Source organism: Triticum urartu, chromosome 6A, assembly GCF_056163025.1.
Source record: "Triticum urartu cultivar PI428250 chromosome 6A, HENAU_Tu73, whole genome shotgun sequence".
In the NCBI taxonomy this organism is placed as follows: Eukaryota; Viridiplantae; Streptophyta; class Magnoliopsida; order Poales; family Poaceae; genus Triticum; species Triticum urartu.
In genome coordinates, this window is record NC_141878.1 from 294317418 (window position 1) to 294389506 (window position 72089).

The 72089-nt window shown below is 45.7% G+C and overlaps 1 protein-coding gene and 1 pseudogene across 1 annotated transcript; both read left to right on the plus strand.

The window, feature by feature from the left end:
• The first annotated feature begins 16325 nt into the window (after nucleotides 1-16325).
• Nucleotides 16326-17533, plus strand: LOC147965046 (uncharacterized; annotated as a pseudogene).
• A 3224-nt stretch (nucleotides 17534-20757) lies between these two features.
• LOC147965047 (uncharacterized) lies at nucleotides 20758-22434 on the plus strand. The gene is made up of 4 exons (XM_087530261.1): nucleotides 20758-21076; nucleotides 21172-21318; nucleotides 21398-21510; nucleotides 22411-22434. The coding sequence occupies exons 1-4, from the start codon at nucleotides 20758-20760 to the stop codon at nucleotides 22432-22434; spliced, it is 603 nt and encodes a 200-aa protein (XP_087386387.1).
• The last annotated feature ends 49655 nt before the right edge of the window (nucleotides 22435-72089 follow it).

Below are 72089 nucleotides of genomic sequence, written 5' to 3' on the forward strand. Positions count from 1 at the left end.
CGTTACCCATCTCTTCCTCGCTTGCTTGCTTCTTCCTCCTTGCTCCATTGCCAACAACAATGGCGCCCATCAGAAAGTTTTCTACTGAAGAGAAAGGAAAGGCTCCCTGCGATGATCCGGGGTCTCTTCCGCCGAACAAGAGGTCGATCCATCGCTGCGATGAAGCGGCGATGCAGGTGGTGTCGAGGCCTTGGTGCGAGCGGTCTCCTCCGGGGTACCCGCTGCCCCTGTACGCCCAAGCCGAAGGTTCGGGAGGATAGCGTGATGAGCAGCGCCGCCCACGCCGCAACCAGGGTCACTGCGCCACGGCGACGCGTGCCGTCGCCCCTGGGATTCACGACGCGGACTCCTCGCGCGAGTTGGTGTTGTGGGCGCCGATGCCTCCGTGCTCCTGGATCCGCTTCCCTCGGTTCTTCTCTGACGTGATGTCGCCGAAGGGGCCTCTCGAGCTCTGGCTGCAGCACGCCGACTGCAGCGCCCGGGCGTCCGGAGCAGAGACAGAAGCGGTCCCCTCCGGCAAGATCTTCATGACGCGCGGCTGGGGCGAGATCGCGCGGGTCTTCAATGCGAGGGGCGCCCTCGAGATCCACTTTGAGTTTGACGGCACCTCCACGCTCTTCTTCAAGGTCTTTGATGCCAAGGGCTGCCGCCTGGAGTGCTGCTCCGGAGAGGAGTGCGGGACTGATGCACGCCCCGTTTGCGACCACTCCAGCAGCAGCAGCCCTTGGGAGTACAGCAGCTCTCCCGAGCTCTACGAGAATACGGAGACGAGCGACGAAATCTACGTGCCTCCGAGCTCTCGCTGCGCTCGGAGCAGAGTTGCGGCGTCCGGCCGTCGCCGCCGCTAATCTGGATGGGGTTGGCGCCGGCCTTCCGTGGCTCACTGTTGATGATGGCGTCCACCACAGAAGGATGTAGATAGGATTTGCCTTAGTATCGGCTTTTGTTTCCTGCAATGAATCATGAATTACCCCGTGGGGGCATGTAAGGGTCTGTAATGTCATTTGTGCTTATCTTCCCTGTTATGAAAATCTGGTGAACGCATGTCCCGTTAAGGCTCGGTCCCCCTTTCTTTCCTCGCGATAGCTTGTTTCTCTACGCCGACAGGTCCCGGTACCCAGGTAGGCTACAGCCATCGCTGGTATGTCGCGTGCCGTGGTCAAGGCCAGGAGGTGTGCGGTCCGAGGTCCAGTAAGAGCTCCTAAGGCGCGATGCTCAGGAGGTCCCCCTTAGCGCTCAAGCAGGCATGGTAAGGCTAGAAAGGGAGTTGACGTGGCCGCAACGGGGCTGGGGCAAGCCGTGAGTGACCATTAGGCCCAAACATTTAGCCAATCCGAGTGCGGGACTTATCTCGTTGATCTCGTGGCGACTCCTAACGTTGCGCTAGGGCTGCGCGCCTACTCGTGCGGCATAGCTAGGCTGGCCCATACGAGTTTCCCTCCCCTCATGCTCTCCTTAGTGCTCTACGTCCTTAGGTCCCGGCCCTCGAGCGAGCTCAGCCGCCGCTGGTATGCTAGGTCGCGATGCCGTGGTCAAGGCCAGGGGGTGAGGGCTGGAGAGCCAGTAAGAGCTCCTGAGTCGCGATGCTCAGGAGCCCCCCTTTTAACGCGCAAGCGAATTGCACAAGAGAAAAGGAGACTCGCGGTGCCGCCTGCTATCCTTCCCACGGGATCCCTGTGAACAGGCACAAGAAGAAACACGGTTTGCCGTTACAGCTGTCAGCCTGCCTCTGGTTGCTCTAGATGAGAAGGCACTAAGGGCCTGGTGAGGTGACGTGCGTGGGGCGTGCCGCGAGCCAGAGCTCGACCGCTCAGATTTGTCGGCGTGGCAGGGCGTACCCATGCACCAGCGCCGTGCCTGTGCGGAGGCCTCGGGGGAGGCGATGATCGAGCAGGTGATAGCAGTTGGCAGGTTAAGCATGGAGAGCAGATCAGCTTGGATAAATGCTGGAAGTTACATGCCACCGGGTCCGGCCCGAGCGGCTTGGGGATGATGCAGCCCGAGGGGCGCCCCCAACAAGGTAAGCTGAAGACATAAGCAAAAGGGATACATGCCGCAAGGATGGACCCACGCGGCCTGGGAATAATGCAGCCCGAGGGGCACTCCAGCTAAACGATCTTGGAAAATGTCACCTGGTTCTGTAGACGAAGCAGAGTTGGTGCAGCTGAAGGCGTGCGTTGGAGAAATGACTCCTCATGAGCCGCCAGGACCCTGAGCCTCGGGAGGCTCTGGGGGCTCGGGAGGTTCCCTAAAGACCGTCTCCATATCCTCCAGAACAGCGTGGTACCTGGCTTCCTGAGCCGCCAGGACACGTTGCATGTTGCGCTGATAGGTCGATGCCACGCTCGGCAAGCCAAAGGGCATACAAACGTAGCTGTGCGGCGGGCCCTCGCAGCGGCCCACACGTGAAGGCCAGAAACGCTCCTGAGATGCGGCCCTCTTGGGCCCTACGACGTCGATGCAGACACGCAGCCCAGCCTCCTCGCCAGGATGCGGAGCTGCGCCTTGTGGGCGGCCGTCGCCGCGCATGGCTCTAGCTTCTTGCAGTCCCTGGGTAGTCTTCGTGATGAACTCATGAGTGGTGGGCACTCCTTGCCCTGTGCTCTCCTGAGGGTCACGTGCCACGAAGCACGCTTCCAAGTGGTGCCCAAGCGCCTCCCTCGTGAGGTTGGCAAGGTCTGAGGCCATCTAGAAAAGAGCCCCCGATCCCTGCCTGAGGAGGGCGCCGGGCGCGCCTTCCTATGCGACGAAGGGAGGCGCCCCTAGACCGTGCGCCGGTCCTGATGTGGCTTCTGCCACGACGCCGTCCTCCTAAGGTCCTGCGCGGCGCGGCTTCTTCTTCTTGGGGATTGTCTCCAGAGGGCTTTCATTTCTGCTGTCGGGGTCGTCGATTGGAGCGGCTTGAAAGGCGCGCTCAAGGGAGCACACCGCATCTCTCTCTTCACACGGGACCGTGATGATTCCTCCGCATCCTGGCATCTTGAGAACGTTGTAGCCGTGATGAGTGACTGCCATGAACTTGGCCAGAGCTGGATACCCGGGGATGGCATTGTACGGCAGGCGGATGTGCTCGACGTCAAAGTCGATGAGCTCGGTGCGGTAGTTCTTGCGCTCCCCGAAGGTGACAGGCAGGCGGACCTGCCCTATCGGCGTGGTGGAGCCGTCAGTTACTCCTGAGAAAGGCTTGGTGGGCTGGAGCTGCTCATATGGCACTTGGAGGTTGTCGAACGTGTCGACGGATAGGACGTCGAGCCCTGTGCCGCCCTCGATGAGGATCTTGGTGACCTACACATTGCTGATGACTGGGGAACACATCATAGGAAGGGTGCCAGTGGTGGCTACGCACTTGAGCTGATCCGTCGAGCTGAAAGTGATGGCGCATTGGGACCACCTGAGCGGGCGCGTGACCTCGAGCTTGGGGAGCGCCGCGTTCACCTCGCGAGAAAACAGCATGAGGACGTGCTAAGAGGCTGGGGCCTGGGTGCCGCCCAAGATGCAGGCGATCGCACGTGGCTGCTGGAAGCCCCCAACCCCCTCGTCCTGGTGGTAGCCGTCGTTCCTTCTTAGTGGCGGCAGCGGGGGAAGACCAGCGTTGCCTTGGGGGCGATCCTCACGAGGCGGGTCCCTCCAGGTGCCCTCACGAGGCTGGTCCTGCCAGCGGTCCTCACGAGGTCGATCGTGCCACTCCTGGCGCTGGCCACGGTCGTCCCAGCATCCGCCTCCACGGCCGTAGCCCCAGTCGTTGCGCTCGGGGCGTCGACCATAGCATCCTTCTCGTATGGCTCTGAGCTCTTGACAGTCACTGGTGTTGTGGGTGTTCAGGTTGTGGAAGGCGCAAAATGGTCGGCCGTTCTTGGATGACTTGGGCTGATCTCTGCCCCGCTTGATGTCGGGCTCCGCTGCGAGCACATCTACCTCCTTGCGCTTTACGTCATTGGCCTTGGCCTTCTTCTCCTCCGCGCCCACGGCTGGCGGCTCAAGGAGATAGAGGCGCCCCTCCTCGGCTCTTGCGCACCTGTTCGCTAGGTTGAACAGCTCCTGAGATGTGTAGAGCTCCTCGTGGATGGCGAGCTCTTCCTTCATCTTGACGTCACGGACGCCATCGGAGAACGCGGAGATGATGGCCTCGTCCGTGACCTTGGGGATCTTGAGGCGGGTGTTGTTGAAGCGCTGGATGTACTTCTAGAGGGTCTCTCCTGGCTGCTGCCTGATGCGGCGAAGGTCACCCGTGGCCGGTGGACGGTCGCGAGTGCCCTGGAAGTTGGCGAAGAAGCGGTCGCGCATCTCGTCCCAGGAGGAGATCGAGTCGTGCTGCAGGTTCAGGAGCCAGGAGCGAGCTCCATCCTTGAGAGCCATGGGAAACCAATTCACCATGACCTTTTCGTCACCGTTTGCCGCTTCGATGCTCAGCTCATAGAGTTGTAGGAACTCCGCGGGGCCAGCGGTACCGTCGTAGCAATGAGGCAGATCCGGCTTGAACTTGCCCGGCCAGGCGACGCTACGCAGCTCGGGAGTGAAGACGCGACAACCATCCGTGGTTGCCGGGCCTGCCTCGGGAGGTGGAGCTTGGTCTTGACGAGGTGCGCGCTGCACCGCTGTGGGTGGTGCACGGTCTTGACGAGGTGGCACGGGGAGCGCAGGTGCAGCTTCTCGCCGCCGCAGAATTTCTTGGCAGCTTCTCTCTTCACGCGCGGGCGCTGGGCGTGGCAGATCACGTCGTGGAGCCGCGTGCCTTGGTGCTAAGGTGACGTCTTGGGGCTGAGGTGGTGGAGGCGCGCCATGAGCCCCGTCGCCTGCGGCTGGTTGAGGGGGAGGCAGAGAGTGGGACGGCGCCGGAGAGCCCCCCGCGGCGCGGACGAGCTCAGTGACGCGTTCGAGCCACTCAATGGCTGGGTTGCTTTATCATGACCGCCCCTTCGGCCGGTGAGTCGACGATGACTTCTCGGGTCATCCAAAATCGCCTCCGAATTGACTCCGAATACTCCAAACAGATGGATTCAACGGAACTGTCATCCTTGAGCGGACTCCTGGATCACATCGCCACCTTAGGGGTCGCTACAGACTACGATCGGATTGGACTTAAACCCGATTAGAGAGAAATCAAATCTCCATCGATCACCCACCAGATAGCGGTAGTAGAGTAGAAAAGAAACAAAGCTCCCTCGATACTGAGGACAAACTATGTTCGTATCTCTGAGTTTGAAGATCTGGATACCTGTCCGCGGAACGGCATACCTTGTCCTCCGAACCCGGAATCAGACGGTAGACCTGAGAAAACGGTCGATCTCCCGGAGCCCGAACTATTAAGGTCGAAAATTTCTCAAACTCCGGATCCCAAATTGGGTCAGGGTTCGGATTTAAATCCACCCACCCACCCAGATGTGCACGACCTCACGTGCATAAAGCAGCAGTCTCAGGAAACAGTCCATCACTTTTGGGCAAGATTCCTCCTTGTCGAAGACAAGATTAAAGATTGCCGTGATGAAGATGCCATCTCAGCATTCTGCAATAATTGCACGGACGAAGGAATCCTCAACGCCATCAACCGCCGTCACATATCACACTTTGTTGACTTGGCAACCATAGTACAAAAGTATTGCGTAATGGAAAGCGCCTGGAAAGCTCACGCAGCTCGTTGGGAACCACAGATTTCCACTCAACCCCTCGTCCGGACAAAAAGGATGCACCCTCATGGGGAGCCCGACCAAATAGTAAAGAAATCAAAACCCATTACGGGACGCAGAACCGTTCTGGAGGGATGGCTCGATAGGCCATGCAAAATACACACAACACTGGATACTGTACCAACCCACAGCCTTAGAGCATGCTGGATACTCCGGCAAGTGGCCAAGAGCGGCGAGGATATCCTCACCAAAAACACCGGGGAGCAAATCCCCTCGGAACATGACGACCACAGAGTATTGACAGTCTTCGAGACTTTCGCTTCAAACAATCGGCTGTAACGCCCTCGATGCGGCTATATCTCCCACGTGTCGAAGCACGACTTAGAGGCATAACCGCATTGAAAGCAATGTCGCAAGTGAGGTAATCTTCACACAACCCACGTAATATATAAGGGAAAGAGATACATAGTTGGCTTACAATCGCCACTCCACACAATCACATGAATAAAACATTACATCATCCAGATACAATCAAGGTCCGACTACGGAACCGAAATAAAAGAAGAACCCCAAAAGCGACAAAGGTCCCCGATCGACCCCAACTGGGCTCCACTACTGATCAACTAGAACGAAATAGCACAAAAGACAAGATCTTCATCGAGCTCCTCCTTGAGCTTGGTTGCGTCACCTGCACGGACTCATCGGCACCTGCAAGCTGGTTTTGGAAGTATCTGTGAGCCACAGGGACTCAACAATCTCGCACCCTCGCGATCAAGACTATTTAAGCTTATGGGTAAGGTAAAGGTATGAGGTGGAGCTGCAGCAAGCGACTAGCATATATGGTGGCTAACATACGCAAATGAGAGCGAGAAGAGAAGGCAAAGCACGGTTGATAAAGTATGATCAAGAAGTGATCCTAAAGCAACCTACGTCAAGCATAACTCCAACACCGTGTTCACTTCCTGGACTCCGCCGGAAAGAGACCATCACGGTTACACACGCTGATGATTCATTTTAATTAAGTTAAGGTTCAAGTTATCTACAACCGTACATTAACAAATTCCCATCTGCCCATAACCGCAGGCACGGCTTTCAAAAGTTCAAATCCCTGCAGGGGTGTCCCAACTCAGCCCATGACAAGCTCTCACGGTCAACGAAGGAATAGACCTCCTCTCGAGACGTTTCGATCAGACTCGGTATCCCGGTACAACAAGACATTTCGACAAGGTAAAACAAGTCCAGCAAAGCCGCCCGATGCGCCGACATCCTGATGGGAGCTGCACATATCTCGTTCTCAGGGCAACACCGGATGAGACATCCTACGAGTAAAACCAGCCCTCAAGTTTCCCCGAGGTGGCCCCGTAGTCTACTCAGTTCGGACCAACACTTAGACAAGCACTGGCCCGGGGGGGGGGGTTAAATAAGATGACCCTCGGGATGCGCGACTCCCAAGGGAAAAAGGCTAGGTGGCAAATGGTAAAACCAATGTTGGGCATTGCTGGAGGAGTTTTACTCAAGGCGAACTGTCAAGGGGTTCCCATTATAACCCAACCGCGTGAGGAATGCAAAATCCGGGAACATAACACCGATATGACGGAAACTAGGGCGGCAAGAGTGGAACAAAACACCAGGCATAAGGCCGAGCCTTCCACCCTTTACCAAGTATATAGATGCATTAATTAAATAAGATATATTGTGATATCCCAACAAGTAAACATGTTCCAACAAGGAACAACATCTCCATGTTCCAACAAGGAACAAACTTCAATCTTCACCTGCAACTAACAACGCTATACGAGGGGCTGAGCAAAGCGGTAACATAGCCAATCAACGGTTTGCTAGGACAAGGTGGGTTAGAGGCTTGGTTCAACAATATAGGAGGCATGATAAGCAAGTGGTAGGTATCGCAGCATAGGCATAGCAAAAGAGCGAGCAGTCTAGCAAAGCAAAGATAGTAGTGATTTCGAGGGTATGATCATCTTGCCTGAAATCCCGCAAGGAAGAAGAACGAGTCCATGAAGAAGACAAACGGACGTAGTCGAATGGGTCCTCACAAACGCGACGTAACCGGAACCAACCCGAAGAAGCAAACACCGGAAAGAAGCACACAACATAGTAAACAACCACGACATAGACATTGCATGATGCACAAACAATTACGATGCATGTCCGGTTAAACAAGCATGGCATGGCAAAGTGCACAAACAATCCTGCAAATTAAATGGAGCTCAATATGCAACGAGTTGCATATTGACGGAACACCACGTGACTTATTTAGTTCGATCTTGTTTATGTACCCAACAATATTAAATGTTGTTAGCATGGCAAGAGGGTGAAGCATAATAAAACTATCTAATCTAGGCAAGGTTAAATGAGGCCGGAACAACAAGCAACAAGTCCGGAAAAAAAAAATCCTCATGTGCATATTTTAGATTTGGTACTGTTCTGACCTAAACACAATTTTAGAGTTATTAAACATGCAAAGTGAGGCCACCATGTTAAACTAGGCAAAATTCCACCCCAATTACATATAAAGATTATTTAATTCGGAGCTACGGTTGAATAGTTATGAATTAAATCATTTTAGCATGACATAGGAGCAAATTTAACCAAACAACATTTTAAACATTTTAAACATGGGTGAAAAAGACATATTATGAAACTAGATGCAATTCTAAGCATTTTTCATATTAAGTTTATTTTAATATGATGCATCGTTTATGAGTTACAATATGCATGAAGAACAGGGGCTTTTCTGCAAATCTGCAAAACCCTGGAAATTAGCTAAATTCGTAGAACCAAAAAAAAACATCCACTGGGCCGAAACTTGCTGGGCCAACAGTGTAGTGGGCGCTGGGGGTGTGCTGCTCACCCATGGGCCTCTTGGGCCGGCGGATCTGGGATGGGGCGTTGGAACTGGGCCGGGGAAGCAGGCCAGCTGCAGCGGGCCCGACGGGGGATGGAGCTGGGCCTCTCCAGATCGAGGCGAGGCGCTAGCGGATCGAGCAGCTAGACGCGGCCGATGCAGAGGGTCAACGCAGGACATGCCTGGTTCGTCCTCGACTTGTTCCTGCAGTAGGGACCGAGCAGGAGCTCGATGCGGACGACAGCGGCGAAGAGCTCGCCGGATCCACTTGATCCGGGCGAGGCAGAGGCAGGGGACGCCGGAAACGGGCAGGACGACTGCGGCGGCGCCCCGATCCGGCGGCCATGGGGGAACCTTGAACATGGCGGGAGAGAGAGGTTAGAGGGAGGAGGAGAAAGAGACAGTCAGGGAAAAGGAGCAGGAGCTGCGGGGTACTGGCCTGGTCGGCTTGTCCGACGATGGCGCTGGCCGGTGACGATGTGAGGAGGAGGAGGTTCGGCCGGCGCGGGGATGCCCCAGATCGAGCGGGAGAAGCTCGGGAGCGGCATACGGGAGACGGTGGGGAGATCCAGGCCTGGGCGGGCCCCGGATGGGCTTCACGGGCCACGGCGGCTGATGGTGGAGGAGGCGCCAAGTGGCGGCGGGGGAGAGGGTGGATGCAGAAATTGAGGAGTGGGAGTAGGTGGCCGGCGGCTGAGAGGTTAGGGGAGGGTCTAGGGGTAGGTTTAGACTAGGGTTTGATCTGATTTAGAAGGCGGTGGACTATATATAGGTAAAAACGATTAAGGTTGAACCCTCCGATCGAAATCGGGCGGTCGAGAAAAAATAGGCTAGGGAGTCCAAATAATAAAATGGAGATGTTTTGTAGATGTTTGGGGATGACCCGGGTCCAACGGTGACGACTATTCGGGTCGGGTCCGGGACAATTTCGGACGCGCACATGAGGGGTTCGATGCACTGTGCAGAGAGGGTTTCGGACCGTGCGGTCGCATCGGACAACTCCGGAAGCGAAGAGGGGAAGGAGGATGGACTAGGTGGGCCATGGCGAGACTGCAAGGGGGAGAAGAGAGAGGGAGGGCCCGGCATCTGTTTCCGGAGACCGAAAACGTCCGACGTTAGACCGACTATAATGTCGCTATAGTTATCCGTTGGGCTATCAAACGAACTCCGAATGCGATGAAACTTGGCAGGCGGTCTATCTACACTATAATAAGACCACACACCAACTCTCATCCCATTCCGAGAACATTTTCCGGCCACTTATAAAATACTATTTCGGACATGCCACGTGCGCGTGCAAGTGTGTCTAGGCTCAGAACGGACAACGGAGAGAACGAGGAGGCCGGGACGGGTGCAAGTTTTGAAAACATGATGATGCAATGCACATGATGACATGATAAGATGCAACACGCAAGCAAATGACATGGCAACGATGGCGAATAACTGGACGACAACTGGCACATCGGACTCGGGGCGTTACATCGGCGCAAGAGAGGCTCAGCCACCGAGATTCCAAACACACTGATATCGTCGGAGGCTCATCCACCGAGATAACACCGTCGGCCCATCTTATCATGGAAGTCATTGCCCCATGGACCAAACCCTTCTTGGCCTACCTTAATAGGCGAGAGCTCCCCAAGGATGAGAATGAGGCCCGTTGTATTGTTCGGTGTTCGAAAGCCTACAAGGTCCACGAAGGAGAGCTCTACAAGAAAAGCCCTACTGGAGTACTTCAAAGATGTATCTCCGAGGAAGAGCGGCAGCAACTCTTGGCTGAAATTCATGCCGGTCTTGGTGGTCACCATGCCGCAACTCGGTCCCTTGTAGGCAAGGCCTTCCGTACAGGTTTCTATTGGTCGACGGCTCGAGCAGATGCACAGGACCATGTCCAACATTGCGTCGGATGCCAGCTTTTCGCCAACCAAAGCCATATGCCACCCACTGCTCTATAAACAATCCCCATCACTTGGCCTTTGGCGGTCTGGGGGCTTGACATGGTTGGACCCCTTAACGGAGGAAGCCATAAGAAAAAGTACCTGCTGGTCATGGTAGATAAGTTCACTAAGTGGATAGAGGCCAAACCAGTTAAAACGGCCGAGGACGGACCAGTGATAGACTTCATATCCGGCGTTGCGCCGTTATGGTGTTCCAATTTTGTAGCCGATGAGGTGAAAGCCTGATGTGCTAATCTAGGCATTAAGCTCGATTATGCCTTGCTTTATCATCCGCAAACAAATGGTCAAGTCGAACGAGCTAATGGTCTTATTATGAGCGGCATCAAACCCAGACTAGTGCGGTCTTTGAAAGAATTAGACAAGGACTAGGTTGAAGAGCTCAACTCCGTACTCTGGGGGCTGCGGACCATGCCCAATCGCACTACCGGATATACACCTTTCTTCATGGTGTACGGCGCAGAGGTTGTGTTACCTTGCGACATTATTCATGACTCACCTCGAGTGCGCATGTACTAAGAGAGAGAGAGAGAGAGGCCGAGCTTGATCGGCAGGACAACTTAGATGCCCTGGAGGAGGAGCGTGACATTGCAAAAGCCCGTTCGGCATTTTATCAACAGCAAGCCCACAGATATCAAAGCAGAGAAGTGCGGGCCAAGACTTATAATGTTGGCGAGCTCGTTCTACACTTGTCGGAGAAGAAAAAGGACAAACTTAAGCCCAAGTAGGACGGTCCCTTCATCATCGACGAAGTTCTCACGGGAGGAGTGTACCGCCTGCGTGATGCATCAGACAATCGCCTAGAGCCGAACCACTGGAACACGGCCGGACTCTGAAGATTCTATGCCTAGCGCCGAACTCTTCGTTCATCTCCTTCTCCCTGTTGTTTCCATTATTTTTCCTCCTCTCTTTTCGCCTTTTCCTTTTTTCTATTTAGCCTTAAAGCTTTCGTGCGGCTAAACCGTACACCTATGACCTACACATCCTTAAATGTGTACGCCCATTATACCTGGGGGCTTCTTGCAGAAAAGTGTATTATTGTTATCCTTCGAGCATCAAGCTCATCACATATGCATTTTTTCCTCATTTGCACCTTTTCTTCGCCATTATATGCATCGGTATGACTTAAGTTTTGGCCAAGCTGGGTTGCCTGGCTCCTGTGCTTATGCCCTACGTTCCCGTCAGTTCAGCTAGGGCATAAAGGGAGCACCTCTACGATTTTTACTGCCGGGTCATCCGGATGTGTACCTCAGACTGGGTGAAGCCGAAAGCTAGCGTTCTTAAGGGAATATTCGGTCGGCGGACTAAAGACGTTTTTACAGTTCTTCCACGATGACCCCCCCAGATGTTACTTATAATGCGATCTTCTCAATCACAGTTCAGACATGCACATTAACGCATGTACACCCAGTGAAAGAAACCCTTAACGGAACTAGTTTCTATGGAAGATGTTTCTTACAATCACAATGTAATATAACATAGCTAGACGAATACAACTTGTCTGTTCAAGCAACTATGACCCCTACGCCTTGTTTGCACGCATACCCCAGTCTATTTTGCCGCTCAGGTATTTGGAAACACTCCGCACCTTCGGGTCCGGAGGTCGAAGCGAAAAGGTCGGCCATGACAATTGTTTTACAATCCGACTAGGGACAAATATGTCCAGGAAATTACATAGTCACTTCGACTCAAAAATTTCCTCCTCTATGTCGTCTAACAGGCTGTCTAGCTTACAATCCTGTTGTGAATATTTGGTGGCTATTTCTACTTGGTCATATACCAAATTAACGGGAATTTCTTTCCCATCTGACCCTAGAGGTCTGACCCGGGACATATGATTCAGATCAAGCTTGGTGTACCATGTTTTTCACCATGGCCCAGGCCTCTCGCGCACCTTCCCGGCAGGCTGATATCTTCCATAATCGAATACGCCGCCATGCCCCTTTGAATAGCTCTACGAGCTCCGCCATACCTCCTGGAGGAGAGGCGGATGGTCCTAAAGCCTTGGAAACACTCTGCATTGCTTGTCGAGCTCGCTCGTGCATCCGGGACAGCTCTTGTAGCAGGTCGCCTTGAGATCCGGACATCTCCTCTTCGGGAGAGCCAGTCAGCATAGCTGCAGACATAAATCTGTCAGTTCCTGCCATCGTCGAATGATAGGGAGGCAAGCTTGAAAGGCATACTAAATATGCCGCCTTCTAGCCTGCTATTCTCCTTGACGGCGTGAGCTAGCTGGGCCCGAACATCTTTTAGTTCTTCACCCAGTTGGGTATGGGAATCCTGCAGCTTGTTCTTCTCCTCCCTGACCCGCGTCAGCACACGCTCGCCTGTCAATGTTGCCTTTTGGCCTCTTGTTCACCAGCCTGGGCGACCATTCATTTTTCTCTCAGTTGTTCTAGCGATTCTGTCAGCGGAAACACAACAGTATTAATATAACTGGTTTATGATTATACTTTCTTCTGATGGGGAGAAGCATTACCAGGTGGTGCCTCCTTGGATTTTTCCAATTCGGCGGTAGACGCAGTTAGCTGAGTCTGACACTTTTCCAGCTCTTGAGACAGTAGGCTATTCTTCTCCATAAGTGCCTGATCATACAATGTTCCTTAAATCAGTTGTATCAACTGCTTTAAGTCTCGGGGGCTACTGGTATATGATTATTAAATCTGCACTTACCCACATATCTTTTAGATGCTGGTCCGTGGCCCTGGCAAGTCCATCCCGAGCAGCTCAGATGTATGCATCGGCCGAGCTGAAGGCATCGAATGCCTCCTTTGAAAAGCCGGAGTCACGGAGAGTGGCCATCCGACGACGATGATTCATGACGCTCTCCACTTCGGAGTTCGTGACGAACATATCGTCCAAATCCTCTACAGAAGGACAGTCCGATGCCGCTGCCGTGTTAGCCCCCATCCTTAGGGCAGGGTCCGGAACCTGACTAGTGGAGGCACGGCCGGCAGGATCCCCGGACATAGTCCCACGGACACTTTTCCTGATAAAATACGGTGGATGATGTCACAATTTCATGCGGCGACTAGGAGGCATATTAAAAAAAAGAAGGGCTTACCTCTTTGATGAAGGTTCTGCCGTATTATCGTTTGCCTTTCTCTTTGAAAATGTGTCCGGCGCGGGCACCGCTCTCCTCGGAGATGCTTCTGGTACGCGTTGCGGCATCGAGCGCCTCCCCTTTGGAGCACGTAGTAGTGCGGTGGGTGAGGCACAATAAGGAAGCTCTTTCGAAGAATGTGTATCTTAAAAATACTTACATGCGAAGCAGGAAGGAGGCCGGGATAATCGGCAATGATGGACACTTTCGTACCATCATAGCTCGTCTGGTAGAATACTCCATTCTCAAGCTCCACAACTATGTCCGGATCTTCTTCGAATCTGGGGTCAAGGTCCCGGTTGTGACCCTCCGGCTGGGGGGCGGTGCTATAGATCCCCTCGGCAGCCTTCCGACATTCTTGTTGCGAGTGGATTGGTTACTATCCATTAGAAATGATACAGAGAAAGGATTGAGTAAAATGGTAGGATTGGAACTTACCCAGCTAGGAGGATTATACATGGAAAAGGCATCTCGACATTGGAGATGAGTGAACTCCTCCTTCTCCCCTTTGTACAGTTCGGCCAATGTTTTGGCCAAAGCGGCGGGGGTTTTCGGACCCTTCCGACCGCAGCGTGTGGCGTCATCTTCCCCATTATAGTGCCACATGGGAAGCCCTCTGTATTGGAGTGGTTGGACCCCCCGCACTATGGAGATCCCTATTACCTCGATTATTGATAATCCGGACTGGGTGAGCGTCTTAGTCTTGCCCATCAACTGACTGACTCCCGTGCTATCCTCCTCCTCGAGGCTCCGAGGGTGCCAGCTGTGGCGTTACTTCAACGAAGCACTTGAAAATTCGGGGAGACCCATTCGGACTGGGTCAGGAAGAGAGACGTCGTCAATATAGAACCATTCGGAAGGCCACTCTTCGGAAGCCTTCTTCGGCGTGCCGGACAGGTATCCGGTCCCGGCGATGCGCCATACCTCGGCTCCTCCCACTTCGAATATTGATCCCCCTTGGTTACGAGGGACGAGGCAGAACAGTTTTCTCCATAATTCAAAATGGGCCTCACATCCCAGGAATAGCTCACACAGAGCAACGTAACCCGCGATGTGCAGGATGGAGGCGGGAGTGAAACTGTGCAGTTGGAGGCCATAATACTCTAGAAGTCCTTGGAGGAAGGGATGGATTGGAAATCGACGCCTCTTAGCAAGAAGGGAACAGAGCATGCTCGTTCCCCCTGGACGGATTGGGGAAATTTTCTGCCTGAACCCCGCCATTAAAGGACATCAATCCTGCTCAGATGGGGACTAGATCCGCGGGGGGAAGAAAGTCCTGTTTTTGCAGCTTCATCAGCTGACCGTGAGATTTGGAACATCTCTCCCAATCACCTTTTCCCGAGCCGTGGGGACGAGAGGAAGAGATGGGAGTGCTAGCCATGTTGGAGTGGTTCCTCCTTGCGAGCTCTGAGGAATTTTTTGGAGGGTGTGGAATGGATCTGAGATCTATTCTCTTTAAATAGGCGCCTCTCTTTTATGGTCAGGGCGGTATGTGCAAAAATACCCCGACCTCTCGTATTCGCTCGACACGTGGAAGCTAAAGTTAGGAAGGCATGGAAGCTGATGGGTGCGACATTAAATGGAAAGCCGAATACTACTCTTTAAGTCGGGGACTTTGAAGTAATCGGAGGAGGAACCCGCCTTGAAATGCCGAAGACAATCTGCACGCTGGACACCTCACCATTGAAGTCTGGTTCGGGGGCTACTGAGGGAGTCCTGGACTAAGAGGTCCTCGGGTGTCCGGCCTATTGGACATGGGCCCGACTATTGGGCCATGAAGATACAAGATAGAAGACTTTCTCCCGTGTCCGGATAGGACTCTCTTTTGCGTGGATGGCAAGCTAGGCGGCCGGATGTACTATTTCCTTTCTATGTAACCTACTTTGTACAACCCTAGTCCCTTCGGTTTCTATATAAACCAGAGGGTTTAGTCCGTAGAGACGATCATAATCACATAGGCTAGACTTCTAGGGTTTTAGCCATTACGATCTCGTGGTAGATCAACTCTTGTAATACTCATATTCATCAAGATCAATCAAGTAGGAAGTAGGGTATTACCTCCATAGAGAGGGCCCGAACCTGGGTAAACATTGTGTCCCCTGTCTCCTGTTACGATCAACCTCAGACGCACAGTTCGGGACCCCCTACCCGAGATCCGCCGGTTTTGACACCGACACCCGCGGCTGCACTGATACGTGTCGCCGCTGCGTTGCCCTTTCGGGCCATAGTGCTGCGGCCCGCGGTCCATCGCCGCCTCGAGGTCGTCCGGTCCAGGCCATCCCCGTGGCTGCAAACGACCCTCATGCAGCCGTTGCGTCGCTCCGTCGGGCCGTTGCGAGCGTGGCAGGCGGTCTCCATCACCGCCCGAGGCCGTCCCTGCGGCTGCACCGACTCACGCCCCGCCGTTGCGTCGCCCCTTCGGACCACATCGACATGGTCCGCAGTCCCAGCCGCCACCCCTAGGTCTTCCCGTCGTCACCCCCACCTGCCCGCTGCCGCTGCGTCACCCCTTGGGCCGTAGCGCCGCAGCCCGCGGTCCACTGCCGTCATTGTGCGTCGAGTTCTCATGGTATGCGCCGCGCCGCCTCCCTTTGAAAATAAATATCAATCAAAAAAATTGACCCCGTCAACTGTTGAAAATAAATATCAATCATTATTATCTGTTCTTTCTAACATAAGCCACAGGAGTTGATAGGTGAAATTTGCAGCTACATCCAATCAATCAATTCCACTGAGATTTTAGAGTAAGTAATTTCAAGTTAGTAATTTTCTTAATCATAATGATTACCAGGAAAGTATGGGTACAGAGCTCCAACCCGTATACAATTAGGTTGACTCTCAAACAACTACAAACAATTCTAAAGGACAATCCTCCCATGGATCCTTATTGTTTAAATATGGTCATGTGCAAATTTATGTTTGACGACATCGAAACGACCAAAAAGAGAAAGGGATTGATATCAAAACATTATCTAGAAATGCAATTTTGGGTATGTTCACTATATTTTTTTGTATATAATCTATTTCTATAATAACCTTTTTAACCGATTGTTATATATACTACTAGATGATTACTGATTTTGGACAACATCCAAACTTCCAAAAAAGAGTTAGATGTGGAACAATTAGCATATTTTGTTCGTAGTTGGCCTGGTTTCAACTATAATATTTCAACATGCAAATCGGTAAGAGCATTTCTCACTTACTTTCAACCTGACATTGTTTTACATCTAATATCTAGAATATTACAGATTCGTATTCCAGTACATTCAAATGGTGATTTCATTCTCTTCATATTGGACAAAGATACACATACTGTCCATATTTTGGATCCTATCCCTATCGATCCTATCTACCAATACAACCCACACGCAAAATATTTGCATAGACTTATATGGATTGCAGAATATTTACCGAAAGCAATGTCAAAGGCATGCCCTGGGTCTAGATGGAATGAGAATATTCTCCTATGGTGGCACAAAATCGTAGGTGATATTCCTGTTTACAACAGGTAACATTTTTCAAGATATAAAAACCATACACTAAGTATTTGGTATACTGAATATGTATAATATATGTTGTCGACATTAACTAATGATATATGTATGTATTATATCAAGGAACTATCTGGTTACCTTATTACCCTCTACATGTCCACATGGGAAGATGAGAAACAACATTTACCATTTCTAAAGGTGAATACCATAAGCATTTAAATAATCGTTTTTGTTTTACGCATGTGAAACTACGCAATCATTGTTATTATTTTAAACATGTGAAAGTAATTTTAGTCGATTACAATTTTTTTAATGTATAGGATGGATACGAACTCAGGAAACAATTTTTTTGACATCTTCTAACATTCGAGGACAATGAATCTGAAGATGGCATGCCTGCCGGTGTCCTGTACTTCATCAATTGTATCAGGATGAAGAAGCTATCAAGTATATGTCCAACTGCTGCTCCTAAATTGTCTCGACAATCCTAGATGTTGTAACGCAACAGCTTGGTCCTAAAGTTTAGTTTGTTCAGATTAGGGAACTACATCGGTTTAGCCAATGGTACCAGCTCAATCATAAAGTTTAGTTTGTTCAGCTTAGGGAACTACATAGGTTTAGATAATAGTAATGCTTTGCTTTCTGTAAAAGATCTTAGTTAAAAGAATATATTGCTTCTGCTCCTTACATAGCATAAACAAAAATCAGTTTAACGTTGACAATTACCTTTCAGACAGATAATGTGGCATACAACTTTCTTCGATACATGGTATTGTTGCTATGCCAAGATTTGATGAAAACTCTTATTCTTGGATGTTCAACCTGACACCATATCTGGCCTCCCTAAATCTGATGTGCTGATTGTTGTTGTGTGTTGGCTACAACTAGAGATAACCGCATAATATTTTGTTACAAATATCGACTCTCTCGCACCGGCAAAGTGGTGCTTTAATTCGTGTGTGTATCATGCATAACTCTAGATTTAGAAAATTGAACACAAATTGGGCAAGCCCCAGCCGTAGCAAGTAAAAAAAGATAGTGCATACTTAGATCAGAACAACTGTAAGTAGTGGCCACGGATTCATTTTTTGCAGGTTATTTTCCGAGCTACGGCAGTGATCCGTTCGTGGTCGCTACTCACTCCGATGGAGGCCAGGGAGTATTTGGTTACTGGGTCTATCCGTTGGGAGATGGTAGTTCGGGATATCTTCAACCGGTTTGGATGGCGGTCATGTAATAGGATAGGCAATTAGTTTACCTACCTTGTTTAGCTAGCCGGTTGTGGCATCTTTTCCTGGCTAGTTTGTGTATCTAGCCTTTTGCGCTCTGTGTGGGCTGCTTTTTCCTTTTTTTAATTTGAGACTTTGGAACTTTGTTGGCACAGTTTGTTTCTTGTTTAATAAGATGGCTGTATGCATCACCCTTGATGCAGAGGCCGGGGAGCCCCCCTTTTCGAAAAAAGAAAAAAAAATCAGGAATAACTACTCGTACATGCGAAACTGTTCATGCTTGTAATTTTATTTAAAAAAAAACCATGATTGTACAGAAGTTCCTCTCAGCACATACCCACACTTGTCGAACATCCATCAAACACAGACCATCAGACAAATTCATAAAAGATTCCTATTTAGTAAAGGCGCTACGTGCTTAAACTTTCATTTCTTAAAGATAAACCAAAATAAATATTACACATCCATATCTATTCTCAGTCTTATCAATCTCAGTATCAAAACCACAAAAGTGCACACGTTTGTTACAAAAATAGGAATAAGAAACGTAGTTAACAAAAGTGCACACGTTTGTTACAAAAATACCAGCAATCAGAATCCTAATTAGCTATGTACAAGAGTTCGACACAAACACACGACTTCCCCTGGCTTTATTTCGCAAGAGTCTGAATTCCAATTAGCTAGAAACGCCGAGTCTGACACAAACACACGGCCTCCTCTGGCTTTAGTCCGAATCTAATTAGCTACACACGCTGTGCTGCTACAAATACAAACACAGGGCTTCCGCTGGCTTGGCTAGCATTGTACGTCGGCTTTGCACTAGAAATCGCCTTTCTAGGTAGTCTTACAATCTCGCCGTACAGCATGACTCCACCTGATGTACGTCCGAGCTCATGCCAAGCTAAATACGGTTCTGTCGTTTTGAAAAAGACATGAACTTTCCTGTGTTCCTGCAACCATAGCTTCCATCATCATTACCTTGCCTGTATATGGACAGTTTGCACTCTTTAGGACGGATAGATTTGAAATTATTATATCTTTTTGAGTCAAATACAAGAGCAACACAATGTAAGATATGCAAGTTTATGCAGAGGAATGCAAAAAACCCCAGCATGTATGGGTATTTGGCATCACCAGCTTCTGTGCTTCCAGTGAACATCTTAGCCTATGTAAACTGTGAGTTGAATAAAGTGTGCTCTCTTTTTATAAAATAATTTGTTTAATAAATGTAGAATATAAAAGCCTTATCTTAAAAAGCGAGATCTCAAGTTATTCTTTCAAGATAGATTCAGATCAAACCTTTTCAAAGTTATGATCCCTCAGCCAAAGACTTAAGTTACACACTAAGGTTTTCTGAAATCAACGGAATTTCATTGACAATAATTATTACCATTAAGACTTTAATTCTTTAATAACCACCTACTTTCAATTTCTTTGGCAAGAAGAAATATTTCCTAAACCATTCACGTTGAAAATGTCTCAACAACAGGACTTGTAAGTAGAGAACCTCACACCAAAGATGACCCATGTGCCCATAAAAACAATACTCTAGCGTTACAGAAATGTAAATAGTTCGGGTGTGCGGGCAAAAGGACAGACCTTCTCATGCTTTATCTGTGAATTCATTGATTGCCAACCAATCCCAGTGAGATCTCCAGCACCTGCACGAAAAGCATTGACAGCACCAATCATGCCTCCCAAATGGACAAGAGGAGGATACAAATGGGTTTATATATTTTTAAGGGGGTCGAGAAACTTCTTAACATTTCAAAATTATGGAAGTTCCTGATTTCTTGAGGTTTAGGAGTTAAGTGCTATGGATGCAGGAAGATCAATCTAGCGTAAACAGAGAGAATAATATATGCCATGTTCTCTATTACCTGAGTACAATTGTCATCTCAAATAGTCATGGTCCTATTCTATGCAGTTTTGTTTTCTTGATGATGCTATATTAACAATGTGATCCTTCCATATACCATCCAGGTTTAATTCTTACATTATATGAACTCTCATGCAGAAGTCATTTGGGTTAATGGATGCCAAAGAAGAAAGAAGAAAAAGAGATAGAGAGCGATATGCAAGAATGACCGATGAAGAAAAGCAAGCAAGAAAGAAAACAGATAGAGAGCGGTATGCAAGACTCACCGATGAACAAAAGCAAGGAAAACGGAAAAAATGCCATGAAGCCTATGAACAAAGGAAAACAACTAAAGAGTCAACAAAAAAGCCAGATGTAAAGACAAAAAGAAGACATGAATATGCAGCTATGCAACCAGAACAAAAGAAAGCTAGAATAGAAAAAATTAAAGTTAACCATGAATTGAGAAGCTTCAAAGATTCAATTGCGATGGAGAACCCTGCATATATCGCAACCGAACAGGAAGTTGGTACTTCTACCTTTCCTGTCAAACACAAAAAGCATGTGATGTCAGGAGAAAGACAAACATTGCTACACCGTCATAACAAAAGAATTCATGACAAGACGGATGAAAACTGTTTTTGTATCACCAGAAGAAGACACATCCATAACAGAAACAGGCAGTGATTACGCTAATGCTCTAAATTTAATACAATGTACTCACACTCAAAATAGATATACATATGCCTGTAGAACTAACCATCTTTTGTGGACAGACACACCCTCGTCATTGTTTCCAAGCATCAAAGAAGCGGATGCCCAAACACAAACATTCAACAATAACGATCACAGTAAGGTAGCTTTGTGGGCAGACATCCCCTCTTCAATGTTGCCAACAATCAAAGAAGTAAATGCACGAATACAGTCATTCTACAATGATGATCACGGTAAGAATATCAATTTCATATATACTATTATGCAATACAAAAATTATATGTATACATATATGTATGTGTGTTAACACTTAAAAAGTACTACACAGGTAATGATGATGTCATATGTGAGCAAGACGCAACCATCAAAGTGGTAGATGCACCAACACAATTAGTTTACAACGAGGATCATGGTAATGATAAAGTCATATTTGAAGAAGACACGAACGAGTATGAATACATGTTCTCTGGCCAAGGTATGCTCAACACAATTAAAATATATTTGGATCATTATTTTAACCCTTTACTAAATTTTCATGTTACAAATCAATGCAGAATGGGAAAGAGAAATGGAAATAAAAAACACAGAAGATGATGAAGTTCATAACCCTGACCCGTATGATTTCTTCTATAGCAACATACCAAAGAACACACACGTGCTCAAAACGGTACCAAATTGCAGCTTCTGCCATGCAACAAAATTCAAGTATGAAACAAAGGGGTTATGTTGCAGAAAAGGACCGATAAGACTAGCCAATCTAGATAGACCACCGGAACTCAGGAGACTTTGGAAAAACAATGAATCATATGCAAGACATTTTCGGAACAATATAAGATTTTTCAATGGACACTTCTCATTCACTACTCTATACTGCAACCTTGACAAAGAGACAACTGACATGCAAACAGCTGGTATTTGTATGTTTCGAGCACCTGGTCAGATCTATCATAATATACACTCATTTGGTAACAGTCGCTCAGATCCAAAGCATCTGGAGTTATACTTCTACGATGATGATCCAATCTTGGAGAATCGTTACCGCCATTGCCGTGAGGAAATGTACGATCAAGACAAGAAGGTGATTCGAATAATAACCGACATTCTATGCGATAATCCATACTCTCAATAGTTCAGGAGTTTGGGACAAGCCCAAAACCTTGAGGACTATAGACTCATATTGAACCTTGACCAAAGATTGGACCAAAGAACTTACAATGCACCAATCAATTCAGGGGTAGCGGCAGTGTGGATTGAAGTAAATGAAAGAAGAGATACTTATGACAAGAATGTAATACTACATGGGAACAACAACGAAATAGACCACATTCGATCATATTATGGGTGCTATGATCCATTGTCGTATCCTCTATTGTTTCGAAGAGATGAAGTGGGTTGGCTTAGGAAAATCCCAAAGAAGGATACATGAGAGGAAGATGTCGGTGCTGATAATATCCATAATGAAGATGAACCAGGTAAAATTTCATATATTATTCTATTAAAAATTATTTTCATATATGGTACACTCCTACATATGCAGCAAACTTTTCATGTTCTAATATTTTCACAGATTCAGTCAATGGCTTGTGGTTAACCATGAGAGAATGCTACTGCTATAAATTCCATACACTACAAAACATATTCAACCCAATATTGCACGACGGACGGCTTTTCCAGAAGTTTGTTGTAGATACATACATCAAGATTGAAAGCTCCATACTGGATTACATGTGGCATCATCAAAAGGAAATAAGAAAAGATCTATACCAAGGCCTTCTGGACAGCATTCGAGCTGGAGAAGAAAAGGGAAATGCAGTCGGAAAATGGAGAGTACTTGCATCATCATTTATTGGAGGGCCACCGGATAGACTTCGCTGATATCTAGATGCCATGGCTTTAGTTAGAAAATATGGAAAGCCAGACATATTCCTCACAAATGAACTGCAACCCCAATTGGGAAGAGATAACACGTGAACTACAATTTCAACAAACGCCACAAGATCGCCCAGATATTGTAGTTCGTGTTTTCAGGGCGAATCTAGAAGAAATGAAGAAGCAACTATTTAAGAAGAACATTCTTGGAAAGGTCCAGGCATATACATATGTCATAGAGTTCCAAAAGAGGGGACTACCCCATGCTCACTTTTTGCTGATCATGACCAGAAAATATAAGTACACATGTCCAGAACAATATGACAAGACCATCTCCGCTGAGCTGCCTAACAAGCACAAATACCCAGAGTTATACAAAATGGTAATCAAACATATGATGCATGGTCCTTGTGGTGCATTGAATAAATTATGTCCATGCACAAAGAATCGTCCATCATGCAAGAACAATTATCCAAGGCCATTTAATGAAACTACGATTGAAGGCAAGGACTCCTGCCCAATATATAGGAGACGCAATGACAGTCGAACTGAAACGGTCTGGAATTGCAAACTAGATAATAGGTGGGTGGTTCCTTACAACCCCTATCTATTAAGGATGTTCAACTGCCACAAAAATGTTGAGATATGCTCAAGCATTAAAGCTGTTAAGTACCTGTTCAAGTACATCTACAAGGGTCATGACCGAGAATCTGTATCTATAACTAACAATGTAGACAAAGTCAAAATCGATGAGATTCAACAATACAGAGACGCACGTTGGGTGACACCACCAGAAGCACTATGGAGAACATATGGCTTCGAACTAAGCAAAATGCACCCACCAGTCTTGCAGTTGTAGCTACATCTCCCAAATATGCACATGGTTTCATACCATGGCAAACAAAAAATAAAGAATGTTATCAACCATGAAGGAACAGAAATATTAATGTTGACAGCGTACTTTCAAGCAAACAGCTTACATGAGAAAGCACGAGGCATACTGTACAGAGACTTTCCAGAATATTATACTTGGCAAACACAAGGGAAGTTCTGGCAAGAGAGGAAACGAGCCGCTTTGTTCCAGGTTGGCAGGATCGTCGCAGCACATCCGGCTGAAGGAGAATGATACTATCTTCGAGTTCTCCCAAACCACGTGATATGCGCCACCAGCTATGAAGACCTACGGACAGTCAATGGACAACTAATGCCAACCTTCCATGAAGCTACAGAAAAACGGGGGCTCATTGAGGCAGACAACAATTGGATGACTGCATGACAGAAGCGGGGTTGTTTTGAATGCCATCATCGTTATGAAGGCTATTCGCGACAATCCTGGTGTTTTGCGAGCCAAGCAACATCCGAGGCCTCTGGAACAAACAACTAGAGTCAATGTCAGAAGACTACAGTAGAAACTGCAAATGCAAGCACACGGTTGAACAGATGGTGCTGAGAAATATCACGGACATGCTGCACTCAATGGGAAACGACATAAAATCATTTCCTCTTCTAGAGATTGACAAACAACATGAGACGACAGACGACATACCTAGGGAGATCATCGAAGAGACCTCGATTGAGGTGGACCCCGAGGACGCATCTTTACATCAAAACCTAAACAACGAGCAGAGGAAGGCCTACGATGAAATTCTACACACAATTAACCGCCAAAGAGGAGGCATATTCTTTGTCGATGGACCAGGAGGCACAGGAAAAACTTTTCTTTACAGAGCGCTCTTGGCCACAATACGCGAACAAGGAAAGTTTGTTGTGGCGACGGCCACTTCTAAGGATGGAAGTTACCCGGAGAGGAAGATTGCACCAATGTTGATTCAGAGGATGAGGATGAATCAACCAGTCAGAGAAAGAGCAAGAAGCGCAGTAAGAAGCCAAGAGATAAAGCAGTGATGAATGTGGAAGGTTCGGGCACACTTAGTACCGGCAAGAAGGCCAAGGCTGAGGTCCCCGGCAAGGAAGCTGCCGCTTGCACTACCTTCCGAGAAGCTGCTGCTGCCGAGAAAGCTGGGAAAGGCGATGGGCCATACTGCAAGATCCATCGGACCAAGGGCCACGAAATTAAGGAGTGTTACCAGGTTGAGCAGCTTGTCAATAAACAGAGGGTAGAATATGATAAGCGTGACAAGGAAAAAGGTTAGAATACTGCTGGCAGTAAAGGCCAAGGCGGTGAAGCAAAAAGCCCAAGCAAACCCTTTTGGAAGTAAGGAAAGCCCGCCAGGGGTCAAGACAAAGAAATCTGTGATGATCTGAGTGATGGAGGGGATGAAGAGGAAACCAGTGAGCAGGAGTTTCAGAAGGCCACTAATGCACTATGCATTGATGGGGGTGCATCCTTGCATGCCTCTCACCGCCAGCTCAAGCGGTCGGCAAGAGAGGTCAATGCCGTGGAGCGAGCGCCAAGGGACTAGAAGCCGCTCAAATGGTCCCGCACGCCCATCATCTTTGATGATGAGGATCATCCTGACCGCACCACTGTGGCGGGATGTTTGCCATTGTTGGTCTCCCCAACAATTCGCAACCTCAAAGTCACAAAGATGCTAGTGGATGGTGGGGCCGGGTTGAATCTGATTTTCTCAGCAGTCATCAGCAAGCTTTAGATAGGAGAAGAAGAGCTAGAGGTTACCGACACATTTCAAGGAGTTAACCCCAGCAGGAGCCATCCTAAAGGGAAGATTACGTTGTCGGTGACATTTGGGGGAGAACTGAACAATCATACTGAGAAGATTGCATTTGATGTGGTTGATATCCCCTGCCATACAATGGGATTCTTGGACGCCCGGCCTTGCCAAGTTCATGGTGGCATCCCATTATGCTTACAACACCTTGAAGATGCCTGGGCCACTAGGAGTCATCACTATCTCATCAAATGAGAAGGATGAAATTATTGCGTGGATAAGATGTACCGGGATGCAGTCGCAGTAGATGCAGCGACAGCGGCAACTCCCGCCAAGGAAAGGAAAGGAAAGAAGAGGGATTGTAGGACCTCCGGCAAGGAGTCCGGGAAGCATGCCCCCTCGGAGTCCACGACACCCGTTGATGACGTGCCGGAGTATTCCAACAGCAAGAGATCCAAGGTTGTTGCACCCCAAGTGAAGAAGGTCCCGGCAGGGCTGGCTGGCGTTGAAGGTACTTTCACCATCAGCGCCACCCTCGAAGAAAAATAGGAAAGCGCGTTCGTTGCCTTCTTGCGGGTGAATATCGATGTGTTTGCGTGGCAACCATCAGATATCCCCAGTGTTCCCAGGGAGGTAATCGATTACCACCTTGATGTCTGCCCACATGCTCGACCTGTCAAGCAGAAAATCCGGAAGCAGGCCTCGGAGAGGCAGCAGTTCATTGCCGAAGAGATCAAGAAACTAGAGGTGGCTGGTTTGGTCAGAGAAGTACTGCATCCTAGATGGTTAGCAAATTCAGTGGTAGTCCGGAAGGCAAATGGGAAGTGGAGGCTTTGCATTGATTTCATAGTTCTCAACAAGGCTTTTCCGATGGACCCATTTCCCTTACCGCGCATCGACCAGATTTTGAACTCCACTTCAGGTTGTGATTTGCTCTCCTTTCTGGATGCGTACTCCGGATATCACTAGATCTTTATGTCCAAAGAAGATGAAGAGAAGACATCATACATCACTCCATGTGGTATGTACTGCTTTGTCCGCATGCCATTTGGAATGAAGAGTGTCGGGTCCATTTTTGCAAGGGCAGTCCAAATTGTTTTTGAGCCATAATTACACAGAAATATAGAAGCCTATATGGATGATATCATGGTAAAAACCAAGGATAAGGCCACCCTTATCCAGGATTTGGGGGAGTCATTTGCTAATCTGCGCAAGATCAATTTGAAGCTTAATCTAGAGAAGTTTGTGTTTGGTATCCCCTACTTGGTTTCTTCGTGTCCCATCAAGGGATCAAAGCTAACCCCGACAAGATCAAAGCCATTGAGCAGATTCAAGCGCCAAGGACAGTTAAGGATGTGAGGCGCTTAACAGGATGTGTTGTCGTGCTAAGCAGATTCATTTCCTAGTCTGCCGAGCGTGCCCTGCCGTTCTTCAAAATTTTGAAGATGGCAGGGCCTATGAAGTGGACCCCGGAAGCAGATGCAGCTCTACAAGAGTTGAAGGCATACTTATCATCTGTACCTACCTTGGTTGCGCCTAGACCACAAGAACTGTTGTTGCTATACTTTGCGGCAACCAACCAAGTGGTCAGTGCGCCCTTGGTAGCGCTGCGAGAAATGGATGAGGCAGAAAGTGAGCAGAAAACAATAGAGGTAGATAAGGATCAGGACAACAATGAGCACGGTAACGTGAACAACCCCAAGGACGCGACAAGGAAGAAAGTGGTGCATCGCCCAGTGTACTTCGTCAGCTCCTTGATACAGGGGGCTAGATCGAGGTACTCTATTGTGCAGAAGTTGATATTTGTCCTCGTTATGGCCTCACGGAAACTGCGCAACTACTTCCAAGCCCATGAGATCACGGTTATCACTTATTTTCCGTTGAAAAGGATACTCCGAAACCCTGAGGCTACTGGTAGAATAGTGGAGTGAGCTTTGGAGTTATCCAGCTTTGGTTTGAAGTTTGAGAGCACGTAAACTATTTAGAGCAGGGCACCGGCAGAGTTTATTGCAGAATGGACGCCAACCCCTGATGAAGAAATGATAGAGACTGCTCTTCCCGGCAAGGAATCACCGCAAGAATGGATTATGTATTTTGATGGTGCTTTTTCGCTACAAGGCGCATGGGATGGCGTGCTTCTTGTTGCCCCCTCTGGGGAGCACTTCAAGTATGTCGTCCAAATGCATTTTGCCCGGGAAGCAGCCACAGACAATACAACTGAATATGAAGGGCTCCTTGCCGGGCTCGGGATTACAGCAGAATTGGGAATTGAGAAGCTAATCATTCGAGGAGATTCATAGCTTGTGGTGAGACAAGTCAACAAGGATTGTTAGAGTCCATTGATGGAGGCATACATCAAGGAAGTGAGAAGGTTGGAGGAGCACCTTGACGGGTTGCAAATTGAGCACGTACCCCGTGTGGAAACAACATAGCTGATCACCTGTCAAAGTGTGCTGCAATAGCATAGCTTCTATTGAACCAGGAACTTTTGTTCTCCATCTCTCTCAGACCTCCGTATCCCCAGCAACAATGGCCCAGAAAAGGAGAATTTTGGACTACGGTAAGCCTCTCCCGGTCAAGTCGTCCGCAACCGGCAGAGACCCTGCCGGGAACAACTCCTCACAGCTTACCGAACCACCCCCTCCAGCCGGGCCAATGGACCCCCTGGACGATGCTGGTGCTTCCGCAGCAGAGGAGGTGCTGCTAGTCCTCGTTGCCAAGCCTCAGACCGGAGAACTCCCCGGCGACCAAGATGAAGCTGAAAGAGTAGCCCGGAGGGCCAGTATGTATCAGTTTGTCGATGACACTCTATACAGAAGGAGGCCCAATGTTGTGAAATTGAAGTGTGTCTGTCGGGAGGAAGGAAAGGAACCGGTAGCTGAGATTCATAGAGGAATGTGCGGCTCCCACATTGGATCAAGGGCATTAGTTGGAAAGCATTCCGACAAGGATTCTATTGGCCCACAACCCTCCAAGATGCGGTCGAGCTCGCCACGACATGTGAAGTCTGCCAATTCCATTCCAAGAAAACACACCTGCCTACCCAAGCCCTTCATACAATCCCTCTCTTATGGCCATTTTCGATCTGGGGGCTCGATATCCTCGGCCCAATCCCCTGAGCAATCGGGGGCTTTGAATTCTTGTTCATTGCCATCGACAAGGTTACAAAGTGGCCGGAAGTGACTGCCGTGAGAAAGGTGACTGCTCAGTCAGCTATCAAGTTCTTCAAAAATTGGTGTGTCGTTTTGGAGTTCCGGCAAGGATCATCACTGACAATGGCACCCAGTTCACGAGCCACACCTTCATGCAATATGTTCGTACCCTCGGATGTAGAATCTCATTTGCCTCTGTGGAAAGCTGAGAGGGCGAATGCTGAAGTTCTACATGGACTCAAGACAAGAACTTTTGATATGCTGCAGAAGCACCGTAGGAGGTGGATTGAGGAGCTGCCGGTAGTTCTCTGGTCCATCAGAATGACACGTAACCGAGCTACCGGGCAGACTACCTTCTCCCTGGTCTACAGGGCAGAAGTTGTCATCCCCACGGAACTCATTTATAGGTCTCCTCGAGTGCTTTCCTAAGATAAAGTAGCGAAAGATTAGCACCGGCGTGATGACGCTGTGCTACTCAAGGAGAAACGTGTCTGGGCTGCTACGCATGCTGCATGCTACCAGCAGGCCCTGCATCGCTATCATAGCTGCATGGTACATCCCAAGTGTTTTGAGGAAGGTGACCTTGTCCTTAGGTGCGTTCAGTCTGCCAAGGGTACACACAAGTTTTCATCGAAATGGGAAGGCCCTTACCGGGTGGTACGAGTCACCAGACCTGGCACAGTCCATCTGGAGACCAAAGATGGCACTCAGTTGCAAAACTCATGGAATATTGAGCATCTCGGCAAGTACTACCCATAAGGCACGACTGTCGGGCCCTGCCCGGCAGCCACCCTATTGTACAGGCCTTGCCTCAGCTGCATGTAACCCCTCTTCCGAAGCCGGGGCGATGACCCCGTGCAAGAGAAAATAAAGAAGCACTGTAGGGGGGCCCCAACTAAGATTCCATGCATGCATGAGCACACCCAGATCACTGCATAAGCATTTCATGAGCATTTGCATATGCATATAGATAGGATTGCATCCTACATTCATTCTCATCTACATGGAGTTGTAGGTTCTTGCAAGGAGTTGAGAAGATGCCTAAGCACTGGAATCCCCGGCAAGCCAAACAGATAAGTTCTACCCCTTGTCCATTAGTGTTCTATAAAGCTATAACTTTGCATGAGAAAACTTCACTACTCCTTTCAGACTTAGGTGCTCCCATCCATGACTCAAACGTTGCTTCGGTCAGGATGGTCGCAGTAGCCTTTGGTAAAAAGGAGTTGGCGGGGGGCTGGCCCCTCTGTCTGTTCCTTGGCAGACGTGGTTCTCCGGCAGACAAAGAGGGTGCCGGTAGGATATCCTGCAGGGGTTAACTCGTTTATTTACATTAAAGAGGCATTCCACCTCTGCATGGACATATACATGCACGGGTTCTCGGCAAGGTTCATCTTTTTCATTCATATGCTAATACAAGTACAAGCATTACAGAACACAACGATGGACTCGAGGGGTTACATTTATTTGAATTAAAATTTGGGGGTTGCCTACAGATTTAAGATTGAAAAAAGATAAGTGCCCGGTGATCCCCTCTTTTCGTTTTCCCTCCTTCAGGCACTGCGGCGGAAGCAGGAAAAGACGATAAAGGGAGCACCCAAGCAGGAGACCACCCCGGTCCCGTCAGGGGGCGTCAAGCATGGCCTGACAAGACCGGGAGTGGCGAGGCTGCGAAGGAGGAGTGCAGGGGGCTGGTCGGCGCCTTCTGGTCACCACCTCTAGAGCCAGCAAGAAGCCCCGGCTTGAGCACCGGTGGAGTCATGTGACGACCCGAGACCGACGCTCTAGAAGCCTTCCAGTTATTTCGTTGTTGTTGTGTGTTTTATTTATTTGTTGCATTCATCAAGTCATCATATGCATTGCATCCTCATGTTTTCAAAACTTGCATCCGTCCGGGTCTCCCAGTTCTCTCCGTTGTCTGTTCCAAGCCCAACCACACTCACACATGCCAGCGTCACCTCCGAAATATTATTTTATAAGTGACATAAAACTATTCTCGGAATGGGTTCAAAGTTGGCGTGAGGTCTTTTTATAGTGTAGGTAGAACGCCTGCCAAATTTCGTCGTATTCGGAGTCCGTTTGATAGCCCAACCGTTAAACATACAGCCGCAATATAGTCGGTTTATTCGTCGGACGTTTCGGTCCCCGAAACTGCCGCCGGGCCTCTCCTTCTCTTCTCTCCTCTCAGCCCAAGGCCTCTCTTCACAGCCCACTCCCACTCTAAACCAGCCCACCAACCCCCCCTCCGACCAGAACCATCGGATCACGGTCGGAGGTCCGGAAACACCTCCAAACCCCTACTAACCATAATCCTAGCCCCCTTTCCTATTTAAAACCCTCCCCTTCCATTTTTGCCAGCCAATTACCCCTCCTCAATTTCCGCACCCCTAATCATCAGCCGCCGCCTCCCTCTTCATGTTTTGCTCCGGCCACCTCCCCGCCGCCACTTGGCGCCGTCCGAGTGGCCGCGCCCCCACCTAGCACTGCTCTTGCCCACTCAGAGGCCGCCACGTCGCCCCGCAGCCCCCTCTCTACCTTGCGGCCCGCCGGGGCCCGGATCTGGCCCACAGGGCCCAAACAAGCCCGAACCGCGCCGCCGCGCCTCCCGAGCGCCTGCAGTCACAGGAGCCTGGCTCCCCTCGAGCTCCCTCGTCATCGACCCTCGTGCAACGCCTCCCGCCATAATTCGCTCCTCCAGCCGGTCACCAGAGCTGGCCCTCGCCGGAGACCGTGGCCACCGCCTCTTACAGGTCACCGCCTCCCCCTCACCCTCTCCTTCTCCTATCTCTTTTAGACCTCACACCTCTCTCCCCCTCTCCCTGCAGAGCCGCCATGGCCATGGAAGTCAGGCTACCACCATCGATCTTGGCGTCGGTCCCCTCACCCGCGCCGTCCGCTGCTGGATCCAGATGGACCGGATCCACCCCCTACTGCCTCACCGTTCCTAACCTTCCCACGCCTTGCCGGTTGCTGCTGCGCCGCCGTGCTCCTAGATCGAGCAGGCGAACGCCCAATCCGCCCCCTCCGCTCGATCTACGCGGATGGGCAGGCGCCTCCAAGGGCCATCTTCCCCCACCCCACAAGATCTGGCCTGTTAGGCCAAGTGGCGAGCAGCCTAGCCGCCTATTGTAACGCCCCGAGACCGATGTGCCAGGTGTCCTCCAGTTATTCGCTGTTGTTGCCTTGTCATTGCTTGCGTGTCATGCATTGCATATCATGGCATCATGTGCATTTCATTTGCATACATGTTCGTCTCATGCATCCGAGCATTTTCCCCGTTGTCCGTTTTGCATTCTGGCGCTCCTATGTCACCCGGTGTCCCTTTCTACCTCTTTTCATGTGCGGGTGTTAAACGTTTTCGGATTGGACCGAGACTTGTCATGCGGCCTTAGTTTACTACCGGTACACCGCCTGTCAAGTTTCGTGCCATTTGGACTTCGTTTGATACTCCAACGGTTGACCGAGGGACCGAAAAGGCCTCGTGTGTGTTGCAGCCCAACACCCTTCCAATTTGGCCCAAAACCCACCTAAGACCTCTCCATCATCTCGGTCGTTCGACCACGATCGCGTGGCCGAAAACCGCACCTCATTTGGACTCTCCTAACTCCCTCTACCTATATATATATGTGATCTTCCTCCTAAAAATTCGCGGACGAAACCCTACCCTAATCTTCCCCGCCGCCGCCGGACATTTCATCCCACGTCGGCTAGACATGTCCGCTCGCCGCCGCCACCTCACCCGGACCTATCACGAGCCGCCACGTCAGCCGGCCGCCGCCCTCGCCCAACCGGTCGCCGCCATGTGGCGACCGCGCGCCCACATGGCCGCCTCCATCGCGCGCGGCCCGCCCTGCCCGCCGCGGGCCCTCCAAGCCCATCGCGGGGCGCCGCCCATGCCACCTCGTCCCTTCGCGCTCCGGCGAGCCACCGCCCTCGCCCGCCTTCTTCCGCCGACCGGTGCCTGTCGCCGCCTCCGGCCATTGCCGGTGACGCCGCCCCGCCGATCCAGTCGCCGCGCCGCCCTGGTCCAGTCCGCCCGCGCCGCCGCACTGTGCCTCCGCCGTCCTGCTGCTCCTCATCGCCGGCGACGACGCCGCCTAGTGCTCCGACCACCACCGCCCGACGACGCCGGCAACAGCTCCGGCGAGCTCGGATCCCGTGACCTCGGGAAGCGCGCGATCCAGATCTGGGACAATCTCCTTGGTTGACTTTTTCTCCTCTAACCCTAATCTTTTTGCATTTTTCAACGCATCATAACTTTGCATCCGTAGCTCCGTTTTGCGCGTGTAGCATATCAAAATATTCATCTCGACGAGTACATCATTTCATCTCATTGCATCATTTTCATTTGAGCTCATCTTGATGCCCGAAATGCTGTTGGAAGAGGGCTATGTGATGTTTATGTCAGATCTGTTTCAGCAAATGACCTTTTGTCATTTTTGCCATGATTAATGTGTGCATGCTATCATCCTGAGCTCTACATGTGTTTTGTTATATGCCATGCCATCTTTACAGAGGTGCTTGCCATGTATTTTTGTGATATTTGTGGTGACTAGCACAAGCTTGCAAAGTAGCGTAATCGTTAATGCTGATTTCAGGGACTTAGAATTTCACTAAGTCCTTGTCCTGATTTTGTTGTTATGCCATATGTTCATGTTGTTTCCTAGTGATCTGTGCCTCTTTTGAGGATGATCAGTAAGGATGTTTAGTTAGCATTGTGGTGCTCTATCCATCCATGTCTTTGTTTGCATTTATGAAGCACCCTAGCTTGAGTCAATCGAGCTCTACTATTGCTATAAAATGATCCTGGCAGATTGTTGACATGTTTAGCGATTTTGCCGAGGATGTTGCTATTGATCCATGCATGCTAGCTTGTTGTTCTTGACATGTCTAGCTTCTATGCAATGTATTCTTGATGGGTGTATGCTTAGTTTATCATGCCATGCTCTGTAGTGAGTGCATCGAGCTCGTAAACATGCCTACTCGTTAACTGTTTTGGATGCTCCAGTTTTTCACTAAGTCTGAATCTGTTTATGTTTTTGCTATGTTCGCATGCTTGTAATTGTATTTTCTGATCCCTTTTGGCTCAAGGTCACTAAGGGACTTTTGTTATATGCTTAGGGTAGCTTCATGCCATGCCTTTCTTTGCCATGATATGTTCCTTTAACATGTAGTTATCATGCTCTAAAGATTGTTTCCTGATGATAAATTCCTGACATGTTTATTTCACTAAGTCCGAAACCTGTTATCTTTTGCACTTGCCATGCTTGTTTGAACCTGTTAATGAGTGTATTAGCCGTAGCTCAGTGTTCATCTTTTGTCAAGCATCATGAGTGGATCCCTGCCATGTATTTTGTTGCAATGTTTGAGTGTTGTAGCATATTTATCTTGATGCATTTTAGAAGGCTACTTGCTGATTATCGCAGACCGATGCCATATTTGTTTTGCTTGCCATTTCCAAACCGTGCATCCGATTCCGGTGATCTTTATATCGATTTTGACCGAAATCAACTCCTCTTTCCAGTGGCACTCTTGGTTTTCCAAGATGAGGCCAAGTTCAATCATTCCTTTGCAAGTCATGCATATGCATCACATACCGCATCTCGCATATCATACCATGTTGATGTGTTTGTTGTTTACTATGTTGTGTACTTCTTTCCGGTGTTTCTTCTTCGGGTTGGTTCCGTTGACGTCGCGTTTTTGAGGAACCATTTGACTACGTCCGTTTGTCTTCTTCAAGGAATCTTTCTTCTTCCTTGCGGGATTTCAGGCAAGATGACCATACCCTCGAAATCACTTCTATCTTTGCTTGCTAGTTGCTCGCTCTTTTGCTATGCCTATGCTGTGATACCTACCACTTGCTTATCATGCCTCCCATATTGTTGAGCCAAGCCTCTAACCCATTTTGTCCTAGCAAACCGTTGTTTGGCTATGTTACCGCTTTGCTCAGCCCCTCTTATAGCGTTGTTAGTTGCAGGTGAAGATTGGAGCTTGTTCCATGTTGGAACATGGACAATTTGTTGGGATATCACAATATCTCTTATTTAATTAATGCATCTACATACTTGGTAAAGGGTGGAAGGCTCGGCCTTATGCCTGGTGTTTTGTTCCACTCTTGCCGCCCTAGTTTCCGTCATATCGGTGTTATGTTCCCGGATTTTGCGTTCCTTACACGGTTGGGTTATAATGGGAACCCCTTGACAGTTCGCCTTGAATAAAACTCCTCTAGCAAGGCCCAACATTGCTTTTACCATTTGCCACCTAGCCTTTTCTTTCCCTTGGGTAGGCCTGCCCAAGGGTCATCTTTATTTTAACCCCCCGGGCCAGTGCTTCTCTAAGTGTTGGTCCAACTGAGCGATGTCCGTAGCTACCAGGGGAAACTCTGGGCTGGCCCACCCGACGTCTTGCTCATCCGGTGTGCCCTGAGAACGAGATATGTGCAGCTCCTATCGGGATTTGTCGGCATATCTGGGTGGCTTTGCTGGACTTGTTTTACCATTGTCGAGGATGTCTTATAACCGGGATGCCGAGCCTGATCGGATTGTCTTGGGAGAAGGAATATCCTTCATTGATCGTGAGAGCTTGTGATGGGCTAAGTTGGGACACCCCTGCAGGGATTTGAACTTTTGAAAGTCGTGCCCGCGGTTATGGGAAGATGGGAATTTGTTAATGTCCGATTGTAGAAAACCTGAAGTTGACCTTAATTAAAATGCATCAACCGCGTGTGTAGCAGTGATGGTCTCTTTCCGGCAGAGTCCGAGAAGTGAACACATTGTTGGAGTTATGCTTGACGTAGGTTGTTCTAGGATCACTTCTTGATCATAGATTCTCGAACGTGCTTTGCCTTCTCTTCTCGCTCTCTTTTGCGTATGTTAGCCACCATATATGCTAGTCGTTTGCTGCAGCTCCACCTCATACCTTTTAACCTTCCTATAAGCTTAAATAGTCTTGATCACGAGGGTGTGAGATTGCTGAGTCCCCGTGACTCACAGATACTTCCAAAAACCAGTTTACAGGTGCCGATGTTACCGAGCAGGTGACGCAACCAAGCTCAAGGAGGAGCTCGATGAAGATCTTGTCCTTTGTCGTGTTTCGTTTTCAGTTGATCAGTAGTGGAGCCCAGTTGGGGTCGATCGGGGGACCTTGTCGCATTTGGGGTTGTTCTTTATTTTGGTTCCATAGTCGGACCTTGATTGTATTTGGATGTTGTAATGCTTTATTCATGTAATTGTGTGAAGTGGCGATTGTAAGCCAACTATGTATCTCTTTCCCTTATGTATTACATGGGTTGTGTGAAGATTACCTCACTTGCGACATTGCTTACAATGCGCTTATGCCTCTAAGTCGTGCTTCGACACGTGGGAGATATAGCTGCATCGTGGGCGTTACAAGTTGGTAATCAGAGCCTTCCCCGACTTTAGGAGCCCCCTGCTTGATCGAATCGCTGGCATTGTTGAGTCTAGAAAAATGTTTTGAGTCATTTAGGATTATATATACCGGAGAGTTAGGAATTCTTTTTACTCCTCAGTCCCTTCGTCGCTCTGGTGAGGCATCCTGACGCAGAGTTTTGACTCTTCTCTTCTCAAATTTCACCAAATTTTTTTTAGGATCACGCGGGTATCTTGGAATCGTTCCGATGGTTTTGTGACGAGAACATTGTTCTTGGTGCCTCTTGACATTTAGGGGTTGTGGCAGTGTCCCGAGGAGTTGAGCTCTGAGGTGTTGTCATCACAATTTTATTGTTGCAATTCTGGAATACCTGAGTTTAGTTTCGCCGACATCGAAAATCTCTTTTATGCAGTTGTTGGTGAGATAACCTCGACGCCACCTAGTACTGGGGCGGGAGTTCGGGAGTATTGCCAGAACTCATATAACGGATGCTTTTCGAAGGTTGAGGTAAACGATTTCCGAAGATTCTTGGTTATGTATTGAAGGATGGATACAACTGGATGTAGGATTTGCTAGTTTTGGGTGAGATATTATGCTTCCCCTGTATCCCCAACACCTGATTGCATAACCAGAAAATTTTGGGAGTTTATAAGTGGGAATTCAAGTAGCTCCTAGGATATCTTTTCGACAGATGTATGATACGAAATTGGGGTTCGACGTCTAGTGGTCCGCCTATCCACGGTCGGTTTTACAGTGGTCTCGTTGTGTCTTAAAGAGTCCTTGGCTATGCCGACTCGGGGATGCTTCGTATATCATGTGCACTGCCTTGTACATGATGGTGCTGTACGATCGAGCCCGTGTAGGCCCCACCACAAAAACTTAGGACGAAATCTCTATCATATGTTTGTTCCGGCTTATTCTGCAAGCCAATACTTGGTTTTGTTTTGAGTTGTGATATTCGAGTTGCTTCGAACTCAAGAGTTGATACCATCCCTTTTCCAAATGGTGTTCTCATATTCCTATGTGAATACTAATCCTTCTTGATTATCGAGATTGTCATGACAATCCTTTTCAACCGGCGTATTTCTCTCCAAGTGGATCCGATCAACATCTGCAAGATCAACTCAAGTTTTCTCAATGTTGTTTGTTTCATCCATCTCCAAGTTGCCTTTGTTTTTCCCGCCCTCCCTCCCTTGTTTTTCTCTGAAGACTCATATATCTCAATCAAGTATCATTTTATTGATGTGAAGTCTCTTCTTTCTTTCCTTTCAATGTTATTACCCGGTGTTTCTCACGAAGACCCTAACAGAGTTTCAAGTTCGTCACTCTTCACTCATTTTCTTCTCCGGTGGATTCTTGTCAATCATATCTTTTCCTTGTTTCAATACTTTCTCTTGCCGGTGCTCCTCTGAATCATCCATTTCTCGCTATTCAATTATTCCGGAGTGCTGAAGATATCTCGAAGATTCGTTCTTACACTCTGCTTTCGTTCAAGCTCTTTCGAGGATGTTATCTCATTTAAGCCATTTAAATTCAAACCGGTGGAACCTCTCTTTTAAATAATTCCGACGGTGTTTCTTTGAGTGGGCCCTAACCCACAGGTCTTTCCCAGGATCTTACCTGACTCTTGTTATTTTTTCCGGAGCTTCTCAAATTCTTTTCTAAAGTTTGACGTAAGAATGAATTATCATCAGTCAAATGTCTTTCGCCAAGATCTTTCAAATTCTTTTCATCGTTGGTTCAACCTTTCCATTCTTCATTCGGGTGTGCCTTGATAATTCTTGGTGGTGTTTCTCGTCGTCATTCTCAACATTGGAAGACAGAAGAAGAGTTTTACCTCCATATCTTATCCGTTCTCTCAGAGATTCGTGGTTCTAGTTCGAGGCCATCCTCTCATAACTTTTTTCGATTGTCAGAATTCTTTTTACCTATCCGGAGCAATTCAAGAGTCTTCTCAGTTTGTTATCCGGAGTCCATCATCTCAGAGTTATTCATTCTCAGCTTTCAGCTCTCGTTCCCCAAATCTTACCGGTACATCATTCAAATATTCTCTATTAAGCTCGTGACCTATTCGTCCTCTTGTATCTAAATTCTCTCAAGTATCTTCGTTCATTTCATAATTCTTCCCGGTGTTTCTTTATCTTTACTTCGTTCATTTCCAATTCTTATGGTGGTTCGTTCAAGAATTCTCTTCCTTGGTTATCATATCAATTTATTCGTTGTTTCAATCCTTCCGGTGGACCGTCGAAGACCTTTCCAAGTTTGCGCTATATCTATCTTAATCCTTTCTACGAGAATAAGTAGTATGCCAAATCCATTTGCTCGTCATCAATTTAAATTGATGAAGGATAAGCACAACATAATTCTTATTCTTTGTTTCATCCAAGTGATTAATTCCTGTTTTCCGGAGTGGTTCATCATATCACATTCTTAGTTTGAGATGCTTATCTTTTCTTTTCCCGGATTTCCAAATTCTCCCAATTATTTCATTGCGGAGACCCATCTAATCACTGCGAGGCTTCACCTTGTGTTTTCAACCTCTCTTTCTTCTGTTTGATCATCCTTTTGTTACCGGAGTTCTTCATGAAGGTTCAACATGATGGGTGCATCTAGGAATTATTCCTTCTCGAAGTGTTCATCAATATTTTTTCAGAGGAGCTCAAGCTTTCTTCATCTTGCAATCCGGAGTGCAATTCTTTTCTTCTGTATTATTGGATGTGGTATTATGTCATTCTTGATATTTTGAGTCATGTTTCATGATTCACATGTTGCTAAGAATGAGATATATTAAATCAACCAACCTCTTTGTTGGAGTTATATTGTGTCTTGTTTATGGTGCTCATAAATGACCCAAGTTCTTCTTTTATCCTCCCGGTGAAATAAGTTTCTCGTCTCCTTGTTCTTATCATTTCCAATTCTTCTTCCCGGGAGTGGCAGGTTGTCACCTCATAATTTGAGATGTATTCCATAAGACCATATCAAGATTATCCTTTTTGTTGTTGGTTTTCCAACAACTCTGTTCTAGCATTTGTTGTAAGCATGCTCTCAAAAGACCTTGTTTTTCTCCTCCGTTCATTCTATTCCATTCTCTCTTTTCTTCCGGAGGCATTGTGATGTTGCTCTTTTCAATCATCATCACGAATTGTGAAGATCATGTTTTTTTCGTGCTTATCCATTTAACCGGAGTGTTGTGCCCTTTGCTCAAGTTCTTTTCATCTTATCAAGTCTTTCATCTCGTTTCTACCAGAGAGTTTGGATGTACTTCTTGTCCTTTGCAACCCTTTTCTCATGTCTTTCAACCGACAAGGTTCTGGTAATGTTCCTTCTTCCTCTTTTCTAACGGAGTGGTTTTTCAACTTCATTTATCTCTGTTGTATTCTTTTCTCGAGTTGGCTTAACCTTTTCAAGGTTCTTTGGTTTCACTCGTTTGTCAAAGAAGCAACTTAGTTTTACCTCTTCTCTTCCTCTTCCTTTTCCCTGCGGTGCAATTCTAGATCTCGGGACGAGATCCACTCGTAGTGGTGGAGTGTTGTAACGCCCCGAGACCGATGTGCCAGGTGTCCTCCAGTTATTCGCTGTTGTTGCCTTGTCATTGCTTGCGTGTCATGCATTGCATATCATGGCATCATGTGCATTTCATTTGCATACATGTTCGTCTCATGCATCCGGGCATTTTCCCCGTTGTCCGTTTTGCATTCCGGCGCTCCTATGTCACCCGGTGTCCCTTTCTACCTCTTTTCATGTGAGGGTGTTAAACGTTTTCGGATTGGACCGAGACTTGTCATGCGGCCTTGGTTTACTACCGGTAGACCGCCTGTCAAGTTTCGTGCCATTTGGACTTCGTTTGATACTCCAACGGTTGACCGAGGGACCGAAAAGGGCTCATGTGTGTTGCAGCCCAACACCCTTCCAATTTGGCCCAAAACCCACCTAAGACCTCTCCATCATCTCGGTCGTTCGATCACGATCGCTTGGCCGAAAACCGCACCTCATTTGGACTCTCCTAACTCCCTCTACCTATATATATGTGATCTCCTCCTAAAAATTCGCGGACGAAACCCTACCCTAATCTTCCCCGCCGCCGCCGGACATTTCATCCCACGCCGGCCGGACATGTCCGCTCGCCGCCGCCACCTCACCCGGACCTACCACGAGCCGCCACGTCAGCCGGCCGCTGCCCTCGCCCAACCGGTCGCCGCCACGTGGCGCCCGCGCGCCCACATCGCCGCCTCCACCGCGCGCGGCCCGCCCCGCCCGCCGCGGGCCCTCCAAGCCCATCGCGGGGTGCCGCCCACGCCGCATCGTCCCTTCGCGCTCCGGCGAGCCGCCGCCCTTGCCACTCCGCCTCGCCCGCCTTCTTCTGCCGACCGGCGCCCGTCGCTGCCTCCGGCCATCGCCGGTGACGCCGCCCCGCCGATCCAGTCGCCGCGCCGCCCTGGTCCAGTACGCCCGCGCCGTTGCACCGTGCCTCCTCCGTCCTGCTACTCCTCATCGCCGGCGACGATGCCGCCTACTGCTCCGACCACCACCACCCGGCGACGCCGGCAACAGCTCCGGCGATCTCAGATCCGGCGACCTCGGGAAGCACGCGATCCTGATCTGGGACAATCTCCTCGGTTGACTTTTTCTCCTCTAACCCTAATCTTTTTGCATTTTTCAACGCATCATAACTTTGCATCCGTAGCTCCATTTTGCGCGTGCAGCATATCAAAATGTTTGTCTCGACGATTACATCATTTCATCTCATTGCATCATTTTCATTTGAGCTCATCTTGATGCCCGAAATGCTGTTGGAAGAGGGCTATGTGATGTTTATGTCAGATCTGTTTCAGCAAATGACCTTTTGTCAATTTTGCCATGATTAATGTGTGCATGCTATGATCCTGAGCTCTACATGTGTTTTGTTTTATGCCATGCCATCTTTACAGAGGTGCTTTCCATGTATTTTTGTGATATTTGTGGTTACTAGCACAAGCTTGCAAATTAGCGTAATCGTTAATGCTGATTTCAGGGACTTATAATTTCACTAAGTCCTTGTCCTGATTTTGTTGTTATGCCATATGTTCATGTTGTTTCCTAGTGATCCGTGCCTCTTTTGAGGATGATCAGTAAGGATGTTTAGTTAGCATTGTGGTGCTCTATCCATCCATGTCTTTGTTTGCATTTATGGAGCACCCTAGCTTGAGTCAATCGAGCTCTACTTTTGCTATAAAATGATCCTGGCAGATTGTTGACATGTTTAGCGATTTTGCCGAGGATGTTGCTATTGATCCGTGCATGCTAGGTTGTTGTTCTTGCCATGTATAGCTTCTATGCAATGTATTCTTGATGGGTGTATGCTTAGTTTATCATGCCATGCTCTGTAGTGAGTGCATCGAGCTCGTAAACATGCCTACTCGTTAACTGTTTTGCATGCTCCAGTTTTTCACTAAGTCTGAATCTGTTTATGTTTTTGCTATGTTCGCATGCTTGTAATTGTATTTTCTTATCCCTTTTGGCTCAAGGTCACTAAGGGACTTTTGTTATATGCTTAGAGTAGCTTCATGCCATGCCTTGCTTTGCCATGATATGTTCCTGTAGCATGTAGTTATCATACTCTAAAGATTGCTTCCTGATGATAAATTCCTGACATGTTTATTTCACTAAGTCCGAAACCTGTTATCTTTTGCACTTGCCATGCTTGTTTGAACCTGTTAATGAGTGTATTAGCTGTAGCTCAGTGTTCATCTTTTGTTAAGCGTCATGAGTGGATCCCTGCCATGTATTTTGTTGCAATGTTTGAGTGTTGTAGCATATTTATCTTGATGCATTTAGAAGGCTACTTGCTGATTATCGCAGAATGATGCCATATTTGTTTTGCTTGCCATTTCCAAACCGTGCATCCGATTCCGGTGATCTTTATATCGATTTCGACCGAAATCAACTCCTATTTCCAGTGGCACTCTTGGTTTTCCAAGATGAGGCCAGGTTCAATCATTCCTTTGCAAGTCATGCATATGCATCACATACCGCATCCCGCATATCATACCATGTTCATGTGTTGGTTGTTTACTATGTTTTGTGCTTCTTTCCGGTGTTGCTTCTTCGGGTTGGTTCCGTTGACGTCGCCTTTGTGAGGAACCGTTCTACTACGCCTGTTGGTCTTCTTCATGGACTCGTTCTTCTTCCTTGCGGGATTTCAGGCAAGATGACCATACCCTCGAAATCACTTCTATCTTTGCTTGCTAGTTGCTCGCTCTTTTGCTATGCCTACGCTGCGATACCTACCACTTTCTTATCATGCCTCCCATATTGTTGAGCCAAGCCTCTAATCCACCTTGTCCTAGCAAACCGTTGTTTGGCTATGTTGCCGCTTTGCTTAGCCCCTCTTATAGCGTTGTTAGTTGCAGGTGAAGATTGGAGCTTGTTCCATGTTGGAACATGGATAATTTGTTGGGATATCACAATATCTCTTATTTAATTAATGCATCTATATACTTGGTAAAGGGTGGAAGGCTCGGCCTTATGCCTGGTGTTTTGTTCCACTCTTGCCGCCCTAGTTTCCGTCATATTGGTGTTATGTTCCCGAATTTTGCGTTCCTTACATGGTTGGGTTATAATGGAAACCCCTTGATAGTTCGCCTTGAATAAAACTCCTCCAGCAAGGCCCAACATTGGTTTTACCATTTGCCACCTAGCCTTTTCTTTCCCTTGGGTAGGCCTGCCCAAGGGTCATCTTTATTTTAACCCCCCCGGGCCAGTGCTTCTCTAAGTGTTGGTCCAACTGAGCGATGTCCGTAGCTACCAGGGGCAACTCTGGGCTGGCCCACCCGACTTCTTGCTCATCCGGTGTGCCCTGAGAACGAGATATGTGCAGCTCCTATCGGGATTTGTCGGCACATCTGGGTGGCTTTGCTGGACTTGTTTTACCATTGTCGAGGATGTCTTGTAACCGGGATGCCGAGCCTGATCGGATTGTCTTGGGAGAAGGAATATCCTTCCTTGACCGTGAGAGCTTGTGTTGGGCTAAGTTGGGACACCCCTGCAGGGATTTGAACTTTTGAAAGCCGTGCCCGTGGTTATGGGCAGATGGGGATTTGTTAATGTCCGGTTGTAGAAAACCCGAAGTTGACCTTAATTAAAATACATCAACCGCGTGTGTAGCCGTGATGGTCTCTTTTCGGCGGAGTCCGGGAAGTGAACACGGTGTTGGAGTTATGCTTGATGTAGGTTGTTCTAGGATCACTTCTTGATCATAGATTCTCGAACATGCTTTGCCTTCTCTTCTCGCTCTCTTTTCTGTATGTTAGCCACCATATATGCTAGTCGCTTGCTGCAGCTCCACCTCATACCTTTTACCCTTCCTATAAGCTTAAATAGTCTTGATCGCGAGGGTGTGAGATTGCTGAGTCCCCATGACTCACAGATACTTCCAAAAACCAGTTTGCAGGTGACGCAACCAAGCTCAAGGAGGAGCTCGATGAAGATCTTGTCCTTTATCTTGTTTCATTTTCAGTTGATCAATAGTGGAGCCCAGTTGGGGTCGATCGGGGGACCTTGTCGCATTTGGGGTTGTTCTTTATTTTGGTTCCGTAGTCGGACCTTGATTGTATTTGGATGTTGTAATGCTTTATTCATGTAATTGTGTGAAGTGGCGATTGTAAGCCAACTATGTATCTCTTTCCCTTATGTATTACATGGGTTGTGTGAAGATTACCTCACTTGCGACATTGCTTACAATGCGGTTATGCCTCTAAGTCGTGCTTCGACACGTGGGAGATATAGCCGCATCGTGGGCGTTACACCTATGCTATCCCCCGCCCGGGCATGCAACTTATTATCCTCCGCTCAGTAGTTTCAGCCTGTGTAGTGTTTTTTCCCTGTTCTGGAAATTTAGCTATTTTCCAGGAACTGCAGTTTTTACAGATTGCACCCTCATGTTCATACATTTAATACCTCACAAACTATGCCTCATATGTAAAAACTTCATATATGAAAAATGCTTAGATTTCTGTCTAGTTTCATAATATGCCACTTTCATCCATGTTTGAAATGTTTAAATTGATGTTTGCATTTAATTTGCATAATGCATGCTAAAATGATTTAATTCATAACTAATTAACCGTAGCTCTGTTTTACATAAACTTTATATGTAAATGGGGTACAAAAGTGCCTAGTTTAACATGGTGCATTCATATTGTATGTTTAACAACTCTAAAATATGGTTTAGGGCAGAATAGTACCAAGTTCATAATATGCATATGGAGATTTTCTGAAATTATTGCTTGTAGTTTTCGGCCTCATTTAAACTTGCCTAAATAGTTAGTTTACTTAAGTTTCACCTCTTGGCATGTTTAACAACATTTAATATTGTAGGGTACATAAACGGGAGAGAACTAAATAAATGAATGTGGTGTTTCGTCGATATGCAACTCGTTGCATATTGAGATGCACTTAACTTGTAGTGTTGTTTATTGCATTTTGCCATGCCATGCCTCATTAAACCAGACATGCATCATACTTGATTGTGCATCATGCCATGCTTATGCTTGTTAGTTTACAATGTTGCTTTCTTCTTTCCGGTTTGCTTCTCTTGTTAGCTTCGGTTGTGTTCCAGAGTTGTGAGGATTCGTTCGACTATGTCCGTTTGTCTTCTTCATGGACTCGTTCTTCTTCCTTGTGGGATTTCAGGCAAGATGACCATTACCCTCGATATCACTTCTATCTTTGCTTGCTAGTTGTTTGTTCCATCGCTATGTCGTGCTACCTACCACTTGTTATATCATGCCTCCCATATTGCCATGTCAAGCCTCTGACCCACCTTCCTGGCAAACTGTTGTTTGGCTAAGTTAACGCTTTTGCTCAGCCCCTCTTATAGCATTGCTAGTTGCAGGTGCCTTGCAGGTTGTTCCATGTTGGAACATGGATATGTTGGCATATCACAATATCTCTTATTTAATTAATGCATCTATATACTTGGCAAAGGGTGGAAGGCTTGGCCTTTTGCTCGGTGTTTTGTTCCACTCTTGCCGCCCTAGTTTCCGTCATACCGGTGTTATGTTCCTTGATTTTGCGTTCCTTACGTGGTTGGGGTTATGGGACCCCCTTGACAGTTCGCTTTGAACAAAACTCCTCCAGCAAGGCCAAACCTTGGTTTTACATTTGCCTAACAACCTATAACTTTCCCTTGGGGACGCGAACCCGAGGGTTATCTTTATTTTAACCACCCCAGGCCAGTGCTCCTCTGAGTGTTGGTCCAAAACGGGCAGCCTGCAGGGCCATCTCAGGGAAACTTGAGGGCTGGTTTTACTCATAGCTTGTCCGATCCAGTGTGCCCTGAGAACAAGATATGTGTAGCTCCTATCGGGATTTGTCGGCACATTCGGGCGGTCTTGCTGGTCTTGTTTTAACATTGTCGAAATGCCTTGTAACCGGGATTCCGAGACTGATCGGGTCTTTCCGGGAGAAGGAATATCCTTCATTGATCATGAGAGCTTGTGATGGGCTAAGTTAGGAGACCACTGCAGGGTATAAACTTTCAAGAGCCGTGCCTGCGGTTATGTGGCAGATGGGAATTTGTTAACTTATTAAAATGAATCAACCGCGTGTGTAGCCGTGATGGTCTCTTTTCGGCGGAGTCGGGGAAGTGAACATGGTTTGGGTTATGTTTGAACGCAAGTATTTTTAGGATCACTTCTTGATCACTTCTAGCTTCACGACTGTTGCGTAGCTTCTCATCTTACTCTTATTTGCGTATGTTAGCCACCATATTTGCTTAGCGCTTGCTGCAACCCCACCTCATTACCATATCCTACCCATAAGCTTAAATAGTCTTGATCTCGCGGGTTTTGAGATTGCTGAGTCCTCGTGACTCATAGATACTACCAAAACAGTTGCAGGTGCCGATGATACCTGTGCAGGTGATGCTACCGAACTCAAGTGGGAGTTCGACGAGGACCTTGGTCGATACTATGTTTTGTTTCCTGATGATCAGTAGTGGAGCCTAGTTGGGATGATCCGGGATCAAGCATTTGGGGTTATCTTCTTTTCATTCGGATTTGACTGTAGTCGGTCTATGTCTATATTTTGGATGATTTTTGATTTTTTTAAGTATTGTGTGAAGTGGCAATTGCAAGCTAACTTTCTTTATCCCTTTCTTGTTCATTACATGGGATTGTGTGAAGATGACCCTTCTTGCGACAAAACAACAATGCGGTTATGCCTCTAAGTTGTGCCTCGACACGTTGGAGATATAGCCGTATCGTGGGCGTTACAAGTTGGTAATCAGAGCCATCCCCGACTTAGGAGCCCCCTGCTTGATCGAATTGCTGACGTTGTTGAGTCTAGAACAAAAATGTTTTGAGTCTTAGGATTATATATATCCGAGAGTAGGATTCTTTTTACTCCTCAGTCCCCTTCGTCGCTCTGGTGAGGTCTCCTGACGTAGATGTTTTGTCTTTCCTCTCCTCAAATTTCACGATTTTTTAGGATCACGCGGGTATCTTGGAATCGTTCTGATATTCTTGTGACGAGAACATTGTTCTTGGTGACTCCTGACATTTAGGGGTTGTGGCAGTGTCCCGGGGAGTTGGGCTCCGAGGAGTTGTCGTCGGAATTTTATCGTTGCAGTTCAGGAATACCTGAATTCGCCGACATCGAAAATCTCTTTTATGCAGTTGTTGTTGAGATAACCTCAACGCCACCCAGTACTGGGGCGGGAATTCAGGAGTATCGCCATAGCTCGTATAATGGATGCTTTTCGAAGGTTGAGGTACACAATTTCCGGATTTTTCTTGGTTATGTGTTGACGGATGGATACAGTTGGAGCGTAGGGCTTGTTAGTTGTGTGATAGATATTGTGCCTCCCTGTATCCCCAACACCAGAAAGGTCTGGGAGTTAATAGGTGGGCATTCAAGTAGCTCCTAGAATATCTTTCCGACAAATGCATGATATGGAATTTGGTAAATCTCTATCATATGTTTGTTTCCGACTTATTCTGCTAGCCAATCCTTTGTTTTGTTTTGAGTTGTGGTATTTGAGTTGCTTCGAAGTCAAATGTGGATTCCATACCTTTTCCTAAGCGGTGTTCTCATATTTCTATGTGAATACTAATCCTTCATGATAATCGAGACTATCATGTTAATCCTTTTCAATCGGTGTGCTTCTCTTCAAGTTAATCATATCCTTTCAATTTCTGCTAGATCAATTATCAGTTCTTCTCAATGGTGTTCACTCCGTTCGTCCCAAGTTGCCTATATTTTTCCCCACCCGCCCATCCCTTTTTCTTCATGGAGCTCGAAGCTGTAATCAAGTATCCATTTTTATTCATGTGAAGTCTCTCCATTCTTTTCCGTCAATGTTCTTATCCGGTGATTCTCTGGAAGATACTAAGGAAGCTTCAAGTTTATCAATCTTTGTTCTCTTTTCTTCTCGGGTATATTCAATTCAAGCTTTTGGTGTTGATCATATCCCTTTCCTTGTTTCAAATGTTTTCTCTTTCTGGCGCACCTCTTAATTATCCACTTTTCACCATTCATTTGTTCTGGAGTACCGAAGATATCTTAGGAGATTTGTGTTTTCATTCCTAATCCATTCAAGCTACCTCGAGGTTGTTATCTATTTTGAGTCATTTAATTCAACCGCTGCAATCTCTATTTTAAATCGTTCAACGGTGTATCTTTCGAGTGGGCCCTAACCACAGGTCTTTTCCTAGGATCTTACCTAACTCTTCGAATTTTCCTGGAGCTAGTCCCAAATTCTTTTCGAAGTTTTACGTAAGAATGAATTACATGAGTCAGATGTTTTCTAAGATTGATTTCAAGTTATTTTTTCATTGTTGGTTCAACCTCCTTGTTTTTCATTCTCCCAGAGTATCTCAACAATTCATGGTGGTGTTTCTCGTCGTCATTCTCAGATTTTGAAGACCGAGGAAGAGATTTCTCCTAAAAATCATGGTCCATTCTCTTGAAGATTCAGGGTTCTAGCTTCATGCCATCCTCCTAATTGTTTTCAATTGTGATAATTATTATCACCCATTCGGAGAAATTTAGGAGTCTTTTCAGTTTGATTTTCCGGAGCCCATCATCTCAGAATTATTCATTTCAGCTTTCAGCTCTCGTTCTCCAAATCTTACCGGTGCATCATTCAAGTATTCTCTAATCAGCTCGGGATCTCTTTGTTCACTTATATCTAAATTCTCTTAAGTATCTTTGTTCATTTTCTAATTCTCCCTGGTGATTTGTTCTCTTTGCTAAGTTCGTTTTCAATTTCTTAAAGTGATTCATTAAAGATTTCTCTTCCTTTGTTATCGTACCAATTATTTTATTCTCTCCTAAATCCTACCGGCGATTCATTGAAGACCTTATTCAAGTTTGCGCGATATCTCTCCTCAATCCTTTTTCCACAAAAATAAGTAGCATGCCTATTTGTTGCTTGTCATCAATTTAAGATGATGAAGGGTAAGCATGACATAATCCTTTTTCTTGTTTTTCCTTGAGCTGATTCAATTCCTTCCTCCGGAGTTCATTCGTGGAAAAATTCTCGGTTCCAAGTTTCATCATTCTTGTCCGGAGTTCAAAGTTTTCTCACTTCGAAGCACCATCTAAATCATCGCAAGGCTTCACCTTGTGTTTTCAACTTATCTTTCTTTTTTATCATCCTTTTGTTATCAGAGTTCTTCATGGAGGCTCTACATGGTGGTTTGTCAAGGATTCTTTTCATTCTTCAATTTTTCTTCAAGATTTCTCTCGAAGTTATGATCCGCCAAGCTATACTCAAAATTAAACAGGGTGCTCAACATATGCTTTGTTTTGAGGAGTTCAAGCATTCTTCATCTTACATTCCGGAGTGCAATTCTTTCTCTCTTATCTTTTGAGGTGGTGTTATGCCACTCTTGACAATTTCCCTTCGTGTTTCATGATTAACAAGTTGTCCGGAATGACATATTTTAAGCCCATCATTTTCAATTTGTTCATGAGATCCTTTGCAACCCATCAATCTCTTCATTGGGGTTATCTAGGGTTATATTTCACCTAAAGCTTTCCCTAAGGATTGTTACTATTTATGGTCATTTATCCTCCTGATGAAATATGTTTCTCGCCTCCTTGTTGATATCAATCCAATCTATTGTTTCCGTAGTGGCAGAATTTCACCTCATAATTTGGAGACGTTTTGCATAAGCCCACAACAACCTTATTCTTTTGTTTTTTAATTTTCAACAACTCCATTCAATCCTTCTTTCTAAGGATGCCTTCAAATTCATTAGTGGTAGAAGTTATAATTTTCTTCTACTTTCTTTCTTCCTAACAATCTAGCTTCTATTTGTTCATTCAGGAAGCATTGTATTGTTGCACTCTTCGACCCATCATCCCATTTTTGTTAAAGATCATGTTTTTTCCTTTGCTTATCCATTCAATCGGAGTGTCATGTCCTCCATTCAAGTTCTCTCATCTTATCAAGTTTTGCCTCCCTTCTCAACTGGAGTGCTGTCTGAAATCTTTCTTACCCCCTGTGCCATTCTTTTAATTGTTTTGGAGGCGGTGTGTTGTTGATTTCATCAAGTATCCTCTCATCTTGTCAAGTTCATCTTCAATTCCGACAATTTACAGTCGGAGAGCTATCCAAATTATATCATTCCTATTCCTTCTCTATCTTGTTTTAACCGGAGTGTTGTGTCTATCATTCGTCTTCTAACCGGAGTCTCATCCAAGTGCTTTCATCTTAACAAGTTCATATTCTACGCCTTCCATTTCCAACCGGAGTGTAGTCGTAATTTATCATTATCGTTCCTTGTACATGTCATTTCAACCAGAGTGTTTGCATGTACTTCTTGTCCATTGTTCTCGTCATTCATAGCTTTGCAAACTCCAAGGTTCACATTGTGTTCCTTGTTTCTCTTTTCGACCAGTGTTCTTTCATATTGTTTTTGGCCCATTAAGCTCTTGTTTCATGTCCTTCAACATACAAGCTTCTCGCAATGTTACTTGTTCCTCTTTTCTAACGGAGTGTTTTCAACTTTGTTCATCTTCGTTGTATTCTTTCTTTCAATTTATTCAACCTCTCAAGGTTCATGGTTTCACTCATTTCTCGAAGAAGCAACTTGGTTTTACCTTTTTCTCTTCTGCTTCTCTCTGGTGCCATCCTTAGGTCTCGGGACGAGATCTCTTGTAAGTGGAGGAGTGTTGTGACGACCCGAGACTGGCGATCCAGAAGCCTTCTAGTTATTTTGTTGTTGCTGTGTGTTTTATTTATTTGTTGCATTCATCATTTCATCATCTGCACTGCATCCTCATGTTTTCAAAACTTGCATCCGCCCAGGTCTCCCAGTTCTCTCCGTTGTCCGTTCTGAGCCCAACCACACTCACACGCGCCGGCGACACCTCCGAAATATTATTCTATAAGTGACATAAAAATGTTCTTGGAATGGGTTGAAAGTTGGTGTGCGGTATTTTTATAGTGTAGGTAGACCGCGTGCCAAATCTCAAATTACTGCCAATCAATTGATAGAAAAGTGCATTGTTATGAAAATATCTAGGCATGATCATAAACATAGACATCACGTCCATGTCAAGTAGACTGAAACGATTCTGCATCTACTACTATTACTCCACACATCGACCGCTATCCAGCATGCATCTAGAGTATTAAGTTCATAAGAACAGAGTAACGCATTAGGCAAGATGACATGATGTAGAGGGATAAGCTCAAGCAATATGATATAGACCCCATCTTTTTATCCTCTATGGCAACAATACAATACGTGTCGGTTCCCTTTCTATCACTAGGATCGAGCACCACAAGATTGAACCCAAAGCTAAGCACTTCTCCCATTGCAAGAAAGATCAATCTAGTACGCCAAACCAAACTGATAATTCGAAGAGACTTGCAAAGATATCAAATCATGCATATAAGAATTCATAGAAGAATCAAATATTGTTCATAGATAATCTTAATCATAAACCCACAATTCATCAGATCTCGACAAACACACCGCAAAAAGTATTACATCGAATAGATCTCCAAGAACATTGAGGAGAACTTTGTATTGAGATCCAAAGAGAGAGAAAAAGTCATCTAGCTAATAACTATGGACCCGAAGTTCTATGGTAAACTACTCACACATCATCGGAGAGGCTATGGTGTTGATGTAGAAGCCCTCCGTGATCGAATCCCCCTCCGGCAGATCGCTGGAAAAGGCCCCAAGATGGAATCTCACAGGTATAGAAGGTTGCTACAGTGGAAACGTGGTTTCGTGGATCTCCTGGATGTTTTCAGGGTATAAGAGTATACATAGGCGAAAGAAGTAGGTCGGTGGAGCTACGAGGGGCCCACGAGGGTGGGGGGGGGGGCGCTGCCCTATCTCTTGGCCGCCTCGTTGCTTCCTTGACCTCCACTCCAAGTCTCCTGGATTGCGTCTGTTCCAAAAAAGATCCTTGGGAAGGTTTCGTTCCGTTTGGATTCCGTTTGATATTCCTTTTCTGCGAAACACTGAAATAGGCAAAAAAACAACAATTTGCACTGGGCCTTCGGTTAATAGGTTAGTCCCACAAATAATATAAAAGTGCATAATAAAGCCCATTAAACATCCAAAACAGATAATATAATAGCATGGAACAATCAAAAATTATAGATACATTGGAGACATATCAGATATAGTCCTAAAGATAATGTGCGTACAGGAGACACGTAGGCATGTTTATGTATATAGAAAGGGTCGATGGGGATTGTACGTGTGTATGCTTGTGAGAGGAAGAGTGCTTGTGATAAAGGTTAGTGAAAATAGTCGTAAATGGTTACGAGAGGGAGGGAGGGTTATATCGAGAGCATGTCTGTGAGAAAGACACCTCGAGAGAGAGTGTGTGAGCATGTGTGAGAGACCACCGATGGAGAGTGAAACTACACGTAAAAGACTGATGTACACATTGATTAAAGATATAAATTGTATCCAAATATTAGGATGAGATCATGATATTTGCAATTAGCGTAAGGAACGGTCATTGATCCATCAGACATCTAGATTCTATCGAATTTGAGCATGTCTATGTTATTATTCGACATAATTGATCCACATAGTTAGTATTTTGAACTCCAGACTATGCATCGCTTTAGCAATTGAATATAAACATGAGTATAGTTCATGCTGTGTGTAAAGCACATTATACATACAAAAGTTACACAATGAACATTATAAATAGCTAGCTATGAACTAGCATTCATTCGAATTCAACTTAAGGTGGTTTAAAAAAATCGAATTCAACTTGAAGTCCATTAAATTATTTGAATTTGATATCATGGCATTTGTAAATCATATCTAAATTATGGGGGCACCAATCTTTGCTCTAATTTTGTACATAATAGCATATATAGTCGTGTACAAAATAGATTCAAATTTAGCTCCTCCATTCCAAAATAATCGTAGTTATATGATTTTCAAGTGTCAAAATTTCAAAAAGAAGCAGATAATTTATTGAGGTTTTAAAACATAAAAGGTCAAATTTAACGTTGTCTATTTAGGTCAATCATTAAAGTTCAAGAGTACTCTAAACGTGAATGCTTCTGTTTCAAAATTTCCAATGAAGCGCCAAAAGAGCGTCTACTCGCCCGAAACCGTGTGAGACCAATGTTTGGTAGTAGAAGGAAATTACTTTTCTAACTACGACCCGTGAAACCTACCGGCCCGACGTACAAAGGTCTAAACTGGGAAGGTTTGTATCTTCATCTAGACGCCACGCAACTGCCTCCGAAAAACATCCATACACAATGGCCGCCTAAGCACACATGCGCGCGGCCAAAATCGCTCCTGCCCACTATTTGGGACACCTAGGATTACCATCCTACCCCCGATCCGTAGTAGGTCCGAAATTTAAGAGGGGGGGAAAGTTTGTAATTTCCCTAAATTTCAAACAGGCGCGTCCCATCTGTTCAAAAAAGCCAAAAACAAGCGCGTCCTGGACCGAAACATGGTTCTCCCTTAGCTCCCCCACTCCCCGTCCGATTCCCCATTCGTACTCCGTGGGCGCCAAAACTACCTCTAAACCAGCCGCGAAACCCCGACGTCATCCGTCCGCCACCCCATCCCACCCGTCAACCGCCGCCCTCCTCCATCACGCCGAAGCCGATACCCCGACGTCATCGTCCACTGCAACCTCAACCGCAACAACCTCCACGGCTTGTAGTTGAAGCCAAGGCCGAGCCGTCCGTACCCGAGCCAGTTCAACCACGCCGTCTTGCGCCTCACCGCTGCTGCTCCAACTTTGCCACCGTCCACCGCACCAGAGCTATTCCTTCTACAACGTACTTCGCCGCCTCGGATCTGCTTCCCCTCCACTGACATACGGCCACGACAACACAGTAAACAATTTGGCCATGGATTCATCCAAGCCTGCACCCTCCTCCAAAACATTGGTTCCCTGGCAAAAAGAAGAAGATCGCTGCGACATATGAAGGAGACCACACCGGTAACCGGAAATGGTACTCCTCTTCCCTTATTTGTGCAAATCTTACGTGTCTGCTTGCACGGTATTAGTTGGGGAACGTAGTAATTTCCAAAAAAATTCCTACGCACACGCAGGATCATGCTGATGCATAGCAACGAGAGGGGAGAGTGTCGTCCATGTACCCTCATAGACCGTTAAGAGGAAGCGTTATGACAATGCGGTTGATGTAGTCGTATGTCTTCACGATCGACCGATCCTCAGTACCGAACGTACGGCACCTCCGCGTTCAGCACACGTTCAGCTCAGTGACGTCCCGCGAACTCACGATCCAGTAGAGCTCGGGGAAGAGTTTCTTCAACACGATGGCGTGGTCACGATGTTGATGAAGCTACCGCAGCAGGGCTTCGCCTAAACTCCGCTACAGTATGACCGAGGTGGATTATGGTGGAGGGGGGCACCGCACACGGCTGGGAGAGATCTTTGTGATCAACTTGTGTGTCTAGAGGTGCCCCCTTCCCCTGTATATAAAGGAGCAAGGGGAGGCCGGATGGCCCTTGTTGGTCTTCCTAGGAGGAGGAATCCTCCTCCTAGTAGGAGTAGGATTCCTCCCTTTCCTACTCCTACTAGGAGGGGGAAAGGTAGGGAGAGAAAGAGGAGGAAAGGGGGGCGCCGCCCCCCTTCTCCTAGTCCAATTCGGACAGGGGGAAGGGGGCATGCTGCCTGCCCTAGGCCGGCCCCTCTCTCTTTCCCTTATGGCCCAACAAGGCCCATTAGTCCCCGGGGGGTTCCGGTAACCCCTCCGGTACTCCGGTAAATTCCGGATTTAACCCGGAACTATTCCGATGTCCAAATGTAGGCTTCCAATATATCAATCTTTATGTCTCGACCATTTCGAGACTCCTCGTCATGTTCGTGTTCACATCCGGGACTCCGAACTACCTCTGGTACATCAAAACATATAAACTCATAAAACCGATCGTCACAGAACTTTAAGTGTGCGGACCCTACGGGATTGAGAACTATGTAGACATGACCGAGACACGTCTCCGGTCAATAACCAATAGCGGAACCTGGATGCTCATATTGGTTCCTAAATATTCTACGAAGATCTTTATCGGTCAAACCGCACAACACTATACGTTGTTCTCTTTGTCATCGGTATGTTACTTGCCCGAGATTCAATCATCGGTATCCAATACTTAGTTCAATTTCGTTACCGGCAAGTCTCTTTACTCATTCCATAATACATCACCCCGTAACTAACTCATTAGTTATCATGCTTTCAAGGCTTATAGTGATGTGTATTACCGAGAGGGCCCAGAGATACCTCTCCGACAATCAGAGTGACAAATCCTAATCTTGATCTATGCCAACTCAACAAGTACCATCGAAGACACCTGTAGAGCACCTTTATAATCACCCAGTTACCTGTGATGTTTGGTAGCACACAAAGTGTTCCTCCTGTATTCGAGAGTTGCATAATCTCATAGTCATAAGAACATGTATAAGTCATGAAGAAAGCAATAGCAGTAAACAAACGATCAAGTGCTAAGCTAACGAAATGGGTCAAGTCAATCACATCATTCTCCTAATGATGTGATCCCATTGACCAAATAACAACTCATGTCTATGGTTAGGAAACTTAACCATCTTTGATCAATGAGCTAGTCAAGTAGAGGCATACTAGTGACACTATGTTTGTTTATGTATTCACATATGTATTATGTTTCCGGTTAATACAATTCTAGCATGAATAATAAACATTTATCATGAAATAAGGAAATAAATAATAACTTTATTATTGCCTCTAGGGCATATTTCCTTCAGTCTCCCACTTGCACTAGAGTCAATAATCTAGATTACATAGTAATGATTTTAACACCCATGGAGCCTTGGTGCTGACCATGTTTTGCTCGTGGAAGAGGCTTAGTCAACGGGTCTGCAACATTCAGATCTGTATGTATCTTGCAAATCTCTATGTCTCCCACCTAGACTTGATCCCAAATGGAGTTGAAGCGTCTCTTGATGTGCTTGGTTCTCTTGTGAAATCTTTATTCCTTTGCCAAGGCAATAGCACCAGTATTGTCACAAAAGATTTCCATTCGAGCCGATGCACTAGGTATGACACCTAGATCGGATATGAACTCCTTCATCCAGACTCCTTCATTCGCTGCTTCCGAAGCAGCAATGTACTCCGCTTCACATGTAGATCCCGCCATGACTCTATGTTTAGAACTGCTCCTACTGACAGCTCCACCGTTTAATATAAACACGTATCTGGTTTGCATTTAGAAAATCGTCCAGATCAGTGTCAAAGCTTGCATCAACGTAACCATTTACGATGAGCTCTTTGTCACCTCCATAAACAAGAAACATATCCTTGGTCCTTTTCAGGTACTTCAGGATGTTCTTGACTGCTATCCAGTGATCCACTCCTAGATTACTTTGGTACCTCCCTGCTAGGCTAATAGCAAGGCACACATCAAGTCTGGTACATAGCATTGCATACATGATAGAGCCGATGGCTAAAGCATAGGGAACACTTTTCATTTTCTCTCTATCTTCTGCAGCGGTCGGGTGATACGTCTCCAACGTATCTATAATTTTTGATTGCTCCATGCTATATTATCTACTGTTTTGGATGTTTAAGGGCTTTATTATACACTTTTATATCATTTTTGGGACTAACCTATTAACCCAGAGCCTAGTGCCAGTTTCTGTTTTTACCTTGTTTTAGAATATCGCAGAAAAGGAAATCCAAACGGAGTCCAATTGACCTGAAACTTCATAGAACTTATTTTTGGATCAGAAGAAGCCCAGAAGACTTGGAGTGCATGTCAGGGGATCTACGAGGAGGCCACGAGGCAGGGGGCGCGGTCACCCCCTTGGGCACGCCCTCCACCCTCGTGGGCCCCTCGTGCCCCCCCTGACGTATTTCTTCCGCCTATATATCTCCATATACCTGAAAAACATCCGGGGGCACAATAGATCAGGAGTTCCACCGCCAGAAGCCTCTGTAGCCACAGAAAGCCAATCTAGACCCGTTCCGGCACCCTGCCGGAGGGGGCAATCCCTCTTCGGTGGCCATCTTCATCATCCCGATGCTCTCCATGACGAGGAGGGAGTAGTCCACCCTCGGGGCTGAGGGTATGTACCAGTAGCTATGTGTTTGATCGCTCTCTCTCGTGTTCTTGAGGTGATACGATCTTTATGTATCACGAGCTTTGGTATTATATTTGGATCCTATGATGTTTTCTCCCCCCTCTACTCTCTTGTAATGGATTGAGTTTTCCCCTTGAAGTAATCTTATCGGATTGAGTCTTTAAAGATTTGAGAACACTTGATGTATGTCTTACCATGCGTATCTGTGGTGACAATGGGATATCACGTGATTCACTTGATGTATGTTTTGGTGATCAACTTGCGGGTTCTGCCCATGAACCTATCAATAGAGGTTGGCACACGTTTTCGTCATGATTCTCCGGTAGAAATTTTGGGGCACTCTTTGAGGTTCTATGTGTTGGTTGAATAGATGAATCTGAGATTGTGTGATGCATATCGTATAATCATACCCACAGAAACTTGAGGTGACATTGGAGTATCTAGGTGACATTAGGGTTTTGGTTGATTTGTGTCTTAAGGTGTTATTCTAGTACGAACTCTAGGGCTGTTTGTGACACTTATAGGAATAGCCCAATGGATTGATTGGAAAGAATAACTTTGAGGTGGTTTCGTACCCTACCATAATCTCTTCGTTTGTTCTCCGCTATTAGTGACTTTGGAGTGACTCTTTGTTGCATGTTGAGGGATAGTTAAGTGATCCAATTATGTTATTATTGTTGAGAGGACTTGCACTAGTGAAAGTATGAACCCTGGGCCTTGTTTCAACGCATTGCAATACCGTTTGTGCTCACTTTTATCATTAGTTACCTTGCTGTTTTTATATTTTCAGATTACAAAAACTATTATCTACTATCCATATTGCACTTGTATCACCATCTCTTCGCCGAACTAGTGCACCTATACAATTTACCATTATATTGGGTGTGTTGAGGACACAAGAGACTCTTTGTTATTTGGTTGCAGGGTTGCTTGAGAGAGACCATCTTCATCCTATGCCTCCTACGGATTGATAAACCTTAGGTCATCCACTTGAGGGAAATTTGCTACTGTCCTACAAACCTCTGCACTTGGAGGCCCAACAACGTCTACAAGAAGAAGGTTGTGTAGTAGACATCATTGGGCATTAAGTCTTACTCAACTTCACACCTTGTAACACAGGCAAGAACCCTTTCTTAGCTTGATATCCTGGCCCCCCGACGTATTTCTTCTGCCTATATATCTCCATATACCCTAAAAACATCCGGGAGCACAATAGATCGGGAGTTCCGCCGCCAGAAGCCTCCGTAGCCACCGAAAGCCAATCTAGACCCATTCTGGTACCCTGCCAGAGGGGGCAATCCCTCTCCGGTGGCCATCTTCATCATCCTGGTGCTCTCCATGACGAGGAGGGAGTAGTCCACCCTCGGGGCTGAGGGTATGTACTAGTAGCTATGTGTTTGATCTCTCTCTCTCTCTCTCTCTCTCTCTCTCTCGTGTTCTTGAGGTGATACGATCTTGACGTATCGTGAGCTTTGCTATTATATTTGGATCCTATGATGTTTTCTCCCCCCTCTACTCTCTTGTAATTGATTGAGTTTTCCCCTTGAAGTAATCTTATCGGATTGAGTCTTTAAAGATTTGAGAACACTTGATGTATGTCTTGCCGTGCGTATCTGTGGTGACAATGGGATATCACGTGATTCACTTGATTTTTGTTTTGGTGAAGAATTTGCGGGTTCCGCCCATGAACCTATGCATAGAGGTTGGCCCACGTTTTCATCATGATTCTCCGGTAGAAACTTTGGGGCACTCTTTGAGGTTCTATGTGCTGGTTGAATAGATGAATCTGAGATTGTGTGATGCATATCGTATAATCATACCCACAGATACTTGAGGTGACATTGGATTATCTAGGTGACATTACGGTTTGGGTTGATTTGTGTCTTAAGGTGTTATTCTAGTACGAACTCTAGGGCTGTTTGTGACACTTATAGGAATAGCCCAACGGATTGATTGGAAAGAATAACTTTGAGGTGGTTTCGTACCCTACCATAATCTCTTCGTTTGTTCTTCGCTATTAGTGACTTTGGAGTGACTCTTTGTTGCATGTTGAGGGATAGTTATGTGATCCAATTATGTTATTATTGTTGAGAGGACTTGCACTAGTGAAAGTATGAACCCTAGGCCTTGTTTCAACGCATTGCAATACCGTTTGTGCTCACGTTTATCATTAGTTACCTTGCTGTTTTTATATTTTCAGATTACAAAAACTATTATCTACTATCCATACTGCACTTGTATCATCATCTCTTCGCCGAACTAGTGCACCTATACAATTTACCATTGTATTGGGTGTGTTGAGGACACAAGAGACTCTTTGTTATTTGGTTGCAGGGTTGCTTGAGAGAGACCATCTTCATCCTACGCCTCCTACGGATTGATAAACCTTAGGTCATCCACTTGAGGGAAATTTGCTACTGTCCTACAGACCTCTGCACTTGGAGGCCCAAGAACGTCTACAAGAAGAAGGTTGTGTAGTAGACATCAAGCTCTTTTCTGGCGCCGTTGCCGGGGAGGTGAGTGCTTGAAGGTATATCTTTAGATCTTGCAATCGAGTCTTTTAGTTTCTTGTTTTATCACTACTTTAGTTTATAAAAGAAAACTACAAAAAAATGGAATTAAGTTTGCCTGATACGCTTTATCTTTTTTCATATCTATCTCGAGAATAAGGATTCCAAAAATTGTGCTCAAGTGCTAGAAGAAGAATGCATTAGAATGTTTGGCACTAAATCTTTGAATGATGAGCATGATTGCAATGTTGTTAGTATGAATTCCTTGAATATCCATGATGCTAATGATATGCAAAGCCACAAGCTTGGGGAAGCTATGTTTGATGAAGATGATATTTTTTGTCCCCCAAGTTTTGATGAGAAAATTTATTATGATAATAGCATGCCTCCTATTTATGATGATTATGTTGATGAAAGTGGTTTCGGAGAGGTCATGACTTTATTTAGTAATGATTCCACTATTTCGGAAGAGGTTCCAATTGATTATGAGAACAAAGTTGATATCTATGATGATTATTGTGATGACTTGTATTCTATAAATAATAATGATATCCATGAAACTTGTCATCATGATTCTAATTTTCAATTGGATTATGCCTCACATGATAATTATTTTGTTGAGTTTGCTCCCACTATTATTCATGAGAAGAATTTTGCTTGTGTGGAGAGTAATAAAATTGCTATGCTTGTAGATCATGAAAAGAATGCTTTAGGTGCTGGTTATATTGTTGAATTCTTTCATGATGCTACTGAAAATTATTATGAGGGAGGAACATATGCTTGTAGGAATTGCAATAATATCAAGTTTCCTCTCTATGTGCTTAAAGTTTTGAAGTTATGCTTGCTTTACCTTCCTATGCAAGTTGATTCTTGTTCCCATAAGTTGTTTGCTCACAAAATACCTATGCATAGGAAGTGGGTTAGACTTAAATTCACTATTCATATTCTTAAAGATGCTCTCTTTATGTTTCAATTCTTATCCTTTATGCGAGCATCATCAAAATCATCATGCCTAGCTAGGGGCGTTAAACAATAGCGCTTGTTGGGAGGAAACCCAATTTTATTTTAGTTTCTTTATTTTTTCTCCTGTTTAGTAATAAATATTTCATCTAGCCTCTGTTTAGATGTGGTTTTATGTGTTTAATTAGTGTTTGTGCCAAGTAGAACCTTTGGGAAGACTTGGGGGGAGTCTTTGCGATCATGCTGTAAAAACAGAAACTTTAGCACTCACGAGAATTGCTGCCTTTTTTATTTGGAGAGTTCTATTTAGTTAATTATTTTTGCATATTATTAATAGATAAATTCCTCAGGTCTAGCAATTTATTTGAGAATTTTATGAGTTCCAGAAGTATACGTTTGATCCAGATTACTACAGACTGTTCTGTTTTTGACAGATTCTGTTTTCTATTTGTTGTTTGCTTATTTTGATGAATCTATGGCTATTAAAATAGTTTATAAACCATAGATAAGTTGTAATACAGTAGTTTTAACACCAATATGAATTTAGAATGAGTTCACAACAGTACCTAAATGGTGATTTATTTTCTTATACTAACGGAGCTTACGAGTTTTCTACTTTAAGTTTTGTGTTGTGAAGTTCTCAAGTTTTGGGTAAAGATTCGATGGACTATGGAATAAGGAGTGGCAAGAGCCTAAGATTGGGGATGCCCAAGGAACCCCAAGGTAATATTCAAGGACAACCAAAAGCCTAAGCTTGGGGATGCCCCGGAAGGCATCCCCTCTTTCGTCTTCGTTCATCGGTAACTTTACTTGGAGCTATATTTTTATTCGCCACATGATATGTGTTTTGCTTGGAGCGTCATTTTATTTCATCATGTTTTGCTTGCTGTTTGAATAAAATACCAAGATCTGAAAATCTTAAATGTTAGAGAGTCTTCACATAGTTGCATAATTATTCGACTACTCATTGAGCTTCACTTATATCTTTTGGAGTAGTTTGTCATTGCTCTAGTGCTTCACTTATATCTTTTTAGAGCACGGTGGTGGTTTTATTTTATAGAAATAGATGAACTCTCATGATTCACTTATATTATTTTGAGAGTCTTAAATAGCATGGTAATTTTCTTAAATAATCCTAATATGCTAGGTATTCAAGATTAGTAAATTTTTTCTTATGTGTGTTTTGAATACTAAGAGAGGTTTGATGCTTGATGATTGTTTTTAGATATGGAGGTAATAATATCAAAGTCGTGATAGTTGAGTAGTTTTGAATTTTAGAAATGCTTGTGTTGAAGTTTGCAAGTCTCGTAGCATGCACGTATGGTAAACGTTGTGTAACAAATTTGAAACATGAGGTGTTATTTGATTGTCCTCCTTATGAGTGGCGGTCGGGGACGAGCGATGGTCTTTTCCTACCAATCTATCCCCCTAGGAGCATGCGCGTAGTGCCGAGGTTTTTGATGACTTGTAGATTTTTGCAATAAGTATGTGAGTTCTTTATGACTGATGTTGAGTCCATGGATTATACGCACTCTCACCCTTCCATCCTTGCTAGCCTCTTTGGTACCATGCATTACCCATTCTCACATTGAGAGTTGGCGCAAACTTCGCCGGTGCATCCAAACCCCGTGATATGATACGCTCTTTCACACATAAACCTCCTTATATCTTCCTCAAAACAGCCACCATACCTACCTATTATGGCATTTCCATAGCCATTCCGAGATATATTGCCATGCAACTTTCCATCATTCCGTTCATCATGACACATTCATTATTGTCATATTGCTTAGCATGATCATGTAGTTGACATAGTATTTGTGGAAAAGCCACCGTTCATAATTCTTTCACACATGTCACTCTTGGTCCATTGCATATCCCGGTACACCGCCGGAGGCATTCATATAGAGTCATCTTTTGTTCTAGTATCGAGTTGTAATCATTGAGTTGTAAATAAATAGAAGTGTGATGATCATCATTTTCTAGAGCATTGTCCCAAGTGAGGAATAAAAAAAAGAAAAAAAAGGGGAAGAGAAAGGCCATAAAAAAAGAGAAGGCCTAAAAAAATAAAAATAAAAATGAGAGAAAAAGAGAGAAGGGACAATGCTACTATCCTTTGCCACACTTGTGCTTCAAAGTAGCACCATAATCCTCATGATAGAGAGTCTCTTGTTTTGTCACTTTCATATACTAGTGGGAATTTTCATTATAGACTTGGCTTGTATATTCCAACAATGGGCCTCCTCAAGTGCCCTAGGTCTTCATGAGCAAGCAAGTTGGATGCACACCCACTTAGTTTCTTTTGTTGAGCTTTCATACATTTATAGCTCTAGTGCATCCGTTGCATGGAAATCCCTACTCCTTGCATTAACATCAATCGATGGGCATCTCCATAGCTCATTGATTAGCCTCGTTGATGTGAGACTTCCTCCTTTTTGTTTTCTGCACATAACCCCCATCATCATATTCTATTCCACCCATAGTGCTATGTCCATGGCTCGCGCTCATATATTGCGTGAAAGTTTATAGGTTTGAGATTACTAAAGTATGAAACAATTGCTTGGCTTGTCATCGGGGTTGTGCATGATGAGAGCATTCTTGTGTGACGAAAATGGAGCATGACTAAACTATATGATTTTGTAGGGATGAACTTTCTTTGGCCATGTTATTTTGAGAAGACATGATTGCTTAGTTAGTATGCTTGAAGTATTATTGTTTCTATGTCAATATTAAACTTTTATCTTGAATCTTTCAGATCTGAATATTCATGCCACAATTAAGAAGAATTACATTAAAATTATGCCAAGTAGCACTCCGCATCAAAAATTCTGTTTTTATCATTTACCTACTCGAGGACGAGCAGGAATTAAGCTTGGGGATGCTAATACGTCTCCAACGTATCTATAATTTTTGATTGCTCCATGCTATATTATCTACTATTTTGGATGTTTAAGGGCTTTATTATACACTTTTATATCATTTTTGAGACTAACCTATTTACCCAGAGCCCAGTGCAAGTTTCTGTTTTTACCTTGTTTTAGAATATCGCAGAAAAGGAAAACCAAATGGAGTCAATTGACCTAAAACTTCACGGAACTTATTTTTGGATCAGAAGAAGCCCAGAAGACTTGGAGTGCACGTCAGGGGATCTACGAGGAGGCCACGAGGCAGGGGGCGCGCCCACCCCCCTGGGCACGCCCTCCACCCTCGTGGGCCCCTCCTGGCCCCCCGACGTATTTCTTCTGCCTATATATCTCCATATACCCTAAAAACATCCGGGAGCACAATAGATCGGGAGTTCCGCCGCCAGAAGCCTCCGTAGCCACCGAAAGCCAATCTAGACCCGTTCTGGTACCCTGCCAGAGGGGGCAATCCCTCTCCGGTGGCCATCTTCATCATCATGGTGCTCTCCATGACGAGGAGGGAGTAGTCCACCCTCGGGGCTGAGGGTATGTACTAGTAGCTATGTGTTTGATCTCTCTCTCTCTCTCTCTCTCGTGTTCTTGAGGTGATACGATCTTGACGTATCGCGAGCTTTGCTATTATATTTGGATCCTATGATGTTTTCTCCCCCCTCTAATCTCTTGTAATTGATTGAGTTTTCCCCTTGAAGTAATCTTATCGGATTGAGTCTTTAAAGATTTGAGAACACTTGATGTATGTCTTGCCGTGCGTATCTGTGGTGACAATGGGATATCACGTGATTCACTTGATTTTTGTTTTGGTGATCAACTTGCGGGTTCCACCCATGAACCTATGCATAGAGGTTGGCCCACGTTTTCATCATGATTCTCCGGTAGAAACTTTGGGGCACTCTTTGAGGTTCTATGTGCTGGTTGAATAGATGAATCTGAGATTGTGTGATGCATATCGTATAATCATACCCACAGATACTTGAGGTGACATTGGATTATCTAGGTGACATTACGGTTTTGGTTGATTTGTGTCTTAAGGTGTTATTCTAGTATGAACTCTAGGGCTGTTTGTGACACTTATAGGAATAGCCCAACGGATTGATTGGAAACAATAACTTTGAGGTGGTTTCGTACCCTACCATAATCTCTTCGTTTGTTCTTCACTATTAGTGACTTTGGAGTGACTCTTTGTTGCATGTTGAGGGATAGTTATGTGATCCAATTATGTTATTATTTTTGAGAGGACTTGCTCTAGTGAAAGTATGAACCCTAGGCCTTGTTTCAACACATTGCAATACCGTTTGTGCTCACGTTTATCATTAGTTACCTTGCTGTATTTATATTTTCAGATTACAAAAACTATTATCTACTATCCATATTGCACTTGTATCACCATCTCTTCGCCGAACTAGTGCACCTATACAATTTACCATTGTATTGGGTGTGTTGAGGACACAAGAGACTCTTTGTTATTTGGTTGCAGGGTTGCTTGAGAGAGACCATCTTCATCCTACGCCTCCTACGGATTGATAAACCTTAGGTCATCCACTTGAGGGAAATTTGCTACTGTCCTACAAACCTCTGCACTTGGAGGCCCAACAACGTCTACAAGAAGAAGGTTGTGTAGTAGACATCATTGGGCATTAAGTCTTACTCAACTTCACACCTTGTAACACAGGCAAGAACCCTTTCTTAGCTTGATCCATTTTGAACTTCTTCAAAACTTTATCAAGGTGTGTGCTTTGTGAAGGTCCAATTAAGCGTCTTGATCTATCTCTATAGATCTTGATGCCCAATATATAAGCAGCTTCACCGAGGTCTTTCATTGAATTTTTTTAATTCAAATATCCTTTTATGTTGTCCAGAAATTCTATATCATTTCCAATCAACAATATGTCATCCACATATAATATTAGAAATGCTACAGAGCTCCCACTCACTTTCTTGTAAATACAGGCTTCTCCAAAAGTCTGTATAAAACCATATGCTTTGATCACACTATCAAAACGTTTATTACAACTCCGAGATGCTTGCACCAGTCCATAAATGGATCGCTGGAGCTTGCACACTTTGTTAGCTCCCTTTGGATCGATAAAACCTTTAGGTTGCGTTATATACAACTCTTCTTGTAGAAATCCATTCAGGAATGCAGTCTTTACATCCATTTGCCAAATTTCATAATCATAAAATGCGGCAATTGCTAACATGATTCAGATTGACTTGAGCATCGCTACGGGTGAGAAGGTCTCATTGTAGTCAACTCCTTGAACTTTTCAAAAACCTTTTTCAACAAGTCGAGCTTTGTAGACAGTAACATTACCGTCAGCGTCTGTCTTCTTCTTGAAGATCCATTTGTTCTCGATGGCTTGTCGATCATCGGGCAAGTCAACCCAAGTCCACACTTTGTTCTCATACATGGATCCCATCTCAGACTTCATGGCCTCAAGCCATTTTGTGGAATCTGGTCTCATCATCGCTCCTTCATAGTTCGTAGGTTCGTCATGGTCAAGTAACATGACCTCCAAAACTGGATTACCGTACCACTCTGGCGCAGATCTTGCTCTGGCTGACCTACGAGCTTCGGTAGTAACTTGATCTGAAGTTTCATGATCATCATCATTAGCTTCCTCACTAATTGGTGTAGATGTCACAGGAACCGGTTTCTGTGATGAACTACTTTCCAATAAGGGAGCAGGTACAGTTACCTCATCAAGTTCTACTTTCCTCCCACTCAATTCTTTCAAGAGAAACTCCTTCTCTAGAAAGGATCCATTCTTAGCAACGAATATCTTGCCTTCGGTTTTGTGATAGAAGGTGTACCCAATAGTTTCCTTTGGGTATCCTATGAAGTCACATTTCTCTGATTTGGGTTCGAGCTTATCAGGTTGAAGCTTTTTCACATATGCATCACAGCCCCAAACTTTAAGAAACGACAACTTTGGTTTCTTGCCAAACCATAGTTCATACAGTGTCATCTCAACGGATTTTGATGGTGCCCTATTTAACATGAATGCACCCGTCTCTAAAGCATAACCCCAAAATGATAGCGGTAAATCAGTAAGAGATATCATAGATCGCACCATATCTAGTAAAGTACGATTACGACGTTCGGACACACCATTACGCTGTGGTGTTCCGGGTGGCGTGAGTTGTGAAACTATTCCGCATTGTTTCAAATGTAGGCCAAACTCGTAACTCAAATATTCTCCTCCACGGTTAGATCGCAGTAACAATATTTTCTTGTTACGATGATTTTCCACTTCACTCTGTAATTCTTTGAACTTTTCAAATGTTTCAGACTTATGATTCATTAAGTAGATATACCCATATCTGCTCAAATCATCTGTGAAGGTGAGAAAATAACGATACCCGCCGCGAGCCTCAATATTCATCGGACCACATACATCAGTATGTATGATTTCCCACAAATCTGTCGCTCACTCCATAGTTCTGGAGAACGGCGTTTTAGTCATCTTGCCCATAATGCATGGTTCGCAAGTTCCAAGTGATTCATAATCAAGTGATTCCAAAAGTCCATCAGTATGGAGTTTCTTCATGCGCTTTATACCAATATGACTCAAATGGCAGTGCCACAAATAAGTTACACTATCATTACCAACTCTGCATCTTTTGGCTTCAACATTATGAATATGTGTGTCACTACTATCGAGATTCAACAAGAATAGACCACTCTTTAATGGTGCATGACCATAAAAGATATTACTCATATAAATAGAACAACCACTATTCTCAGATTTAAATGAATAACCGTCTCGCATCAAACAAGATCCAGATATATGTTCATGCTTAACGCTGGCACCAAATAACAATTATTTAGGTCTAAAACTAATCCCGAACGTAGATGTAGAGGTAGCATGCCGATGGCGATCACATCGACTTTGGAACCATTTCCCATGCGCATTGTCACCTCGTCCTTAGCCAGTCTTCGCTTAATCTGTAGTCCCTGTTTCGAATTGCAAATATTAGCAACAGAACCAGTATCAAATACCCAGGTGGTACTGCGAGCTCTGGTAAGGTACACATCAATAACATGTATATCACATATACCTTGTTCACTTTGCCATCCTTCTTATCTGCCAAATGCTTGGGGCAGTTCCGCTTCCCGTGACCAGTCTGTTTGCAGTAGAAGCACTCAGGCTTAGGTCCAGACTTGGGTTTCTTCTCATGAGCAGCAACTTGTTTGCCGATCTTCTTGAAGTTCCCCTTATTCTTCCCTTTGCCCTTTTTCTTGAAACTGGTGGTCTTATTGACCATCAACACTTGATGCTCCTTCTTGATTTCTACCTCCGCAACCTTTAGCATCGCGAAGAGCTCGGGAATAGTCTTATTCATCCCTTGCATATTATAGTTCATCATGAAGCTTTTGTAGCTTGGTGGCAGTGATTGAAGAACTCTGTCAATGACACTATCAACATGAAGATTAAATCCCAGTTGAGTCAAGTGATTATGATACCCAGACATTTTGAGTATATGCTCACTGATAGAACTATTCTCCTCCGTCTTGCAGCTATAGAACTTATTGGAGACTTCATATCTCTCAATCCAGGCATTTGATTGAAATATTAACTTCAACTCCTGGAACATCTCATATGCTCCATGATGTTCAAAACGTCATTGAAGTCCCGGTTCTAAGCCGTAAAGCATGGCACACTGAACTATCGAGTAGTCATCAGCTTTACTCTGCCAAACGTTCTTAACGTTATGAGCAGCATCTGTAGCAGGCCTGGCAGCCAGCGGTGCTTCCAGGACGTAATTCTTCTGTGCAGCAATGAGGATAATCCTCAAGTTACGGAACCAATCTGTGTAATTGCTGCCATCTTCTTTCAACTTTGCTTTCTCAAGGAACACATTAAAATTCAACGGAACAACAACATGGGCCATCTATTTACAACAACATAGATAAGCAAAAATACTATCAGGTACTAAGTTCATGATAAATTTAAGTTCAATTAATCATATTACTTAAGAACTCCCACTTAGATAGACATCCCTCTAATCATGTAAGTGATCACATGATCCATATCAACTAAACCATAACCGGTCATCACGTGAAATGGAGTAGTTTTCAATGGTGAACATCACTATGTTGACCATATCTACTATATGATTCACACTCGACCTTTCAGTCTAAGTGTTCCGAGGCCATATGTGCATATGCTAGGCTCGTCAAGTTTAACCCGAGTATTCTGCGTGTGCAAAACTGGCTTGCACCCGTTGTAGATGGACGTAGAGCTTATCACACCCGATCATCACGTGGTGTCTTGGCACGATGAACTTTGGCAACGGTGCATACTCAGGGAGAACACTTTTATCTTGAAATTTAGTGAGAGATCATCTTATAATGCTACCGTCAAACAAAGCAGAATAATATGCATGAAGGATAAACATCACATGCAATCAATATAAGTGATATGATATGGCCATCATCATCTTGTGCTTGTGATCTCCATCTCCAAAGCACTGTCATGATCACCATCGTCACCGGCGCGACACCTTGATCTCCATCATAGCATCGTTGTTGTCTCTCCAACTATTGCTTCTGCGACTATCGCTACCGCTTAGTGATAAAGTAAAGCAATTACAGGGCGATTGCATTGCATACAATAAAGCGACAACCATATAGCTCCTGTCAGTTGCCGATAACTCCGTTACAAAACATGATCATCTCATACAATAAATATAGCATCATGTCTTGACCATATCACATCACAACATGCCCTGGAAAAACAAGTTAGACGTCCTCTACTTTGTTGTTGCAAATTTTACGTGGCTGCTACAGGCTGAGCAAGAACTGTTCTTACCTATGCATCAAAACCACAATGATAGTTCGTCAAGTTGGTGCTGTTTTAACCTTCTCAAGGACCGGGCGTAGCCATACTCGGTTCAACTAAAGTTGGAGAAACTGACACCCGCTAGCCACCTGTGTGCAAAGCACGTCGGTAGAACCAGTCTCGCGTAAGTGTACGCGTAATGTCGGTCCGGGCCGCCTCATCCAACAATACTGCCAAACCAAAGTATGACATGCTGGTAAGCAGTATGACTTGTATCGCCCACAACTCACTTGTGTTCTACTCGTGCATATAACATCTACGCATAAACCTGGCTCGGATGCCACTGTTGGGGAACGTAGTAATTTCAAAAAAAAAAATCCTATGCACACGCAGGATCATGGTGATGCATAGCAACGAGAGGGGAGAGTGTCATCCACGTACCCTCGTAGACTGTTAAGCGGAAGCGTTATGACAATGCGGTTGATGTAGTCGTATGTCTTCACGATCGACCGATCCTTAGTACCAAACGTATGGCACCTCCACGTTCAGCACATGTTCAGCTCGGTGACGTCCCGCAAACACACGATCCAGTAGAGCTCGTGGAAGAGTTTCGTCAGCACGACAGTGTGGTGACGATGTTGATGAAGCTACCGCAGAAGGGATTTGCCTAAACTCCGCTATAGTATGACCGAGATGGATTATGGTGGAGGGGGGCACCGCACATGGCTGGGAGAGATCTTTGTGATCAACTTGTGTGTCTAGAGGTGCCCCTGCCCCTGTATATAAAGGAGCAAGGGGGAGGCCGGCCGGCCCTTGTTGGTGCCCCTAGGAGGGGGAATCCTCCTCCTAGTAGGAGTAGGATTCCTCCCTTTCCTACTCCTACTAGGAGGGGGAAAGGCAGGGAGAGAAAGAGAAGGAAAGGGGGGCGCCGCCCCCCTTCTCCTAGTCCAATTTGGACAGGGGGAAGGGGGCGCGCTGCCTGCCCTAGGCCAGCCCATCTCTCTTTCCCTTATGGCCCAACAAGGCCCATTAGTCCCCGGGGGGTTCCGGTAACCCCTCCGGTACTCCGGTAAAATCCCGATGTAACCTGGAACTATTCCGATGTCCAAATGTAGGCTTCCAATATATCAATCTTTATGTCTCGACCATTTCGAGACTCCTCGACAAGTTCGTGATCACATCCGGGACTCTGAACTACCTTCGGTACATCAAAACATATAAACTCATAAAACCGATCGTGATAGAACTTTAAGCGTGCGGACCCTACGGGTTCGAGAACTATGTAGACATGACCAAGACACATCTCCAGTCAATAACCAATAGCAGAACCTGGATGCTCATATTGGTTCCTACATATTCTACGAATATCTTTATCGGTGAAACTGCACAATACTATACGTTGTTCTCTTTGTCATCGGTATGTTACTTGCCCGAGATTCGATCGTTGGTATCCAATACCTATTTCAATCTCGTTACCGGCAAGTCTCTTTACTCGTTCCGTAATACATCACCCTGTAATTAACTCATTAGTTATCATGGTTGCAAGGCTTATAGTGATGTGTATTACTGAGAGGGCCCAGAGATACCTCTCCGACAATCGGAGTGACAAATCCTAATCTTGATCTATGCCAACTCAACAAGTACCATTGGAGACACCTATAGAGCACCTTTATAATCACCCAGTTACGTTGTGACGTTTGGTAGCACACAAAGTGTTCCTCCGGTATTCGGGAGTTGCATAATCTCATAGTCATAAGAACATGTATAAGTCATGAAGAAAGTAATAGCAGTAAACAAACAATCAAATGCTAAGCTAACGGAATGGGTCAAGTCAATCACATCATTATCCTAATGATGTGATCCCATTGATCGAATAACAACTCATGTCTATGGATAGGAAACTTAACCATCTTTGATCAATGAGCTAGTCAAGTAGAGGCATACTAGTGACATTATGTTTGTCTATGTATTCACACATGTATTATGTTTCCGGTTAATACAATTCTAGCATGAATAATAAACATTTATCATGAAATAAGGAAATAAATAATAACTTTATTATTGCCTCTAGGGCATATTTCCTTTAATATTCATCCTGCAGAAGACACTAGTTGACCGCTTCTTCTTGATACTAGATGTTCCTAGTAACTCGCGATGCACAAGGTTTCTCCTCATATACTATTTCACAGCTAGAGGTCTATCGCCCCTGGATTTGAATTCCTGGTCAGTTGATTCCCAATTAACGGAAGCCTTCCCCGGTGTAACAGGTGCTAGTCCGCCTATTATGCAGGGGAAGCACCGCCTCGGTGTTTATCTTAGGGGCGTGTGGGGCCTAGAGCTGCTGGTGCCCGATCTGGAGGTCGGTCGGTATTAAAGCGATGGCGTGGGGGCGCTGCCAAGCATGGCGGTGGTGTGAGGTCGAGGGGAGGGCAGGGTGATACGTCTCTGTCGTATCTACTTTTCCAAACACTTTTGCCCTTGTTTTGGACTCTAACTTGTATGATTTGAATGGAACTAACCCGGACTGACGCTGTTTTCAGCAGAATTGCTATGATGTTGTTTTATTTGCAGAAAACAAAAGTTCTCGGAATGACCTGAAACTCCACGGAATATATTACAATAAATAATAAAAAATCCACACCAAAGATGAAGACCAGGGGGCCCACACCCTTTCCACGAGGGTGGGGGCGCCACCCCAGGGCGCGCCCTCCTACCTCGTGGGCCCCCTGGAGACCTCCTGACTCCCACTCCAACTCTATATATCTTCTTTCGGGGACAAAAAATAGGAGAGAAGATTTCATCACGTTTTACGATACGGAGCCGCCGCCAAGCCCTAAAACCTCTCGGGAGGACTGATCTGGAGTCCGTTCAGGGCTCCGGAGAGGGGGATTCATCGCCGTCGTCATCATCAACCATCCTCCATCACCAATTTCACGATGCTCACCGCCGTGCATGAGTAATTCTATCGTAGGCTTGCTGGACGGTGATGGGTTGGATGAGATTTACCATGTAATCGAGTTAGTTTTGTTAGGGTTTGATCCCTAGTATCCACTATGTTCTGAGATTTATGTTGCTATGACTTTGCTATGCTTAATGCCTGTCACTAGGGCCCGATTGCCATGATTTCAGATCTGAACCTATTATGTTTTCCTCAATATATAAGTGTTCTTGATCCTATCTTGGAAGTCTATATACACCTATTATGTGTTATGATCCGTTAACCCCGAAGTGACAATAATCGGGATACTTACCGGTGATGACCGTAGTTTGAGGAGTTCATGTATTCACTATGTGTTAATTCTTTGTTCCGGTACTCTATTAAAAGGAGGCCTTAATATCCCTTAGTTTCTGTAAGGACCCAGCTGCCACGGGAGGGTAGGACAAAAGATGTCATGCAAGTTCTTTTCCATGAGCACGTATGACTATATTCGAAATATATGCCTACATTACATTGA

Bases quoted from the DNA above. Each gene is read 5' to 3' on its own strand.
- LOC147965047 (XM_087530261.1), top strand. From the start codon at position 20,758: ATGAAAACTGTTTTTGTATCACCAGAAGAAGACACATCCATAACAGAA. The intron at 21,319-21,397 runs GTATGCTCAACA...AAATCAATGCAG, and splicing joins ATACATGTTCTCTGGCCAAG to AATGGGAAAGAGAAATGGAA. The intron at 21,511-22,410 runs GTACCAAATTGC...ATATTTTCACAG, and splicing joins ACACACACGTGCTCAAAACG to ATTCAGTCAATGGCTTGTGG.